Here is a 72,089-nt window from a genome sequence, read left to right as displayed (position 1 = left end):
CGGCGGCCATTTTTATTGGGGTATGTTTTCAATTGTGGTTGAAAGGGACCTTGACCTACTGCCAGAATGTCTTTGCCTTTTCACAACCTTTGACTGGATCACGATCTTCTGAAACTTCATCTTGTGGCACTGTTTCCACAGTAGTATCGGCATTTGAATTCTTATATTTTGAGACTTCATCTTTTGACACTGTTTTCACACTAGCACTCGAATTCGTATCTCCTGAAACGCAAGAAGTAAATTGTTTAGTCACAATTTCATTATCTCCGCTGGCACTGTCAATATTGCTAAGTTTCGGCTTCTTACTAAAATATTCCAACAAAGTTTTCTATTTTTTTTTTTTTTTGAGCACTGCATATTAGTCACAACAACTTCCTGTGAAACTTGAGAAATGTTCAAGTACCACAGATAAAATATAAAAAAATGAAACCACTATACACCGATACACGTGAAGGCTATATATACAGAAAAAACTTCAAACGAACTGCTCACTGCCAGGGGCACCGATTTTTCTAACTTTTTGGGGGGAGGGCAATCAGATGTGGGTTTGTATATTCATTAAAAATACATATAACAATACAAAATACATATTCAGAAAAATACATGAGTGTCCATATGAACTTTGGGGGGCCCGGCCCGCTCGGCCCCCCAGGATTGGCGTCCTTGCTCACTGCAAACAAAAACTTCAGAATAAATCAAGTGTATTATTTTTGGTTTGGGTGCCAAGGTGGCTATTAGTAAAAATAATTTGTTTTAACCTTACAATTCTCCCTTTCCACTTTACAATACCAGATGTTGCTATTTTTGTGACTTACAGGGAAAGCAATAAAATAACTTTTGTATTTAGGACCACAAGATTTCCGACAAAGAGCCGAGTTCTGTATGTCTCTGCTTATCCTTTTCTCCAGCACGCTCAAAGTTCACTGGCCTTTATTAAGATTGATGTAGCAAAACATTTATTGCAAGACATTACCAGATATGATTAAAATCAGAGTTCCATTCCCGTTGTTATTCTAGAACTGTCTACACTTAAAGACAGTTTACATTTGAACATTTTATAATAATATTATCATAAATAAGACAAAATTTTAAATAACTGTCCATTGCCTAAGAAACAGCCAGAATCAGTAAGGGAGAAGGTATATGAACATCTCTGGACAAGAGCATTTTTTTTTTTTTTAGATATAGTTCAATCACAATTTTACACTGGCTCTGTGATTCCCCCCCCCCCCCCAAAAAAAAAACATGCTCAGAATAAATCCTATCCAAATTACAAGCATTTCTAATGTAACAGAAAAATAAAGAAATCCTGAATTTGGCAATACAGTTTATAAATTATTATTACCGTCGTAAAGGAACATGTAATGTCTAAAAACGTAAAAAGCAATAAAGTGAGGTGTGAACCAATTCAGATCACATGCATCGAAAGTGAGTGACAATTACCCAGCTAGTAGTAGAGAGGCAGTGTTAGGGCTTAAAGTGAGCCGGAACGCACCGGCACTCCGTTCCGGCAAATCAGCCTGCTATCAGAATTTAGTTCGTGTGCAACACTTGTCACTTCACAAGCATTGTGCATTAATTTTTAATTAAAATTTTGGTTCCTTCTATGAAAAGACTATTAATATGATTTATCAAACCAGATCAGGAACATGGATCAGGGATTATTTGCTTCCATTGTTGACTGTGTTCTCGCAAATCACTTTGGATAAGCGCTGGGCAAATAATCCCTGGGCAGTATGCATGCCTAACGAGCAGCATTTCAAAGGTGGAGCATGGCCACGAACTCTGTTCCGACTGGCTATCCTGACTGAGTGACTGAGGTTTTACCTGGTATCTTTTGTCAGGCCAGAGTCGCTGTCTTTTCAATCCCTTGCTCCTCCTTTCTCTTGACCTCGTTAGTCGCCTTAAGACCTTAATGCTGTGGAACAAAAACATAAAATTAAGCAAAATGATCTTGTATACGCTTCAGCTCAGTTCATAGATAACACTGGATGACTATCCAAATAAACCTCAGAATTGTGGGGGAAGCCAGTTGCTCCCCTGGCCCCCTAAGTTACGTCTATGCATGGATGCTCACTTGAATTAGTTTCAAGGCTGTTTGTAAGTAAATACTTTCTTCAAAATAATATTAAAAATTATAAAAAAATTTCGAGACATTCGAGTCGAGTCGAGACTTTTACGAGCAGTCTCGACTCGACTCGTGTCTCGACTCGAGAAATACGTTTGTCTCGACTCGTCTCGAATTTTACAAAGTGTGTCTCGACTCGTGCGCATCCCTACTAGCCAGAACCTTGTCGGACAAAATCTCGCCTGATCAGTACCTCGTGAGACGAATTCTTGCCTCGCACGAAACAATGCCGTCCAAAGTCTCGCGGGATGAAATTTCGCTGCAGCGATGTTGAGAATGCTGAGAATATCGCTATACAGTATGTATTACATTTAAAATAGCTTATATAGTTAAAACCTCCATTAACGGACACCTCCATAATATGAATAGATTTCCCCATAATAATCTATAATTTAATATGAGGCAGATTCTTGATCAAGTTTAATATTCTAGCTTGTGGGTTTATTTGCTTCGACTGTTCCCAGATTAAGGTATAAGTAAAAGGCTTTAAGAACAAATAATAAAGAGACTAAGCAATAACATTAAGAAATGATGTAAAATGCAATGATCTGATCAGTACGGTACTGTATACCTACTTTTGGTCCACCCTGTATTTCGCAGACCCTCTCATGTGGACATAGACAGTTTGTTTCACTTCCACCTGCAACATGCTATTTTATCTCTTCATAACGGATAGTCTTCTTCACTTCCCCTGTAACATGCTATTTTAATCCTTCACAATAGACAAGAACTATTCTCAATTCAAACGTATTTGGCACAGAAAACTTCGCTTCTCTGTAATTTAAAATAAATCTGACAAGGGAAGCTATCCAACTCCTCGACGAGTATTGCATTGAAAGGTGGGCAAGTGGAAGAACATGTTGAAAGATGGAAACATGCTTACTACGACGATTCGTAATGTCGTGGAACAGGAAGTATAATGATTTTTCCTCATAACTCCTGAAAGTTATGTACTCTGTTCATACGTGCCTTGGATGGGATATGAATCTGATACATTGGAACTTGTTTCCTCACGAAGACAAATATTGCAAACTCAAGATGATAACAGTCGGTGGTGATTGTGGTCTCTGGTACGTCATTGATGCAAATTTTTTTGAAGGAAGCAATTCACCGCTTTATGCAGAGTCGTTTTGACGTATGATTAGCGTCATACTAAAGGCCTGACTATTGCAGGAAACATAAGTTAGTCAAACACTTTAGTATGGCGCTAATCACGCGTCAGAACGACTCTGCATAAGGGCATTAATAACTTGTATCATATTTGCATGGCTGGAAGCTATCAGTTGCACACGAAGAATTTGTTTCTGAAAAGTTTAATGCACTATCGGGAATATCTCAAAGCTCATATCAAGTTTTCTCTTGTTTCTTCTTATGTTCAATGATATTCCAGTTTTCATTAAAAATTCTCAACTTACTCCATTTGCTGATGATTAAGTAATATTCTTAAATCAGCTCTACTGATGATTGTGTTAAACTTCAACAGGCTTTACAGAGAGTTCAAATCTGGTGTGATGAAAATTAATTAGTCCTAAATATGTCATGTTATTCTTCATGAGGAAATCTGTCCCCTTCATGAAGAAAGAAAATCCTGTTAACTTCATCTACAAAGGAAACCCTTCTTCTAAGCCTTTTTCCCTAATTGTCTGGGGTCGACTTTTCGGATTGTTGTCTTCCACTTATTTCTATCTTCTGCCATAATCACTGTGATAATACATTGCACCATATCGTTTTCACACGATCTTCCCAATTCTTCTTTGGCCGGCCGGCCTCTATAGCATTAACCCGGTGAGCTACAAATTCCAGTGATCATCTTACATGCCCAAACCACCTCAGTGTATTTTCTTGCCGTTTTCCCCTTTACTGTTCCCGGATCATTTCATTCTTAATTTTGTCCTTGCGCGTCACGCCGAATCCACTGCAGTACCTTCATCTCAGCAACATGACACTTCTGTTCCTCTCTCCTTCGTCGCCCAACATTCCGCTTCGTATAATGTGGTAGGCCTCAGTTCTGTTTAGCAAACTTTAAGGCGTATTGGTATCCTACTGTTACACATTACTCCTGCAGCTTCTATTATTTTAGCCAATCAGTAGTAGAAAAACCAGAGTTCTGCGCCACTGACCCTCTACCCACATTCTCAGTCCCGCCTGAAACAGACAACGAATTTCCCAGTGCCGCCTGACACACTATGCCGGGGGACATATGGGGGATACGAGAAATCGAGCATCGTGAACCGTCAACCCACGGTCTTTTACGACCTCCATTTTAGGGGTGAATTTGTTCCCTTTTATGAGCACTTTTTAGGGGGTGTATTCATTCCCTTTTATGAGCACATTTTAAGGGTGAACTCGTTCCCTTTTATGAGCATTTTTCCAACCCTTATTTTAACATAGCAGATAACACATAAGATTACGAACACATAGCAAAGCAGATAACACACAAGACTACGTAACACACAGCATTTTAAGGGTGTACTCGTTCTCTTTTATGAGCATATTTTTCAACCCCTATTTTAACATAGGAGATAACACATAAGATTACGAACACATAGAAGAGCAGATAACACATAAGAGTACCTAACATAAAAAGGGTGTATTCATTCCCTTTTATGAGCATATTTTTCAACCCTTATTTTAACATAGCAGAAATGACATAAGACTACGAACACATAGAAGAGCTAATACAAGAGTATGGCTTATTTTCCAACCCCTATTTTAACATAGCAGAAATTACACTGAGACTATGAATACATAGCAGAGCATAAGACTACGTAACACACAACAACCTCCAATTTAGGGGTGGACTCGTTCTCTTTTATGATCATATTTTCCAACCCTTATTTTAACATAGCATAAGACTACGAACACATAGCAGAGGTGTATTCGTTTTCAACCCCTTAGCATAAGACTATGTAACATAGCAATTACGAACACATAGCAGAGCAGATAATAAACACAACAACCTCCATTTTAGGGGTGTACTCATTCCCTTTTATGAGCATATTTTCCAACCCCCTATTATAACAAAGCACAGATTACATAGCAGATCTAATACGGCTTATTTTCCAACCCTTATTTTACCATAACAGAGACTACGAAACATTGCGGACATAGCACAGGGGGTGTATTCATTTTCTAATTGAATATAGCAGAAATTACACTGAGACTACGAACACACAGCAGACCAGAGAATACATAAGATTCATTCCCTTTTATGAGTACATTTTAAGGGGTGTACTCGTTCTCTTTTATGATTACTTTTTTAACCCCTATTTTACCATAGCAGAAATTACATAAGATTTTTTTCAACCCCTATTTTAAGACAATGAATACCTATGTAACATAGCGATTCGATACGCTCTTTGAACCGATTTGGATGAAACTCAGCATATGGGGGTTTTCGACCATGCTGAGTACGAATATCATACTTATTTTTACCTGGGTCCTATAGTTTATGTGGCATACGCCCTTTGTATGACACTTAAAACCTAATCACTCGTAAACGAAGCAACATATTGAGCTGGTGTTTCCACATTTAGCAATAGGTCATCACGTACTACATGTCCCAAAATTAGTGGTCATCGAGGCCAAAGGTCAAAATACTTATAACCCAATAACTCGAAAACGAAGCAACGTATTGAGGTGCTGTTTCCAAATCTAGTAATAGGTCATCAACTACTACAAGTTTCAAAATAATGACCATCGAGGTCAAAGGTCAAAACAATTAAAACCTAATAACACGAAAACTGAGCCACATATTGAGGTGCTGTTTCTCACATTTAGTAATCGGCCACCAACTACTACAAGTTCCAAAATACTGATCATCGAGGTCAAAGGTCAACAAACTTAAAACCTAATAACTCGAAAACGGAGCCACATATTGAGATGACATTTCCTCATTTAGTAATTGGTCATCAACCACTGCAAGTTCCAAAATAATGACCATCGAGGTCAAAGGTCAAAATACTTAAAAAATAATAACTCGTAAACGAAGCCACATATTGAGATGACGTTTCCTCATTTAGTAATTGGTCATCAACCACTGCAAGTTCCAAAATAATGACCATCGAGGTCAAAGGTCAAAATACTTAAAACCTAATAACTCGTAAACGGAGCCACATATTCAGGTGTTGTTGCCACATTTAGTAATTGGTCATCAGGTACTACAAGTTTCAAAATAATGACAATCGAGTTCAAAGGTCAAAATTTAAAACCTAATAAGTCGAAAATGGATCCACATATTGAGGTGCTGTTGCCACATTTAGTAATTGCTCATCAACCACTGCAAGTTCCAAAAATAATGACCATCGAGGTCAAAAATTTAAAAACGCGAATAACTCTTAAACAGAGCAACGTATTGAGGTGCTGTTTCCAAATCTAGTAATACGTCATCAACTATTACATGTTCCAAAAGTACTGACTATCGAGGTCAATGGTCAAATATTTAAGCCTTAATAACCTTAAACAAAACCTGTGTGACCTATTCAATATTGTATCAAGCAGAGAAAAGTGAAGAATAAATAAATATGACTGGCTTACTTCGAGAAAGAAAGCAAAGATATTTCATTTTAACTAGCTGAGAATTTTAAATCTTGTATTATTTAAACAAACGAAAGGATAAATTTTATACCAATGAGAAATGCCATTTTATACCATTTTGTATTACTCCAATAAACGAAGGAATACCCGAAAAAAATAAGTGAAGAATGAATAAAATTTAGGTGGATTATTTTCTTTTGTACCAACTGAAAAAGAGAAGAGTTACTTTAACTAGCTCATTATGTACTGTTTAAACAAACGAAAATTGACCATTATGTAACTTTTGAACTACTGAAATGTTCTATTTTTGTATCAATCAGAAAAACCCAAAGAAGGATAATTTTAACAAGTTCATAATTTCGATGTTCTACTTTTATACCAACGAGAAAAAAAATGAACTAGCTGAATATACGAAATAATAAATTTAAGTGACCTATTCAATTTTGTACCAATGAGAAATGGCATTTTAACTGGCTCAGAATTTTACTACTCAAATAAACAATGAAGTATTTACTTTTGTACCACCGAGAAAAAAAGAAATTGCACCATTTTGGAGTATTCAAATAAACAAAGGAATTATAACTTGTGTCAACTCTAAAATCAATTAAACGAAGTAATGCATTTGAGTGAGCTATTTAATTTGAAAAACAAAAGTTGAGTATTTTATACCATTTTGTATTATTTCAACAAACAAAGGAATAAACAAAAAAGGATCATTTTATATCATTTTAAACTAGTCTAATAAACGAAGGCATAAATATGAGTGTGCTATTTAATTTTGTAGCAACCAAAGGATCATTTTAACTAGCTGAGTATTTTCATGAAAGAACAAAATTGTACTAATCAGAAAAAGCGAAGAAGACCCATTTTAACTAACTGAGAATTTCCATACCTTTTTGTACTATTTAAACAAGCGATGAGATAAATTTGAGTGGCCTGTTTTTTGTACTAACCAGAAAAATCGAAGAAGGTCCAATTTAGCTAACTCAGAATTTATGTACCTTTGTACTAGCCCAATGAACGAAAGAGCAAATTTGAGTGTTCTACTTTTTATACCAAACAAAGAAGAACCATTTTGCACTACTCAAATAAACGAAAGAAAAAACGAAAAAAGACCAATTTAACTAGCTCAGAATTTATATACGTTTTGTTTAGGTGTCCTACTTTTTGTACCAGCGTGAAATGCCATTTTAACCAGCTCAGTAGTATTCAAATAAACAAAAAACCGAAGAAGGATCATTTTAACTAGCTCAGAATTTCTGTACTTTTGTACCATTCAAACAAATAAAAAAACTAAATTTGGATGGAGTATTATTTTTGTGCCAAGCAGAAAAAGGAAAGAATTTGTACTGACCAGAAAAGGCGAAGAAGGATCATTTTATACCTTTATGTGCTATTTAAATAAACGAAGGAATAAATGAGTGATCTATTCAATTTTATACCAATCAGAAGAAAAGCAAAGAAGGGCCATTTTAACTAGCTGAGTATTTTTGTGCTACACAAATCAACAAATGAATAAATTTGAGTGACCTATTCAATTTGGTATCAACAAGAAATACCATTTTAAATAACTCAGCATCTTATACCTTTTTGTGCTACTCAAACAAACGACGGAATAAGCTCAGAATTTCTATACCTTTTTGTGTTATTCAAATAAACGAAAGAATAAATTTGTGTGACCTATTCACTTTTATAGCAAGCTCCTTTTAGTTTTATACCAACCATGAAGGTCCATTATAACAAGCTCAGTATTTTTATACCATTTTGTATTACTCTATTTCATTTTTGTAACAATCAGAAGAAAACAGCTCAGAATTTTATAACTTTGTGGTGTTACATTTTGTATATTTTTGTGTCATCCAGAGAACAATTTAAATTGACTCTCCCTGACAATTCAGTTGCCAGAGTCCAATGTTAGTAATATTACAATACTACAAATTGATCCAGTTAACAGTTCAAGTTCTTCTATTCTTACACAATCAAATGCATATGCTACAGTGGGCTCAGTGTTCATTTACAGAATTAAATAATTTTTTATCTTTCTCTAAAAACAATTCTACTATTTTTGTTGATATAATAATCACACTCTGTAATGTATTCATATACCAGATTAATTTTTTTCTCCAAAGTATAAGTGTTCTTAATATTACAACCTTTAAAATGCTTCTTTATATAAAGTTTCACTAGTACACTCGCACTCATTAGCTTCCAGTTCAAAACAGGTAATATTTGAAACACTGTCATCATCACTTTCCGGGAGTATTTCATCATTATATCTATTATAGCGTCTAAAATAATACACATCTTCTATTTCATGTGTTGGATATATGATTCTCACTTTATCACGTAATTCATCTGGCAAATCGGGGTCAAACGGGTGAATTAACAGTATAGATTTTTCGTTTTCACGCTGAATTTCTTTTTCTCTAGGTGAAACATAAACAATTTCTATGCTAGTCATTTTTCTGCTCTTCAGCAAAAACCAATCAAATAAATAATTTTATATATCTACAATAAAAATATTCTATGCATTCTCCGTGTTTAATAATATGTTTTCAAAATAGACGATGAAGGAAAGTCTAAAAAAATAATTGAATCGTTGAGCAATAGGCAGTACCGTAGGACCCACACCATACTAGCAATACAACTGTTAGGTAACGCATTCGTAACGTTGTTTAAATATCTGCAGCACTCTTTTTAGATGGTATGGAACATGGAACTTTGAAAACTTTTTTTCCTTGATGAGCTGATTCATACTTTGACATGATTTCTTCTGCTGTGATTCAAAATGGACAAGTATGCTGTTATGATTTGTCGTCATTCATCAGTTTTCTTTAGAACGCAAATTGCTATGTAGTCTGTTCTACAGAATTAAGTTAAAATTCAATGTATAACGCAACTCTGGTTGGTTAAATCTTACGTTCAAATATGTAGTTAATGACCGGAAAAATTGAGACTTCAATGAAACACCACAAAGGTATAAAATTCTGAGCTGTTTTCTTCTGATTGTTACAAAAACTGAAATAGAGTAATACAAAATGGTATAAAAATACTGAGCTTGTTACAATGGACCTTCATGGTTGGTACAAAACTAAAAGAGGCTTGCTATAAAAGTGAATAGGTCACACAAATTTATTCTTTCGTTTATTTGAATAACACAAAAAAGTATAGAAATTCTGAGCTTATTCCGTCGTTTGTTTGAGTAGCAGAATATGGTATTTCTTTGTTTTTCTCTGGTTGGTACAGAAAGTAGAATTTGAGTAGTACAAAATGTACATAAAATAGACCTTCTCCGTTTTTTTAAAATTGCAAACAAATTTTTTTCTACTTGGTATAAAATTGAATAGGTCACTCAGTTTTAATAGCACAAAAGGTACAAATTGACCTTCTTTGCTTAAGCCACTCAAAATTTATTCTCTCGTTTCTTTGAGTTAGTTAATATGGTACAGAAATATTGAGCTAGTTAAAATGGAACTTCTTCGCTTTTTTTTCGTGGTTGGTACAAAACTAAATAGGCCATCTAAATTTATTCCTTGGTTTATTTGATTAGTACAAAATGTTAATTCTTTTCTTTTCCTGCTTGTTTTCAAAACTGAATAGGTCACAAAAATTTATTCCTTCGTTTATTTGATTAGTACAAAATGGTATAAAATTCTGAGTTAGATAAATTGGACCTCCTTCGCTTTCTTCGTTTATTTGAATAGCACAAAAAGGTATAAGATGCTGAGTTATTTAAAATGGTATTTCTTGTTGATACCAAATTGAATAGGTCACTCAAATTTATTCATTTGTTGATTTGTGTAGCACAAAAATACTCAGCTAGTTAAAATGGCCCTTCTTTGCTTTTCTTCTGATTTGTATAAAATTGAATAGATCACTCATTTATTCCTTCGTTTATTTAAATAGCACATAAAGGTATAAAATGATCCTTCTTCGCCTTTTCTGGTCAGTACAAATTCTTTCCTTTTTCTGCTTGGCACAAAAATAATACTCCATCCAAATTTAGTTTTTTTATTTGTTTGAATGGTACAAAAGTACAGAAATTCTGAGCTAGTTAAAATGATCCTTCTTCGGTTTTTTGTTTATTTGAATACTACTGAGCTGGTTAAAATGGCATTTCACGCTGGTACAAAAAGTAGGACACCTAAACAAAACGTATATAAATTCTGAGCTAGTTAAATTGGTCTTTTTTCGTTTTTTCTTTCGTTTATTTGAGTAGTGCAAAATGGTTCTTCTTTGTTTGGTATAAAAAGTAGAACACTCAAATTTGCTCTTTCGTTCATTGGGCTAGTACAAAGGTACATAAATTCTGAGTTAGCTAAATTGGACCTTCTTCGATTTTTCTGGTTAGTACAAAAAACAGGCCACTCAAATTTATCTCATCGCTTGTTTAAATAGTACAAAAAGGTATGGAAATTCTCAGTTAGTTAAAATGGGTCTTCTTCGCTTTTTCTGATTAGTACAATTTTGTTCTTTCATGAAAATACTCAGCTAGTTAAAATGATCCTTTGGTTGCTACAAAATTAAATAGCACACTCATATTTATGCCTTCGTTTATTAGACTAGTTTAAAATGATATAAAATGATCCTTTTTTGTTTATTCCTTTGTTTGTTGAAATAATACAAAATGGTATAAAATACTCAACTTTTGTTTTTCAAATTAAATAGCTCACTCAAATGCATTACTTCGTTTAATTGATTTTAGAGTTGACACAAGTTATAATTCCTTTGTTTATTTGAATACTCCAAAATGGTGCAATTTCTTTTTTTCTCGGTGGTACAAAAGTAAATACTTCATTGTTTATTTGAGTAGTAAAATTCTGAGCCAGTTAAAATGCCATTTCTCATTGGTACAAAATTGAATAGGTCACTTAAATTTATTATTTCGTATATTCAGCTAGTTCATTTTTTTCTCGTTGGTATAAAAGTAGAACATCAAAATTATGAACTTGTTAAAATTTTCCTTCTTTGAGTTTTTCTGATTGATACAAAAATAGAACATTTCAGTAGTTCAAAAGTTACATAATGGTCAATTTTCGTTTGTTTAAACAGTACCTAATGAGCTAGTTAAAGTAGCTCTTCTTCTCTTTTTCAGTTGGTACAAAAGGAAATAATCCACCTAAATTTTATTCATTCTTCACTTATTTTTTTCGGGTATTCCTTCGTTTATTGGAGTAATACAAAGTGGTATAAAATGGCATTTCTCATTGGTATAAAATTTATCCTTTCGTTTGTTTAAATAATACAAGATGATTTAAAATTCTCAGCTAGTTAAAATGAAATATCTTTGCTTTCTTTCTCGAAGTAAGCCAGTCACATTTATTTATTCTTCACTTTTCTCTGCTTGATACAAAATTGAATAGGTCACACAAGTTTTGTTTAAAGTTATTAAGGCTTAAATATTTGACCATTGACCTCGATAGTCAGTACTTTTGGAACATGTAATAGTTGATGACGTATTACTAGATTTGAAAACAGCACCTCAATACGTTGCTCTGTTTAAGAGTTATTCGCGTTTTTAAATTTTTGACCTCGATGGTCATTATTTTTGGAACTTGCAGTGGTTGATGAGCAATTACTAAATGTGGCAACAGCACCTCAATATGTGGATCCATTTTCGACTTATTAGGTTTTAAATTTTGACCTTTGAACTCGATTGTCATTATTTTGAAACTTGTAGTACCTGATGACCAATTACTAAATGTGGCAACAACACCTGAATATGTGGCTCCGTTTACGAGTTATTAGGTTTTAAGTATTTTGACCTTTGACCTCGATGGTCATTATTTTGGAACTTGCAGTGGTTGATGACCAATTACTAAATGAGGAAACGTCATCTCAATATGTGGCTTCGTTTACGAGTTATTATTTTTTAAGTATTTTGACCTTTGACCTCGATGGTCATTATTTTGGAACTTGCAGTGGTTGATGACCAATTACTAAATGAGGAAACGTCATCTCAATATGTGGCTCCGTTTTCGAGTTATTAGGTTTTAAGTATGTTGACCTTTGGCCTCGATGACCACTAATTTTGGGACATGTAGTACTTGATGACCTATTGCTAAATGTGGAAACACCACCTCAATATGTTGCTTCGTTTAGGAATGATTAGGTTTTAAGTGTCATACAAAGGGCGTATGCCACATAAACTATAGGACCCAGGTAAAAATAAGTATGATATTCGTACTCAACATGGTCGAAAACCCTCATATGCCGAGTTTCATCCAAATCGGTTCAAAGAGCGTATCGGATCGCTATGTTACATAGGTATTCATTGTCTTAAAATAGGGGTTGAAAAGAATCTTATGTAATTTCTGCTATGGTAAAATAGGGCTTGAAAAAGTAATCATAAAAGAGAACGAGTACACCCCTTAAAATGTACTCATAAAAGGGAATGAATCTTATGTATTCTCTGGTCTGCTGTGTGTTCGTAGTCTCAGTGTAATTTCTGCTATGTTCAATTAGAAAATGAATACACCCCCTGTGCTATGTCCGCAATGTTTCGTAGTCTCTGTTATGGTAAAATAAGGGTTGGAAAATAAGCCGTATTAGATCTGCTATGTAATCTGTGCTTTGTTATAATAGGGGGTTGGAAAATATGCTCATAAAAGGGAATGAATACACCCCTAAAATGGAGGTTGTTGTGTTTATTATCTGCTCTGCTATGTGTTCGTAATTGCTATGTTACATAGTCTTATGCTAAGGGGTTGAAAACGAATACACCTCTGCTATGTGTTCGTAGTCTTATGCTATGTTAAAATAAGGGTTGGAAAATATGATCATAAAAGAGAACGAGTCCACCCCTAAATTGGAGGTTGTTGTGTGTTACGTAGTCTTATGCTCTGCTATGTATTCATAGTCTCAGTGTAATTTCTGCTATGTTAAAATAGGGGTTGGAAAATAAGCCATACTCTTGTATTAGCTCTTCTATGTGTTCGTAGTCTTATGTCATTTCTGCTATGTTAAAATAAGGGTTGAAAAATATGCTCATAAAAGGGAATGAATACACCCTTTTTATGTTAGGTACTCTTATGTGTTATCTGCTCTTCTATGTGTTCGTAATCTTATGTGTTATCTCCTATGTTAAAATAGGGGTTGAAAAATATGCTCATAAAAGAGAACGAGTACACCCTTAAAATGCTGTGTGTTACGTAGTCTTGTGTGTTATCTGCTTTGCTATGTGTTCGTAATCTTATGTGTTATCTGCTATGTTAAAATAAGGGTTGGAAAAATGCTCATAAAAGGGAACGAGTTCACTCTTAAAATGTGCTCATAAAAGGGAATGAATACACCCCCTAAAAAGTGCTCATAAAAGGGAACAAATTCACCCCTAAAATGGAGGTCGTAAAAGACCGTGGGTTGACGGTTCTCGATGCTCGATTTCTCGTATCCCCCATATGTCCCCCGGCATAGTGTGTCAGGCGGCACTGGGAAATTCGTTGTCTGCTTCAGGCGGGACTGAGAAAGTGGGTAGAGGGTTAGTGGCGCAGATCTCTGGTTTTTCTACTACTGCAATCGCTGCTAATTCTGGTGTTTATATCTTTTATTCCTGCATTTTCCTGTAGTATTGATAGCAAGTACTTGGATTTCCTCGTCATTACCACGTCTGTTTCGTTCGTTCGTATTCGTATATTGCCGCTTACATTTTTCCTGAAAGATCAATGTGAATATTCTTTCTTTGTTTTACTAATTCAAAGTCATTTTCTCTCCAATGCTTCTCTCCATTTATGTTTCTCTTGTTGTGCGGTCTTGATCTCACTGACCAGGACGATATCAACCGCAAATAGTAAAGGAAACTGCTTTGTCTAAACCAAATACTGTTAAATATCAGGCGTTAGTTTTAACAGTAGACTCACTATCACTCACCACAATGATCCAGTAACAAGTAGTGCATATAGAAACCTAGGCTTTATCTGCAGAATAGGTAAGGATTTCTTTTTTTAAAAAAATCATAAGGTTCTATTCGTCATATGTGAGATCAAAATTAGAATATTATTGTACTATTTTGACACTGCGAATCAATAAATATTCTGAAGCAATAGGAAACATTCAGTTTAAACTCCTAAAAATGCTTGTACAAAGAAAAAATGGTTTTTACACAAATTACATAGCTTGACTGACTTATAAAGACTTAGAAACCAATTTGAAATTTAGAGCTTGTCCGTACCTAAGCGATTAGCGTACGCGCCTGTAGCGTGGGAGGATTGGGTTCGATTCCCAGCGGGATCTCTTGTTGTTTGGATTCTATGTTAACCAGTAGGTCCCGTCTCATATAGCCTCGTTGCTGAAAGGGACGTTAAACTCAAAATCAACTCAACTCAAACAAGTCGACTTTTCAATCATTAAGAAACAAAAGTCAGGTATTTGATTTGACGTTCTTGCATAAGTTATAAAATAGTAAAATTAATTGTAAAAAATTAGTCTCAGAATTGTTTTTGCGTGTATCAACAGGTAGAACTGGAATAGTAAATATGGTAACATTCTACTGTGAAAAAGCAAGAACTACTCCTCCGTGGAGAATGTGTGCTTCATATAACGAAATAGTTCAATTTCATGTATTTGATTTAATCAATATGCCTGAAAATAAGTTCAAGACAAACATCAAACTCAACTTGACACTTTAATGAGAAGACATGTTTGATAGTTATGTACCCTCATGTCCAAAATGATTGTCGCATATCTATAACTTTGTTCTTGTAAGAATATAATTTGATAATGATTTTGCAGAGTACTTTTAATACTATCTGTATAATCGGGAAATGTATATTTGTAATAAATTTCATAGGAAAAGAATTATAAATACGAAAATTAGAATGAGTAAAACAAAATGTTGCTAAATCGACAAGAAAGTTTTATTTTCGTTTTATTATTCTTATCAGTCAGAAATGATTGATATTAGTGTCGAATTTATAGTTTTCGGAGACGCTGCGATGAGCAGTGACATTTCCGATACTGTTTAAATCCAAATTCATCCACGCAATTTGGAGGCAGGTAGATATATAAATATGATAAAAAAATAACCGATATTAGTGTTGAATCTATAGGTTTTGGGGTTGCTGAAGTGAATAGTAACACTTCCGATACCATTTAAATCGAAATTCATGCTTGTAACTTGGGGACGGGAGAGACAGGAAATATATATAAAAATGATCAAACATGACCGATATTAGTGTCGAATCCATGTTTTTTTTTGGGGGGGGGTCCTGAGATGAACAGTAATACTTTCGATACTGTTAAAATCCAAATTCAGCGCACAACTTGGGGGAGAGAAGGGGTGGATATATAAAAATGATTGAAAATGGCCGATATTACTTTCGAACCCATAGTTTTCGGGATAGCTTAGATGAACAGTGACACTTCCGATGCCGTTTAAATCCAAATTCATCCCCCATTAGTTACTCCTAAAGGGGAGAGTGACATGTAAAAGTGACTGATACTAGTGTCGAATTCATAGTTTTTAGGGTCTCTAAGTTCATTGGTGACAGTTTTGGTGCCCTTTATACCCAAAATGAAATGTATTCTCCCCCTGAGAAGAACGGGTATTCTGCTAGTCTTGAATAAAAACGAACGGAAATTTCACATGTTTAATTCTTTAATAGACTTGTTACTGCTCAAATTTACACACTTCTGCGGTATATGTGCGTATATGTAAATAATAAAGAGGATTTTTTTTTATCATCAGAAATCTGAAAACTAAAAAGTAAAATTAAAAGCTGTTGTTTTAAGTATTTTTCCTACTAGCGAAATACGTTGTATATATGCTGCAACAGCAAATAAGATTAGTATCAGGAGAAGAAATAGTTTTTAAATTATATTTTACGGCTTTGTCAATATTTTCGAACAAAAGATTTTTTCTAATGGGTTCAAAATTTCCGAAAATTTTATACAGCACAAGGAGAATACGTATCTCCATAAAATATATATATGATTTCAATATAGTGGTATTAACTAAAATGATTCTGGTCCTGTTATTTTAACACTTCCTTGCTATAAAACGGTAACTTTATAAGATTACTTAAGATAATTTAAATGCGTCTATATTAATTAAGCTAACTAGGATTATATTTTTGTATCTTTTGTAGCCATAACTCCATTCTGTCACGGTGCTAACTTTAAAGGAGCGGTGCAAATTTATTTGTTGCCACAAAATTTCCCTATTCTAATACAAGGAACATAACTACTCAATGATATTAACTATAAAGTAGTAAATATAAAATAGTTTTCATTTTAAGAGCATAATGTAATAAAATATTCGAAAATTTCAATTTTTCCCAATTTTTCAGTTTTTTCCAAGCTCGTGAAAAAACGGTAGAAAACTGTTTTTACTCAGAAAGAAGGAAAGACTGGGTAGGTTTGAAATGCGTTTCCTGCAAACAGATGAGAACCCCCGAGCGGTAAAATATTAGTTGTGTCAATTCCTCACGGTGACTACTGAAGACAGTCATGTTCTACTGAAGAAGCGCCATACCCAAAATTTCCGTTTTTTTTTCCAGGTCTTTACAACACTAGGTGTGCGACACACACTCTGAACACGTTCTGACTTTTCTACTTCTGGAAGTCAACTTACATGTCACAACTCATTCAAACTCTACATTAATTGTACCATAGACTTAAGCTACCGGGCTTACTAGTTGAAATGGATAGAACATCAAATGCTGGCATTGTACAACTACATTCACCGTACCGGTACTTTTAGATCACTCTTCGTATGCTCTATGGTACTTCGTGATCTTTTTGCTTTAAATAACATGCAGAGAGAAAGAACTGGCAGGTAACCTGACATTTCTAAAAGACAGTAACGACAAGTAAACAAAGAATATGGACAGTCTAGTCGATAGTTTTGGAGGCATAACGACACGTACACTGCAAACAGTTGCCTACTCAGTCCCCTATTTTTTGCTTTCCTCATTGTGTTTCTTTTTCGGTCCTCATCCTGTACACGGAGAAAAATGCATAATTCAGTCGGCATGTAAATGCTGTTTTTACCAGGTTACGCACGTCACCACATTAAGTAATGTTGTTTCATCAGTAGTAAGATCTACACCACCGTCCAGCGAAAATTTTGTATTGTGGGACCACCATTTTAAATCTAGAATTAACGCCATACCCATTCCGACGGTGGTAACTTAAGTATATAATGTTGTTACTACCTTCCTACGAGTGTCCCCTCTAGGTTCTTTCTAAATCTGTGACTCCCTACCTTACGAGAGTAATAGTTTTTAACACGAAATCAATCATGTGAATATAATTATCCAATCACAGCGAGTCTAGTTCGACGCCGAACTCCAGACTTGGCATGGTGTTCCCACCTGCTGTACTTTTATACATGAAATTACACTACTTAAGGAGCGCACCCGCGTAAATACGATGTATCTACACGAAAATCCTAGTCCTTTTTTTCTCAGTGTAAAAGCATGCTTTTATGTCACACTGAACCAAGTGAAAATAACCGCTATAGAGCATAATTGCACACAACTTTAAACTAAGGATTTCATCTTAACGCCCACGACGAGCAGCAAAATTCGAAACTAGGTTTCCAAAATTGATATATATATTACTAGGTTTTGGCGACGCTTGCAAAATGCATTAGATCTCCGTTACTAACTTTATTCAGTTGGCTTAACAATTTATTTTTATACTAAACCTTAAACTTTGTAAGCTATTTCTTCCTTTCAAAATTTACAAAGCTTGAACATGGTGCCTCTGCGTCTCGATTTCGAGACCAACACAAACTACAGCGTACGGACAATGAGGCACCAGGTCCTAGAAACTGATATTTTGCTCGGCTACATAAGACATAATGTAGCAGAACCAATTCGGGATTGTGACAAAGCTCCTTATGAAACTACAAAGAATATACGATCATGTTTTGTACCAATATCTTAGCAAGAAGGGAATATGGTGGTTCTGTCTAGATGTCGCTGCTGAATATCTTCATTTCTTGGTCAGTAATAGTCGGCGAAAGAAGGAAGAAAAACAAGCATGATAAAAGAGTGAAGAGAAAGAGGAAAAGGCCAGTATAATTCAATATTTTTCGGACAAATGCTATGGAGTCATCATAGATAGAAAGACTGAAAACATGAACCAAAAATGGAGGAGATTGTTTCGTATGAAATGCGAAGAAGCCTTCCTTTGAGGAAATGACCCTTCTTCAGCATCTCAGAAGACTTTGTGTCTTTTTTTATCATTCTTTGCTTTTTTCTTTCTTTCTTTTTTAAATAAAAGAGGGGGGTTAATGTTCGACCGGGGGGAAGGTCAAAGGAGGAAGATTTACAGTTTCAAATATAGACGGGCCAATGATTACTTTGTGCGGGAGAATTGAAGCTATATAGAACATAAGCAAGTCTTTCCCTTATAGTAGGCCAAACATATATACGATAGTGGGGCTATATACGCACACACACACACACACACGACACCGATCTTATAGGTAAGTAGTGCCCAGTAACTGAAATATACGACCGACATAAAAAGAAGACCAAAGGGGAGAAAGGGATCAGGAGAAGGCATCATGGGAACTTTTACAACACAAGGACTGAATAGAGGAAGAAAAGAGAGGACAATATACGTGCGAAAAGCTCATAGAAAAAAGTGGGGAAGAGGAAACATAAGACGGAAAATAATTTAATCATATACAGAATAATATCTTGCGGTAAGATTAATAGTTTTCTTGTAAGTTTTTATATTGAATTCTGTTTTAATTGAAATTTTGTATAATTAGAGAATTTAAACTCGAAGATAATGTTTTTAAAAAATTTACTCATTCATTGGTTTAAATAGCAAAGATTCATTGTTCCAGAAGCAATATGCTGGAATTGCTAAATGGGTTGTGACAATTAAGTTTAATCAGTATTATTGAAAGCATGGCGAAATTTCTATCGAGGAATTACCATATACAATATTTGATATATATATATATATATATATATATATATATATATATATATATATATATATATATATAACAACCCCGACTAAGTAAACAAAGCAAGTTGCTTACGGGCACAGAACTCAGGGAACAGACAAAATAAAGCAACACGTTCATTAATGGTGACCGTGGGTACTTTCTCTGGTATCACTTTGCATTGGGTTGCCGTAGTTTGGTGTGCAATTTTTGCTTTATTGTTGTCATGTCTTTCGGTGTACTCAAAAATGAAATCTTTCAGTTTAACGTCCGACAATTATTCCCTTTAGGCTAAGGGAAACGGATGATAAAGGCAAGTAAATGATGATGGAAGAATTGGTGGAATGATATATGGGAGGAAACAGAAGTATCCTGAGAAAACTCACGGAGACAATGTTGTCCACCACAAGCTTTCTTGATCACAGATTGAACCAGGGACCCGACGCACCAAAGGTAATTCTCTGTATTCAGTTGGTGCTTGATTCAGTTCTATTGTCTTATTTTTGTCTTAGTACCTTTTGGACATGTCCATTTTCGCAATGGGATCTTTTAGGATGTATTTCGTGTAGTATTGTGTTGGTATGACTTCGTCTTGGTTTGTTTCTGTATGGGCTTCTGTTTCTTGAACAGGCTTCTGTTGACTAACCATTTGTTTGTGGACTCCTTGTCTATCTTTAGATGCATTATTACTATTATTTTACTTTATGCTGATGAAATTAAGCTTTTAAAGTAATAAACAATATTGGGGATAGAATTAAGCTGTAAGAAGATTTAAGCAAAATCACTGTAAACTAAATGGTATGATTATCAATTATTTAGAAATTAAGTGATTGCCCTACAACAACAAATCCCAACACTAGGTCCGTCAATACGAAATACAAGATACTATAATCTAAAAGTTGAGACAGTAAGGAATTTATATGTAATATTTTATAAATCATTATGTTTAAATGATCACATACAGAATATATGTAATGAAGTAAGGAAAATAATTATGTACCAGTTCAATCGATAATCTGTTTTCGGTGATTCTAATAGTTACATACTTTTATATAAATTGCTCGTAACTAAACTAGAATATGCATAGGTAATTTAGGTGAGCCTAACAAAGACTCTCGTGAACAAAATGAAATGATTTAAATTTGTTATATTAGAATACTATGTTTTAAGTTAGGCTTCGATTATTGCTCTACCATGTCTGAATACTCGAAAACATATTTTAAATTGGAACAACTGACGGACAGGAGAAATTTGATTTACTCTCCACTTGTAAACAATATAATTCAAAATGGTAAAAGGGCCAGAATTATATTGCAACCATCTGTAATATGAAACATATTTTAATATCTAAGCTTCTCACAAACTATAATAATTCTATAACGTAGAATGGAACTTCATTTTAGGATGTACAATATACTCCTGACTTACTAATTATTATATTTTTATATTTATTTTTTTGAATTCTCAATGTTTTAGGAATTTATGTAGTTATATTGCCAGAGATTTAATCCATGTTAAAGCTAATTATTATTTATTTTTTTCCACATTATAGTGTTACAATAATACTGAAGTATATGGTTGTATCTTTTGCCTGTGTGACTGTATCTGTGTAAAGTAAGTGCTGTATCCTTGCTCTATTTGTTCTCCTACCTGTTCTCAGCAACAAAATAAAGCTTATATAATAATAATACTTATTATTATTATTATTATTATTATTATTATTATTATTATTATTTAGTACTAAAAACGACGTGACAAACATCTTGGCATTTGAAGGCGGTGCTCCAAGTTCCTTTTAAATGCTGCTAGCAAATGAGAGGCCAGCGGTATTGTCACGTTTATTTTGTACACATCCACGTCTATCCTCTGCCACCTGATCGCGCTGTAGTTCGTCTGTTTAGCCATAGCCACACCCCTTAGCACTCGGCAACATCGCGTCAGAGATTGCATTTTATTCGTTTAGCTGAAATGCCAAGATGTTTGTCACAGGCATTAGTAGTAGCTTTAGAAAGTTAATAGACTGAAACACTTTGATAAATATATTCCCAAAACATGGATGAACTTTGAAAAAAAAAAATCTGGACGAATGTTACATTATCACATTGATAAAAATTACTGCTCTAATCATACATGTGATTATTTCTGTATAAAGAACATAAACAATGAAATGAAATCTTTCAATTTTGCGTGTCACGATTATCTCCTGAAGATGGAGGATCAGGTCCGAACTAGGCGACTTGCCGCCCCTTGCATTTGCATAATTTGCTGTCCCTTTTTCTCAAGAAAGAACAAAATCTTAGAAACTACGATATTAAGTATCCTACCTGATCATGAACAACGAAGACGACGGAAAGAGTATTCGTACTCAGAAAGGCCAAAACACTATAAATACAATCTCGTTGTGTCTGTTTTTTCTTTAAATACTAATTTATTATGTTAGTGAAAGATAAAGCAAACACAGGTAAGAAAGATGGTAGTACTTTTTGTTTAAATAGAATTTAATATCAGCTTTAATCTCAATAAATCAGATTACAATACCAGTACAACTAGCTCCTTTATTTTTATTTCTTGACTTTTCCTTCTACACCTGTTAACAAATTAAAAAGAAACAACCTTGTTTTCATCTTCAATGATAAAGAACTTTATTGCGACAAAGACAAGACTAATTTTCATATCAAAATTGTGATAACTAACTAAATGGAACAGGTGCTCGCTATGGTTTGAGAAATGAGTTTTTGTATTTGAGAAGAATCAAGCAATTCATGCTGAAATTTGTATGATCATTTGCTTTAACACTGTCCATATGATCCTAAACTAATGCGGCCTAAACATGATTTATGAATAGTATTCAAACAGGTTAGCTTAGTAAATTTAACTACTACCATCATCATGAAGACCGTTTTCAACAAGTAATATTTATTTTAAATAATATAGTTATGACAGATTTTCCTACCCCCTCGAAACCAGCTGCCCCGTGTAAATGTTCGTGTTACACATATGGAAGAGCCGAGCCTGTAGAGAAGAAGAGTGATTAATGAAAGGAATTAATCGAATGACAATGTTGGAGGAAACTGGAGAGCAGAGAGAAAACTCACGGACAGAATGTTGTCCACCACAGTCTCACATGGCCTGGGGTTAAATCAGGGTCCCTTCGCACCACAGATGAGCGCTCTGCCACACAATAAAAATGAAATGAATATATTTCAGATCCTTTCAGGTTATTTCATTGAAAATGAAAATATGAGATTAAGAAATGACAGTTATTTTTCTGAAGAACTGTAATTGAAATGTTACTCACAAACTGTAAAAATAAGAAGTATGTTAGTTTTAGAGTAAATATTTTTTAAAGCAATCATGCAACTAGTATACTGTACATTCTGCATTGTCGTAATAACATGCTTCTGCATCAAAGAAATTAAATATTCCGCCTGGAAGAGGAAAGAACTTGTTCTTTCTAAGTGATTGACTGAATCAGCTCCCACTGCTATTAACTCTCTTGAATGATGAATGAATCGGAATAACTAGAATCAATAATGTAGATGGGAATTTGGAATCGAATCTGCTGGAATCGGAATCACATTTAAAACAAATTAACTATACTATGCATGGCAAAAAGACGTTAAAAGCGTGTAATAAATACTGATTGCCTTTTTTTGGCTTATCGGAAAGTAGAGAATGCAATGAGGCAAGGATAAACTGAAGAAAATGTGGAAATTTCAATCCAATGGAAGAGTGAGAGGGGGGTCTGTTATATAAGTTTCTATTAGAAACGAAATGAAAATTACTTCGCAAGATCTGCAAACTAAAGGGGTAGAAGGTTAAGGACTTATAATAATTTAATTTCTTCTCTTGCCGTGCAACAGCGAATTAAATATTTAATTTTCTTTCCATCTTGTACAGAAAGAAACGAGTTCCTTTTCATTCCATTGAATTCAAAGTTAGGGATATTCTCCAGTTCTGGTATAGGTAAGTGGTTCTAGACATACGCCAGGGGCGCACCCAAGATGTGGACTACTTCTGTAATTGGTGCGTTCATTGCACAAGGGAATCAAGTCTCTTTTTTTTTTTTTTTTTTTTTTGTCATTTTTGACAAATTTCATCCGAAGATCCATGTTCAGATACCGTACGGTAACTCTTAAAATTTAAGAAGCAGCTTGAAAGAAACAGCGTTATACTTAGATAATGTACTTAAGCGTACTGTACAAAATTTATAGTTCTTTTTCTAACAACTTGATTCCCTTGTGCTCTGAATGCGTCAACTGTTTTTCTTTTACATTCTCAACACTTTCTAAAATATTGTTATTGATCTAAATAATTAATTCTCTTAGAGTTGAAGAAGTAATTCTTATGTAAATGAGTATTTGCATTTAAATTTGATTGTTCAACATATTTTGTTTAGAGCTGTAAGCAATACCATTCTGTTACTCATTCTACCGGTAAAGTAAGTTTATGGTGGACAACATCGTGTCCGTGTGTTTTCTCGGGGTACTCTCGATTCCTCTCACTTTCGCATTCCACCAACTCATCCATCATCCTTCATTTTACCTTAATAATTATCCTCCTTAGCCTAAAAGGGATATTCGTGGCACGTTAAAATTAAAGGTTTTACTTCATGTTCAATAGAAGATTTTTCTGTTATGAACGCGATACTACTGATTTAGTTTATGAATTTATTGCATCAAATGAGGTATTTATATGCATAATAAAACATAGTCATTGACGGTAATGAGACCCAAATTAAAACTTACTTATTTTTTCATGTGATATTCATATAACGTTGTTATATTATGTTCAGTCTAATGTTACCGAATCAAAATATATATATTTTTCTTTTTTCGTCCTCTGCTAATTTTTCCTGGAAAATTAAAAAAAGAAAAGATATATAGACTGTACAAATTAAAACATCTTTACCATATCTGAAGGAAACTTGGCATGTTTGTAGACCTTAAACTACTGTACTAACCTGTGAAATATTTTAGTGTGCAGAATTTCGTTTCCCCAGTTATGGGCCACCAAAACTGTGGTTTTACATTTTTGGAAACGCCAACCGAAATCATCTGATCTGTATCAAACTTGTCATATTAATAGACCATCCTTAGCCACAAAAGCTTCTGAACTGTTATGCTGTGCAGGCTCTATTTTACCTAGGTATAGGCCACCGAATTTCATGTTCCACATTTTAAAAAAATCAACCTAGCTCATAAGGAACAATAACGAAAACGCCGGTCTTTCTCAGTATGTCCGTATCTGATTGACTTTCATTTTTGAAGTCCATAAAAGGATTATATAGCCAAAAAAGCGTCTGTATATTAGGGTGGGTCGAAAAAAAAATCATTTTTTTCAAGCCGTAATACCCGAAAAAGTTGCAAATTGGGAAGGCTAGAAAGAGGAAGAAGTGAAATCGGTTTACAGCTTCTGGTTGTGCATGTGTTCTAACGTTTGCCGAAATTTGAAAAAAAATTATATTTTTACGATTTTTTCTTTTACTCAGCTTGTCAATATTTAAATGTAATAGCTGTAGTCGAATCTTACTGAAGCTGATATTGACTTAAAAAAAAAAAAAGAATTGTTCACATTAGTCCAGGTATCCCGCTGGCGTAGCGCTTGTCAATCTTAAGAAATTAAGGCGCTCGTTGTAACTCAATAACCATGACGTTTCACTCATCCATAAATCTGAGTTTCAAGTACTTTCAGCTAAGAAGGAGTGACAACGAAGATGTCAAGTTGATGCTCAGAAGATGCTCAAATGTTCAATATGAGTATCTTGGAGTTACGCTCTTCACACAAAAACTAAGTTTTGTCAAAAAAAATGTTTATAAATATTACTAATGGTCTAAAATAATTTATTAAAAAAATTAAACTCGTATTCAATAAAAAAACACAACTTGTTAGTACTTTTTTTTTACCTTGAATTGTGATCTTTGTAAATTTTGTTTGAAAATTTCATTAAGTTTGAAGGCAATGCACGATCAGAGAGGTTGACGGATAATAATAATTAAACATTATTTTCTGTGGATCAAGTATATAAGAATTTGAGCTAATACATTCTGAAAAAAGTTAATTTAAAAATGTTAATGATTATCGTAAAAATTGATTTTTTTCCAAATTTCGGCAAATTTTAGAGCACACGTGAGACCAATTAACTTTTTTTTTTTTTTTTTAAAAAAAACTCCTTTTTAGTCTCTCCGATTCGCAACTTTTCCGCGGTATTACGACTTGAAAAAAAAATGATTTTTTTCGTCCCATTTTACTGGATATCTTTTATACATGACTTAAGAATTTTATTTATTAGTATATAGGAAGTCTAAGAATATACAAACAAAATTAATCGTTTCAAGGTCTTCCTTAGAAAGCTAAAGAGATATTTTAGTATTTACAAATGAAAACAAAACAATCCTCTTTACAGTAACTTGAAATACCAATTTATCCTGTGAAAACTGGGTAATTTTGGGGGTGGGAAGAAAGAGTGGTTTCTGACCCCAATAGCTCATTCTCTCCTGATAACAACCTTGCGACTTGTATTGCAAATTTTATTTAATGCAGAGACGTACAAAACGATTTCAAATCAATTTCTCAGTTCATGCAATTCTTTTCTGTTCGTATTCAGAAGGTCACAAAATATGATTACTTATGCTGTTTGTACAGGAGAATCAGCTTACAATTCTTGTATGTTTGTCTCATGTATTTCCCAAGCATGTAGGTAGCTGAGGAAAGTATTTACAATTCTTTTTCCTCCTGAGAGACCGTTCTCGTGCTTTGCTATGTATGACGTTTAACAATGCAGACAGGAAGAGAAATTATTTCACAAGTTGAATAATTTGTAACACATTTCAAATAAGGTTCTTTTCATACGAGTGTCTTTTTGTCATGTATATGTGTGTGACTCAAATTTGCTTATATTGAGAAATGGAAGAGGTAAATGAACAAACAGATACAGAAGATTAAGTTTCATTTAGTTTTTCTTCAAGACCTTGTCTCTCTTTTCCATTTAGGCATTTCCTCACTACCAATTTCTTTGATCTATGAATGATTGAAGACGAAAGAGGAGGAAAAGAAAGACAAAAGACATTTCTGTGTGACACATGTCACATATTAAATATGAAAAAAAAGAGATGAATACAGCTCTGATGAAATATTAATTGATATGGCCAATTGTAATTTCCTTAACCCATAAAGAAAAATCAAATCTTTTCATAGCTAAAAAGAATCCTGAATTGCAAGTAAATGCTCTTGTGTTTTTAATGTATAATTGAAGTACATAAATAGTCTTTTTGATTGGAAGAACCGTAAAGGAAAATCAAATTTTGCACTGTGATTTTACCATTCTCTCTCTAACTGACCGCCTTAAGAGCATTACTAATTCATATGCATTTCTAACTTTGCTCAGGGTATTGTCAACAATGAAATTCATGTAATTAGCTACTCTAAGTAATTACATGTTTGTTCATCGATGTAATTATCTCCTGCGCTACATTATCTAGGCCTATATTTATTTATCTTCTTATGAATTGTGGTTGTGTTTGTGAGTAATTATATATCAAGCTTACTGTGATTTTCATATAGCGGCTTTGTCTCTTTGGAAAATCATTGAATGAGCAGCAGTTTGAATAGCAAGAACTTTAGGCTTATCGAAACCCAAAATATTGTAATGTAACTTATTATCATTATTATTATCATCAAGTATTCTGCCTTTCGGCAGGTCCTGAGACTAATGAGGATTTTTTTTTAAAATTTTAGATTTGGGCCTGGAAAAGTTTCTTCCACTTTTGTCGATCTTTGGCTTCCTCGTTTAACTCCCAATATTTTCTCCTATCTTCCAAATCATCGATCAGCTGTGTTCTTCATCTTCCTACTCCTCGATTTTCTTCCATCTTTCCTTCTATGGCGGTGTAAAGAAGACAATTTCTTCGCAAGATGTGTACAACCCAATTGGCCTTTCTACGGAGGATGGTGGCTAGAAGTGTCCTCTTCTCTCCTATCCGTTTTAAAACATCATCGTCTGTTGCTCTCTGTCCATTTTATCTTCTCCATCTTCCTCCACCACACTTCGAAGCTCTAAATATTTCTTCTCTAACTTCCGTAATGTCCAAGTCTCTAAACCCTACAGTCCAATGCTCCATATATAGCAATTGACCAACTTCTTCTTAAGTCCAATATTGAGCCAGCTAGTTAAGAGTGATCGTTTCTTGTTGAATGCTTCTTTAGCAATGACAATTCTTGATCTGATCTCTTTGGTGCAGTAAGCGTCTCCCATCAAAATACTTCCCAGATACTTGAATTTATCGACCTCTTTAAGTTCTTTTTGTTCTACAATGTAACTTAGATGTATTAAATTGTTAGAGAAAATTAGGAATTAGTAGATTTCTAGAAATGAAAATAAACAGCCTTACTTCCTGAAAGTCAGAATTAACAAAATGAAATTGAAGGCATTCGAAAATAAGAAATTGGAAACAGGAAGAGAGACACAGGTGAAAATCACAAATTTCAAGTGTATAAACTGCCTAACTAATAAACAAAGAAGATAGTCAAAGATAGAAGTTTGTCGACGTAAGAAGCTAGAGACGTAAGACTGGTCAAGACGTCGTCAATATGATATTGACACTTCAAGGTTCTTCAATCCTTACCCTGTAAGTCATTCCATTTCTTTGTTGTGTAAGGTATTAAGATATGAAGTTCATAACAATGCGAAAGTCTTCCTTGACATAGGCTAGTAATTAATTTTATTCTTACATATTTCATACTGTTGTTTATAATCATCATGCTTTGTTTATATGGTTACAAAATTCAATTCTTATACTAGCTACAAGCTGAAATCTTCCCTCCTTACACGGAAGGGTCCCACAAGTTATCGCTAAAATCTGTCGCATAGCACATCTGATAGAGCATCATGAGAAATGAACATTAGCAAAATTTAAGGTGCTATGGACCAGAAGGATAGGAGTTAGGGGGATTCAAAATTTGAATATCCAAAAAATTATATCATGGAATTATGTATGTTTAATGTTAATCTTGAAAACCGTTAAAGCAACCAAAACAAAAGTTGCATAATATAATGAAAACAAAATGCCCTATCGAAAACCACAAACAGTGTTGCCAGAGGTGAAGCAGTGTTGCCAACATATTTTGTTTGAAATAGTACCATATACAAGTCTGTACAGATTTAAAATGCACTATTATCACTAAACATAACAGTGAAGTGTAGTGGTACAGTGTTGCACACAATTGGAGCTACATGTGCTGAAAATGTACAAAAGAGAAGTCGTATGTGGCAACAAAGGGTAATAAAGTAATGCACTAGAAACAAGTGTGGATTTTGCATTATACTTCTGTAGCCCCGATGAATAAGCAGACAACTCCCGAAAACAAAATGATACACGCGAGGAAAGAAACACGTGTTTTCTAATTCTGTAAATTGACTGTCGGTTATCTTATCAACATTGGGAAGAGTGCTTTATTGTTTCTGTTTTTCGTGTTTAAAAAATGAAATAAAATCTTTGAGTTTTACGTCCCACGATTATGCCGGTTAGGCTAAAGGAGGCGGTGATTATGAGAAATGAGTGAAATGGTGAAATGAAGAAAGTGGGAGAAACGGGAGAACCCCGAGGAAACCCACGCACACGGTGTTTGTCCACTACAAAGTTCACTTGGCGAGGGCTGGGATCGAACCCGGGACCCCAAGCATCAGAGGTGAACGCTCTACCACTGAGCCACGGCGGCCCCTCTTTCGTGTTAAGTGACATATGTTTTTTACTTCTTCTACATACCATATGATTATGTTTGTACACTATAATATTACCATATTTACATTGGAAATATAATTATTTTAATGCTACCTCATTTCGTTTTTAGTCGGCCAGGATAGCCGTGTGGTCTAGAAGGCTAGACAACCGACATATTGGGCATCGTGTTTTCCAATCCTGCCTCGGACATGTTTTTGTTGTACTTATCATAAACCCCGCCATGGGCGGTCCCAAGCCCGTGCTGAGAAAGGGGGAGGGACCCCCGTGTTTATCCGCTCTCGCATCAGGTTCCGGGAGCGGTTGCATCACGGGGGAAATAGGGTGGCCCTGTGAGCCAGGCTCGCTGTCGGTACTTTAACTGCCATATGGCAGCGTGTGCGTTACAGGGTCAACAACCTACCGGCGGAGGTGATCCCTAGGGTATCCTCCGAAACGGGCGACTAGCTCGTGCGATTGGATCTGGGAGAGTACGTGTGACCCCATCACGTCCTCAGTGGGGTAGGTAGCCTCGGCTGCTGTACCTACCGGCGGGGGTGAGCCTTTGGGTATCCCCCGAAATGGGCAACTAGGCCGTGTCCTTGGGTCCGGGAGATAAGGCTGCGTGGTACCCCAACACGCTAAAAAGAGTGGGTAGCTGGTGTCCAAGAGTGTGGGCGGATCCAGCGCCCTACGGAGAGGATGATGTAGGTACTGCCCTCAAAGAGAGTGTAATGCGTTCTCTTGGGTCCGGGATGGAATACTTAGTACCCTAACGCATACTCGTACCTCAGGAGCGTTGTGGAAGTGGGTCACTTCTTCGTCCCAGTAGTGTGACCTGGGTGCAGGAGCCACCACCCTACCAGGGGAGTCGCCGCTTCCAAATGGCCATTGTCTTTAAAGGTATACAGTCTACATCAGCCATTGGGTCTGGTAATGTACGGTTGACCTCTCACGTAAGAAGAGGTAGTTCCGTATTGTTTGAACGGCCCTACCGAAGGAAGGGTGTGGTTGTCGCTTCTAATGGTGGCTTATATGTACCATTGGGATTAAAACAAGTAGCTTAGCTACAACGTGTAAGTGGTACCTAAACACGTTAAAGATAGGTAGCCCCGTATTGTTTGGGCGGGCCTACCAGGGAAGACACGGCTCCCAAATAACAATGTCTGCCTTTGAGCAAACGGTCTACATCAGTCATTGGCTCTGGTAATGTACGGTGTACCTCCACCGTAATTAGAGGAAGTCCCATATTGCTTGGACGACCCTACCGGAGGAAGGAGTGTCGGATTCCTGCCTGCGGGGGACCAAACGGAGTGGAGGAGGGGCCAATCTCAGGAATCTGGGTAACGGTTCTGATCCCGCTAAAGGGAGGAAACTCTGGAGGGTATGAGCCGCCACCAAACTCAAATGGTGACTTAACACGTACCATTGGGTCCGGGATGAGATACGGAAGTATCTCGACGTGTGCGTGGTATCTCTACACGACAAGGCGGTTGCCAGTTGAACGATAGAGGTAGGCAGGGCCGGGATTGAACAAGGCCCCTTGGGCATTGCCTGGGGCCCCGGAATTTGGTTGGACTTTGGCGGGGTTGTGGTCATACCGTGGGATTCGGTAGCTTGTGGGAACCAATCCCAGAAATTTGGGTAACGGTAAACACGGGCGGGAAGTGAGCTTGCCTTATAACGCTCGGGCGCCATGCTTGCAGAGCATGGTAGGACTGACTCGCTAGCAATATGCCTCAACCAGTAGGTCAACTGGTAGGCACTCAGGACTTCGTTCTGGCCGCGCAGTGGGCGTATCCCACTCCCTCAGAGAATGGGGGTTACATCGCTTAGGCGAGTCAGAATTAGGGGACAAATTCTGACGGTGCACCATGTGCACGAGCATTCAATAGCGTATAGAAGAACTATGGGCGGGGTGCGTTACATTCTCGCGGAACCTGCCCATCTAATAGACCGAACGGTCGCGGGCATGCTTCCCATGCATGTAACTAGCGTGGACCAGTAGACCACTAGCATTAAAGTGTATTTATCACCTTACATTTCATTGTAATCTTTCTCTTTCATAGTGATCCGGATCCCACCTTACACTCCCATATAGATTCGGAGCTGACACAGGACGTAGAAATGGCATCACTCAATTTCGTTTTTCAAATGCATCAATATTTTGTGACACTGCTGACATTTTGCTATGTTATTCTATCTGTGTTATGCATTTGAACTAAATTCATAGTATGAGACCCATATTCCTTTATTATCATCTGTTGCCACATAATTTATCATTAACACATATCACGGTTAATGAGAAATACTAAAATGATTAGTAACTCCTAACTCTTAATTAGGTTTAATTAAAACATTGCGTAGTAGTTGAACCTATAGTTATTTGTCTTTTCCTAATGGTTATATCTATTCTTATTCGTCTCTTTCTAATGGTTGTACCTATTGTTATTCCTCTTTTTCTAATGGTTGTACCTGTTGTTATTTGCTTTTTCGTAATGGTTGTGCCTGTTGTTATTTATCTTTTTCTAATGGTTACACATATTGTTCTTTGTCTTTTACTAATGGTTGACCCATTTTTATTTGTCATTTCCTAATAGTTATACCTATTATTTATCTTTTAATAAAGGTTGCACCTATTATTTGACTTTTCCTAATGGTTGTACCTATTATCATTTGCCTTTTCCTAATGGTTGTACCTATTATCATTTGCCTTTTCCTAATGGTTGTACCTATTATCATTTGCCTTTTCCTAATGGTTATACCTATTATCACTTGCCTTTTCCTAATGGTTGTACCTATTGTTGTCTTTTCCTAATGATTGGCCCATTTTTATTTGTCATTTCCTAATAGTTACACCTATTGTCTTTTCCTAATGGTTATATCTATTATTATTCATCTCTTTCTAATGGTTGTACCTATTGTTATTCCTCTTTTTCTAATGGTTGTACCTGTTGTTATTTGCTTTTGCGTAATGGTTGTGCCTATTGTTATTTATCTTTTTCTAATGGTTACACATATTGTTCTTTGTCTTTTACTAATGGTTGACCCATTTTTATTTGTCATTTCCTAATAGTTACACCTATTATTTGTCTTTTACTAATGGTTGTGCCTATTATTATTTGTCTTTTCCTAATGGTTATATCTATTGTTATTTTTTCCTTATCGTATTTCACATGCTTTTAACACCCATAATGAAACATAATACTGTATATCAAGTGTCTATTTGGCCAACAGAATATCTTTTTCTTTTAGCAAAAAATAACTTCGAGTAACGGCAATTTAAAGAATGAACATTTCTAGAACACAACAGTTTTCCTTCTTGTTTGAAATGGTTCCACCTGTAACATAGACAAAATACATGAACAACGCTTGCTTGATTAGCATTGTACCAACTTGTTCAAATAAAAATGTTGGCCACCCACCTTAGTTTAAAAAACTATTCCTCAATGACTGAGTTATTTTCGGAACGTATTTTAACGTAGAGATATAATATTTTCAAAAATGAATTTCTATTTGCTTGAACCTTGATCTTGAATGAAAACTATCTTCCCTGGAATCACAATTAGCTGTCCATTTGTCTAACCATTAGTTTGAAACTATTTCTTCGTGGATTTCCACGATCATACGTCAACTTCATAATCGATCTCCGAACGATTGTTTCGTCCATTTCTTTGATCACTACAGAGACTTCCGTTGATTCTTTATCGAATTCTTTGTAAATCTTCTCGACTATTGACAGTTTCGATCCTCTGTTCACCTCATTTTCGATCCTCTGTTCACCTCTTGTTGATCTCCTTGATCATCATCGACTCCTAAGCCAGCTGCACTTGTACTTTGTTTCTTCTTAGTATTCTTCTTGGCCTTTACACTGACCACTCTGTCTGTTCAAAATAAAATGAAATCTTTCAGTTTAACATCCCACGATTATGTCCGTAGGCTAATCGAGACGGATCGTTAAAGCAAGAGATTGGTGATGGAAGAATTGGTGGAATGTTATGTAGGAGAAAATGAGAATAACGCAAGAAAATCCAGGGACACGATGTTTTCCACCACAAACTTACTTGGTCGGGATCGAACCAGGGACCCCATGCACCAGAGGAAGCGCTCTGCTACTGAGCCACTCTGCCCTCTACATTCTGTGTCTTGTAGGACCTCCTTCAGCTCAGACTTTATTGTCCATCTTCGTGTCTCCTAGGAGCTCGACGACATCTGACCCTTTTTCAGTCCTAATCTACTACGATAATATTAAGCAAAAGAAAGAAGAAAGGAAAAAGAAAAAAATATAGAAAATATGTAAACAAATACAACAAGCTATTGCATTATTTTTTCCCCTAAGGTCTCCACATAAGCTACTTCCTTATATAACATTTGAAAACAAATATTTTTTTGTAAAATGTTAAGATGCTGTACCACGTAAATCATTCAAACCTTATTACGAGAATAAACTTCATTTTTAGTAGAAACACAAAAGAAGATAGCGTAAAGGATGTTATTTGTGACAATAACAATTTTCGCCTAAATTATAACATGGTTATTTCCACGATTTAACTCTACTTCCAGTACCCATAAGATGAGATGACATGAACACTTTCCTTCATTGGACAGTTTTCCATGTCAGAAACAATCAATAGAATTCCCGATTTTGCTTCTATTGTAGATATTTGAGGAGAATCTATTACATCATCTTTTTTCCCATACACATAAGGGAAATGAGATCGGATACCTTGCACAAAGGAAGAAAATATTCGGAGCGACCAAAGTAACGACTACTGATATAAATTCTCCCAGTAGTCATAAGAATATTTTTCATAGAAGAGGATAAAGAAATGAAATGTCATCCGAAGTAAGAACTATAAGACGAAGGGAGGATGGTAAAAAGGAGGATTGTAGGAGCTCACACCTCTCTGAACGTCGAGATCTGAAGGAAACTTGTGGTGTAAAAGAAAGGGAATAAAAATGAGACATTTGGGTTTTAAGCTTTCCTTTTCGAGAAGAGAAATGAGGAGAAAAGATATTCTCATACACTTTTTTCCTTCTAAAGAAGGAGAATAATTATTTCCATCGCGTAGGGATATGGTGGGATGTCCTGTCGGTAAGAAGAAAATGTGGCACAACGAGAAGACGGAAATGAGCCCCATAGAACTTAGCCCTGATGACATTCTCCTGAGGGGAGAAGCGGTGGGTGTGACTGATGTTCGTAAGCCATCAACCTTCCTTTCGCTCTTAAAAGCGAGGTGGCCGGATATTGCACCAACGGCCAAAACATACCCCACCTTCCCCTACATAATCAGAGCACTAGATAGCTGGCAGCAAGCAGGCAAAGAGAGTACTCAACAAGGATAGGTTAGTAGGGATGGGTTTCTTGGCATTTTGGATTGATGGCAGAGAAGATGTGTTAGCAATTATTCATCGCGGTCTTGAGCCGAAAGCAGAAGGTACACAGGAAAATACAAGAAAGAAAGCAAGAGAAGAGCATTGTTACTGTTATACCATTCCTTAGTACAAATATATAGGTCGTAAGAACCTTTCTCATAGGAAACTTCAAAGAGTTATTACGGGGTAAATTGGACTGGTGTTTCATCACCCACTTACAACTAAGGACATAAAAAATCATATGGAGGTGGAAACAGATAGGGTATTGCTAATTTATTACAGGCTATAGTCGTAGGAAATATATCACAAGAAGTCCATATTTTACTTTGTTCATTAGTAGAATTTTATACCTCTAAATCTATGTAGATACTTCTACTTTTATGGGTGATTTATTTTTCGTTCTTCTGTAATACAGAGGTTATGAAAGAAAACATTTGCATGGATTTTTTATTCTAGATGATGTAATACTAATAAGAGTTTGAACCTTCGATTCCTCCTACCAAAGCAATCGCTCTCCGGCCAGGAGATTACATGGAATTATTCTTTTAAGATATACAGGTACTGGAGATTAAAACTTAAACACCTGTACAAATAACATAGAATGTTTGCAAGGCTCATCAGTGTTATCTGGTAGTTTATGACGTACTTTGGGGCAATGAGCCACATGTGTAGATCCTTTGTAGTCACTCCAGTTGAGGTTCGTAAAATCGTGTGTGTAGAGTGGTATAATGGGATATATATATCCGACTTAGGGGAGATCGTAGGAGGAAGTCTATCAGGCGCATTTGTGTCCAAAACTGTAACATTTTGTGAAGTGTCATAAGATGTAGTATCCAGGCTGATGTGTGCATATGAATAGGAAGGACAAACACATACAGGATAAGTAACTCTAGGAGAAAACGGAAATTGTCTGAAAGGGACGTCAGGACATTGACTAGGATTGTTGCACGAAAACGGAAAACCACTGCATCGACAATTACTGCAGAAGTAAGTCGATACCTGTATAATGTCCATTCATGACAGGATTGCTATACTAAAGCCTTTCATCTGTAACAAAAATGCCACACTCGGCTGAGTCCAGCTCTACTGTTTTTCAAACAACAGTTAGTGTTCGTCTGGAGAAGCCCCTCTGAGGCATACAATTTAGGCTGCTTGATACCCACAGTTAAACATGGAGGAGAATCCGTGATAGTTTGAGGTGCAATATTGTGAGAGACTTTGGGCTCACACTGTTTTAGAGGGTCGTGCCTACAACGACTCACCAAAGGTAGTCGTCAACCTGGTTCGGCTAATAATAATATAAGTAAATCTTGAGTGGTAGTAATTGTTTACACATTAAAATATCTTCAATAATTATATACACTAGTATTCTCACCTTTTCTATCGAAATTACAAGTCGATGATGAGTATAAAATAATTTATTCGTTGATTATCTTTTAACGTATATTCACACACACTGTCTTGCAAGCATACATGTTGATTAGGTATCCATAAACAACTACATAGCAACCAATTATTCAATAATGTATCTTTCTTACATATATTAAAAACATTCTTCTTTTGTTATTTTTAAATTAACATTATATCTGGTATAGTGCTTGTGTATGAGCACTTTCTGCCCAAAAATACAAGTAATTAGCAACTTATACAAAGTATCTCGTTGTATAAAATGTCGCCCGACGACGGGACTGAATATAAAAGTTACAAGCGAGCTTGGCTTTTATATTTAAGAACCACTGGTCCGTTTACAATAATGATATTACATTACTTATGTCCTTTACATTTTGATCGCCCCTCGTATGTTTATCTTCATTAAGCTTCATATATATATAAATACATTTATAATAAATCTTTTATTCCATTATCATTTATCCTTTATTACAAAAACGTCGTCGCTTAATAATATAATTAATGAAGGGTGCGAAGTCAAAATCGTAAGAGGCACATTACTTTTTAAAACATAAACCACAATGATTAGCAGATTCAATCATTATTAAAACGGTGATGTTAAGAAAATAATATTTGATCTTTCCAGGGCGCATTATATAATAACTACATTAGATGATATTTTAAAATATACATTGTATCACTAAGGCATCAGAATATAGAAGAATCTTATTCGAGTAATATGTAAGGTAGTGCATAAAGACAGTCGTCGAATAATTAGCTTAATAAAATGAACCTTATACTTAACATAATCTTTGACAACAAATTTCCAACACAAATCCATATAATATAAATAACCTTTGCTTTTAATCAATTATGAATCGAATTATAATTCTTCACATTAACAAGAGAGAATTAAAAATCATTTGAAAATTATCATTGGTTAATGAGAATTAAAGAAAATTAAATTGAATAAAAATAAGATAAATATTCATGAGAATCTATAGCTGATATGGGTTTAACCCTTACTTCATCAACTGTAGTCAGCTTAAATTCGTACTTGCATATGATTCTAATAAAGTACATTGTACTGCACAATCGTTATTATGTCCCACACTATTTTGTACATGAATTGCGTCATGACTTTGATTTTGATATGAAGTGCCATCTCTTGCACTACGGTTATGTCTATCCATAGAATTTATAGCATTCCTTGAATTTCGCCATGTATTTTGACTGTTTTTGAGTCTACTTCGATTAAGTGATCTGACATAATTATTGTCACGATTGATTAGGTTAGGTGGATTCCCAACATATCTTTGCCTATTTTGCTCGTTCTGATTGCTTAAATTCACTCGATTTAGGTTGTGTTCCGTATCGTTCGCATTACGGATATTTAGATTACGAACAGGTACAAGGTGATCTGAATTATTTTTAATTTTACCTAATCCTGCTTGATGATTCTGAGCGTGGTATTGAGTTTCATAGCATTGGACAAGCATTAAGAGGTGATTAAAACTCATACACTGGGTAGAAAACAAGATCTGTTGTAGTTTAAACGGTAGTAAATTTCGAATTGATGCAATTACTCTAGATTCCGATTGCAACGGATTTACGACTTTTAATTCGTTATATGTATTTACAACAAAATCAACAACAGATTTGTGCAAACGAGGATTAAAAGGTTGATTTCTAATCGTGGCATCTCTGTTTGCAAGCAAAAAGTCATTTTCGTAATTTGCAATCAGCGCTGCTTTGAATTCCTCATACGTATTGACGTGATCTCGTACTGCTTTAAACCATAAAGAACATGGTGGGAGTAATAAATGAGGGATTAGTTTCATATATTGCGATTTATCTATACACATTATATTGCACTCATCCTGAAATTTTTCTAGGAAAGAGGTAGCATTTTCGTTACATTTACCACTGAACTTACTCATAGCACGTATTTCACTCATCTTTACACTTAACTTTACCTTTCTTTCACCTTTCCGTGTTCGTGTTGAGTGACAATTCCTACCTACTGCGTTATGTGTAGTTCCACCGTCTCTTTTCCGCCCATCTGTATTCCTTGGATGAATTCCTTCCAAAATAATGTCCTCATCAGATGGATCACTTAAAGATGAGATAATGTGAGGTCCACGTTGATCTGCTACGGGTGAATGCGAGGTCATCTCCTGTGAACAAGGGAACTCCAAATGATCATTAACCATGTTGTTGTGGTATGCGTTGTCCTTAATCTGTAGCGTCCTGATTTCCTCTTGTAATGTAGATATTAACTGAGCATTCGCACGTATCTGGTTAGTATTATCCGTGACCTGAATCTTTTGTTGCCGTACAGAAGATTCTATTACTTCCAAATCCTTTTTTACACAGTTGACTTCTTGAATAACGTGGTTGTAATTATCCTGGCAATCTTCAGATACTCTTCTTAGCTTTTCATCGAACTGTGATGTAATGTCACTCACCGCCTGGATGATAGATTGTTTCGTCTCTTCGGATGTCTGCTCCAATCGTCTACTTAATTCCTCATACTGTTTGCTGGATTCTTCGGATTTCCGCTCCACCGTCTGTTTTAATTCCTCATACTGTTTGCTGGAAGTCTGCTTTAATTCATTGGACATCTGAGCCAAATTTTGTTCTAATCGTTGTTCTTGTCGCTGTAGAGCCATTAAGATTTTGTCTTCTAACGTCAACATTTCGGGTACAACAGGAGCTGTATTTTGTTCTTCGTTACCACTGTCACCAGTTTCTTTCTCCATTGCCTCACCGATCATCATTTTTCTTGTGATTATTCTACCACTTCTAAGTATAGTAAAGTTCGTAGTCATGAACCTTATTACTGAAGTAAATTCCCCCTTACTTTGTACTTCAGGATATGAATTTACAAAGTTCCCGGGTGAGGTAAACCAAAAATTTTACAACGACTCACCAAAGGTAGTCGTCAACCTGGTTCGGCTAATAATAATATAAGTAAATCTTGAGTGGTAGTAATTGTTTACACATTAAAATATCTTCAATAATTATATACACTAGTATTCTCACCTTTTCTATCGAAATTACAAGTCGATGATGAGTATAAAATAATTTATTCGTTGATTATCTTTTAACGTATATTCACACACACTGTCTTGCAAGCATACATGTTGATTAGGTATCCATAAACAACTACATAGCAACCAATTATTCAATAATGTATCTTTCTTACATATATTAAAAACATTCTTCTTTTGTTATTTTTAAATTAACATTATATCTGGTATAGTGCTTGTGTATGAGCACTTTCTGCCCAAAAATACAAGTAATTAGCAACTTATACAAAGTATCTCGTTGTATGCCACTGGCAAGGACATAGAACCATTCTGGAAGGACAATTTACACCCTATGTTTCGAACACTTCTCCCGGGCAGTGTTGTAGTGTTCTAGGTTGATAACTGCGCCATTCGTACTGTTAAACTTGTCACAGAGTGCTTCGATGAGTATGACAGAAAGGTTGAACATCTGCCATGGCCCGCTCAATCAGCAGATCTCAACATCATTGAGTTCGTATGGGGTTTGTTAAAAGATCGAGTGAGGAAACGTTTCCTTCCAGCACGTGCACGTGCTGAATTTGTCACTGAACTTCAAGAGGAATGGCAGAAAACCCTTCTGCAGACGATTCAGGACCTCTATCGATTTTTTGCAATTCGTATTGCTGCTGTTCTGACCGCCAAAGGCGCCCCAACACCTTATTAAATAGAAATTATGGCTTTCTACAAGATGTTTCAATATCCACTAACCGCATATACAGGGTGCCCGTCAAGTCAGTTGCCACCCAGTGTATCTGCGAAACGACTGCAAATATGAGAAAACGCGAAAACACGTCTATCACTATTATAAGGGGTTGCAATTGTGTGCTATGGAAGTTCCACACCAGACCCTCCAAATAGGGACAGGGTGTAAACTTCTGTACACTGCGGTAGTACTAATCCTTTTTTCTGATGTTTATATTTTCACAACTTATTATTCCCACTTTTGAGATAACTATTCCGTAAAACCTTACTCTCACGGCAATACAGTGTAACAGCAAAATGGACCTTCTTTTCCAAAGCTAGGGGCAACATACACAAAAACAAAATCTCCCCGCAATAACTCATCATTTTCTCGTTTTAGAAACGTATTTAAGATACTTACAATCTACCTACAAATCACAAAAACGTAGAAAGACCATGCTCACAAGCCATTTATATCTAAAAGTCATCAAAGGCCTTCACTCCGAACTTTGATTTCACCGCCAATTTAGATGTTGGCAACCTAGCAAATTTATAACTTACAGCAAAAGGTCTTTTGTCGAGCCTTTTCAAATTACTCACCCTCTTTGCCATTTGAAATGTTCAAGTTTGGGGAGGGGTCTGGGGTAGAACTTTTACAACACATAATTGCAACCCCTTAAAATAATGACAGACGTGATTATGCGTTTTCTCATATTCGTAGTCATTTCGCAGATACGCAGAGTGACTAAGGGCTTTATGGACACAAAATGTGAACCCCCGTCATTTTGGATGGGGTAACCCACAGCAACTTGAAACTTTAGGTTTTAGCTCTTATGGACTACTTGAGGAAGACTTGACTGTCGTCTTAATCATAAGACAACTATTCGATTTCTGATAGGAGGGCTTTAGTTGAGTTGAGTTTGAGTTTAACGTCCTGTTCAGCAGCGATGCTACATGAGACATGGATCTACTGATTAATGTGGAATCCGAACCACAGCTCCCGCCGGGAATCGAACCTGGCTCTCCCACGACAAATGCGCGTACGCTAATCACTTAGCTACGAAGAAGCTCTAGGTAGGAGGGATTGCCACTACAAATTGTTAGTTCGCAACTTAATGATATGGGTTGTGCAACATTGACAAATTCCAAACAGCTAGATTAAATGTGATTAAGAAACCACGTCACATCATGAATATTCGAGTTGCAGTAATGGGAATCATTAACCCACTAAATCATTATGCAATAATGATGTAAAGGTGATACTAGTATGTGTGGGTCAGCGGGACTGTTCGGGTCACCAGGCCAGACCGGGATCTGGGAAGTGAGACCCATACCTGAGTGACCTGATACAAAACGTGACCAACTCATCCAAGTGAGCCGTCGCCAATACCGTATGTGCTGGTAACTGCATTTTCTCAGTTGTGTAACACTAACATAACTAGCATAACAGAAATAAACGAATGCTACATTTTTTTTACTTTATCCTTTAGCGTGGTTCAAACTGATGTTAACGATTACCACTACTTATAACTCTTTTATCAATCATCCAAATAGCTTCAAATCTTACAGTTAAATGCTAAAACTCTCCTAGTTTTTGTGATAAAAAAAAACGAAAATAGTACATCACAAATGTTCTATATGGGCCCCCTTTGTTACCCTGCATACATCTACTCGGTGAGGTGATTTTGAGTTTAACGTCCCGTTCAGCAGCGAGGCTAATATGAGACGAGGATCTACTGATTAACGTGGAATCCGAACCACATGAGCTCCCACCGGGAATCGAACCCGGGTCTCCCACGCCACAGGCGCGTACGCTAACCGCTTAGCCACGGAGGAGCTCAACATCTATTCGATATTCCAATTCCGCCCAGACCCATTTCGACATATTTGCATCAAAGTTTGCACTGCAGCAGTGATGCGCGCTTTCAGTTCATTCACATCTTGGGGTGGAGGGGGTTTGTAGACAATGTCTTTTAGATGTCCCCACAGAAAAAAATTGCAGGGGGTTAAGTCCGGTGATCTTGGTGGCCAACGTAGAAGCTGATGATCATTTTTACCTGACCGCCCAATCAAGCGATGTGGCAGTCTGTTGCTGAGGAAATTTTTGACATTGTGACGAAAGTGATATGGAGCTCCATCCAATTGATAGATGAAGTTTGCACTGTCATGTTCGAGCTGTGGCATAAGCCACGTAGTAAGCATTTGTAGAAATAATTGTCCAGTCACAGTTCCTTCGTCAAAGAAGTACGGACCATAAACTTTTGAAGATGAAATTGCACAAGACACATTCGTCTTCGGTGAATCACGCACAATTTCACAGATTTGATGAGGCTTCTCAGTTCCCCAAATGCAACATTTTGTTTGTTCACTCTTCCTGTCACATGGAACGTAGCCTCATCACTGAAACAAAGTTTGCCCAAAATATCATCAACACAGCACCATTCTTGAAATGACTCACAAAAAGTCTTGCGACACGTGTGATCATTAGGTGTTAAGTGTTGTAACAACTATACTCGGTACGGATACATCTTTAAAAGTTTACGCACTACACGCCAAACAGCTGTTTGAGGTATTTGAAGCTCTTTGCTTAACCCTTAAGTACTATGGACGAAATTAATCACATAACTACTATGGAGCGGTCTGTCAGACCGCATTGTTGTTTCAGATTTTCTGAAAAGTAGTTTTATTATATAGTTTTAAAAATGCTATCGTACATACTTTAGTTGTTAATAGAAAAATAAAGCATAGTAATTTCACTATGTAGAAAACGTTTTATATTTTTAAAACAATGAAAAAGAAAACATAGTCAAAAATTGCAACAATGCTTTCACTGTTGTTTTAAAATTTTAATTGTTGAAATATTCAATTTATTTATCTGTTTGTATATAATCAAAATATCACTAATCCAAAATATATTGTTCTTATAGATGCACTGAGAATAAAAAATACAGTAAAAACGGAGAAAAGAATATGGAATTGCAGCTTTTTCAAACCTACAAGAAAGTATTGTTATATTTTTGTTTAGTGAAAAGGTAATGAATAAAACTAATTTTTCGTTCTAATATGATGGCGAAAGTGAAGAAAATGCATTTCACCGGTAAAGAAAGAACTGTACTAAATTTTCTGACTTCATGCACTTTCTTCGGGTAGGCACATGGAACTTTTTTTTTTTTTTTTTTTTTTTTTTTTTTTGCACTGAAACCACATCTGCATCCTACACCGCTGACATGAATATCTTGCTTTCCGCTTAGGACGCAGTGAACAGAAGGCCACGATTTCTTCTTATCGAACTCCTTACTCGTCCGGGATGGTGGAAAGCTCACTTTCAATCTGCAGTATGCTCTTGATTGAAAAACTCAGCCTTTGTGGCAGATGTCTGATGAATAAAACTACGTTCCATGTGATGTCTAACAAGTCCTTTTGCCAACATTTTCATGAAATCAAGTCTTGTCATTACTGCGGACTTAGCGTTGGCCTGATGCAAAACATACGCATTGACACCATACGCAACATGCAGCATACACAGCATAAAGATAATTGTGAATTTCCATCGTCCTTTTCGATGACGACGTGTACATTTTTAGTTTAGAGTATCCACTTCGCCTTTAGTCACGTTATAAGATATTATTATTTCAGGTTTTCCTGTCTCTGGCTCATTATTTGACATGTGGTGTCAGACAAGCCACACGGTAAGACACAATCTGCTAATAATTGGCAGATAACGAAGGACTGCTAAATCGTAAAATACTCACGTAACTACTATAGTACGTCTGTGAGACCGCGCGACCCCTCCAGCGCCGTGCACAGGTGATCTGTTATAACACGAACTTCAGAATATGTAACTATTTGCTAGAAAAGAAGGTAGACGAGAAGATCCACTTGTAGTGGTAGGGATGTAGAAAATATAATCACATAAAAAGTCGCAGCGGTCTGAGAGACGATCCATAGTACTTACGGGTTAACTCTCCTTGTTGACTTTTGTGGGCTGCGTTCAAAACTGGTTCAAACCCTTTCGACATCTGCCTCAGAAGTGGACGGCGTACCGGGCGATTTTTCTTTACAAATGCATGCCGTTCTGTTGAATTTGTCATTCCACTTACGTATGGAGTTCTTTGATCGTGGATCTTTATGAAATTTTGTGCGGAACTTGCGTTGAACACTAACAACACACGGACAAACGTGAAACTGTAAAACGCAAAATGCTCTCTCCACCACAGGCAGCCATCTTGGAACTAATCACTCTGCCACCTAGCGGATAAATTTTAAACTACTACGCTCGTTCCAAACAAAACTAGAGGATAATATTGAAAGTATTTCCAGAGAGATTTCATTGTTGATAGAATATTATCACTTAGCACGTTTCCTTATCGTTCACATTATTTTGAATGACGCTGTATTTCATATTCCTTATATAATTTAACATTTTCCACAACAATTCCAGAACTGACCTTTTATGACTGTAGGTCGAACATAGCTTTAAGGCCACGGGATCTCCGGCCCTGTCCTAACCGATTTCAAAATGACCGAAAGGAACGGAAGAGGGGAAACTCAGCGATATGAGAGAGAAAAATTTAGTAAAACTGTGTTGCAATTTACAACATAAAAAATTAGCATATTGTACGTACAGTCAGTGATAAAATACCTTTCCGTTAGGAAAAAATTACTTTGGGAATGACGATAATATGGCAGGAACGTACAACGATTGTATGGCTGAAACGTCCAGAAAAGTACATTCTTTTTGATTTACTGAAAACTGTACTCAAATTGTCCTTAAATTCGGAAGTTATTTACGAAACTTGAGGATGGTATCGAAACGAGAAGAGACGATAGGCCTACATTGTACAGCCTCGGTCTCGTCTCGGTTGATAAATAGCAGTCTCGATCTCGTCTTGGTCAAAAGATGCTTGTCTCAATCTCGGTCTCGTCCAGAAAGTCTCGAAATAAATAGTGTGAAATCATTATTATTATTATCGTACAGTGTATCGTTTCCGCTTCTTATTTTTTTGCCTTCGTTCTTGACTTAGAATTATGGTATAGTGTACCTCTTCATAGCTAATTTGCTAGCGCTAATGCTTTCCATGCGTGTTTTCCGGGTTCAGTCATCAGTGGGTATATCATACCTGGGATATTTCACTTTCAGTAATAGACTATGTCTCACATAGCCTCAGTACTGCCTACACAATTAAACTCTATTAAATTAACTCCAGTACTATACAGTAGTTTATTTCCTTCCTTTGAATCAGAATTTTTCGATACCTCCTAACGGATAACGCAATGCATAGTAACACGAATGTATTTAATCGAAATTTTACAATTTCTCATTTATTCTGCTTTGACCGTCATTTTAAAAATAGAATATAACGTTCAATATCTTAATAAATAGGGTAAATTATTACTACAATATACTTTGTTTCAAATTGATCATATGTTTAATTACCGTTCCACATCTCCGCGTTTAATTGACAGTTCATGACACGAACTTCCTGAACCTTATGGTTGGAGCTATGGTACTCATCTTTGTTATGTGAGGTCTCGTGTTGGATCACCAAACAAGTTAGATTCAAAGTCCGATGTTTCGCATAGTTCACGTCACACTTTAAGTGCATTCTGTTTTTTATACAAGTTCATAAGGTCGTAATGAATTACATAAGCATATTTCCAGTGCCGTAATTAGGCAAGAGCAACTGCGGCACTGCGCCGGGGCAGGCCCGTAGCCAGCCTAAAAATGTAGGGGGGCGGTAGAAGTTAGGGGGGCCCGATACAACCATATCATAGTTCATCCCCATATTAAATATAGTTCATTTGCAGGTCTACCGTGAAAATTTTAGGAGGGTCAGCAAAAATTTAGAGAGGGCCCGCCCCCTAGCACCCCATGGACCTGCCCCGGGGTCCTCACCCATAAGGGCTTTGAAAAAGAAAACAGGCTTACAAAATTTCTACTTTGAAAATTGAATAAAGGATAATACCTAAGAAATTGAAGAATTTAGTGCTATAATTTGAATAAATTGTCGTGGATACTGCAGGCATATTTGTACTCCAGGAAACATTTTCCCCTGGGTGGCGACAAAATGAGTATTGGAGGCCCACAGAGTTATTGTTACTCAACTAGGTAGGACAAAACACTAACTTTTTTCCTTCCGGAAATATCTTGTTTTACTCTTCATACTACTCTTCGCAGAAGTTTACTCGTATGTAAAGTACAAAAAAAGTTTTAAAAATTATATATATACAGGATGTTTCAAAACAATACCGACAACGTTTGAAAGTGATCCCTGACATAAGATAAGACGAAAAGTATAGACTAAACTGGGTGCACAGAAGCTTCCTTTCGGAGTTATGGACTGCCGAAAATACGAAAAAATGAACTTTAGGGGTCCATAGCTCGAAAACCATAAGATCTGTAGTCGGTCAAGAATTCACTTTGGAACTATACGTCCGCTATCTAAAAATACATGTTTTAGAATCCGAAGGCAATCACGCAACAATTTTTATAGAGGCAGTTTGGCTACAGGCATATAATTTGAAGAGGATACGGACAAAATCTCGTGGCCGTGGAATATATATCCCCCTCCCTTTTGTTGTGCCGACAAAGTGAAATTATAAAAGACATCCTAGCCTCGAACCTCATCTATGTTGAAAATTTGATTGAGATCGGTGGGATGGCTCAAGAGGTATAACGTAACAAACATAGTCATTTAATTTTTATATATATATAGATTTCCAAAGCATGCATTAGAATTTTTCTTGTCATTATTTTAATGTAATTATGTTTTATTACTAAATATATACATATAGTAATATATAGAACATTCTACATTGAAGAAATCGTCGTGAAGAGGTTTTATCCTGACGACATTTCCACCCAGGCGACACTACGTCTTGCTTAATTTAGACCAGGCGAGATTTTGTGTCGCGAGATCATTACAACGAGGTTTTGGTCAGGCGAGATTTTGGGTATGGCGATATTTTGGGGCGCGAAGTTTTGGAAGACGAGGTTTTGCCAAGGCGAGGTTTTGGCAAGGCGAGGTTTTGGCCAGGCGAGGTTTTCGCCCCGCGAGATTTTGGCCCGCGACGTTTTGGGCGGCGAAGTTTTGGCCAGGCGAGGTCTCGGCCCGGCGAGATTTTGGGCCGCGAGGTTTCGGGAGGCGAGGTTTTGGTCCACGAGGTTGTGGCCGCGAGGTTGTGGCCGCGAGGTTTTGTACCCAAACCAATTTGAAGTACTCACCAACTACCTCTATAAAAATTGTTGTGGAAGTAGCGCAGGATTCTGAAGCATGGATATTTAGATAGAGCATATACTAGTTCCTAACTGAAGTCTTGTCCCGACTACGGTAGGTGCCATAGTTTTGAAGCTATAGATCTTTAAAGCTCACTCTTTTGTGTTTCCGCAACCTATAACTTCGAAAGGAAGCATTTTGTGCACCCAGGTTAGTCTATACTTTTCATCTTACCTTTGTGTCAGAAATCATCTCCCAAACGTTGTCGGTGTTGTTTTGAAACATCCTGTACAAATATATATTTGCTCTGATTAACCATAGAATTTCAATAGTATCATGTAGAGACGAAAGCAGAAATTTATTTCGGGGTAGGAGGTCCAAAGCTTTTCGGGTTAGTGCAAATTCAATATGAGGACAAACTGTATTAAAATTTGTAACATGGCCCCAAAAATTAGGTAAAATTTACAGGAAAGTCGGAATTTCAAATGAGAGGGAGTTTGGGCCCCCCATGAACCACCTTCTGCGCACTCCTCATATCACGTATCTTTTTATTTTTATATATAGGGCTACAAATAGTTCAAATCCGCTACTTTTCGAGTACAGACATGAAACTTTTTGATCTTCGATCTGGCAACACTGACTTAATGATTTGGTCTAGCGGCTAGCACGCTTGATTTCGGTTCACATGGTTCAGAGTTCGATTCCCGGTAGGGGTACAGTTGAACGATCTAAGTGGTTCGGGATCCAGTATAATCAGTATCTTCTTCACACCTTCTTCTTTACATCTTCTTTAGCCGCCCTAGCATAAACATGTGACGTTAAACTAAACCAAACCAAACCAAAACCAACACAATGTGTATTACTAACTGTAAGACCTTGAATAATTGCATATAGCCAGTAGCATATTTAAGGGAACTTCCGGGCTTAAGCCCCCGAAATTTTTTTTACTATATTAAAGTAAATGAATATCTTGCAGAATTTTCACATTTCCAGAAATAAAGTAAGCAAAGACACCCCGAAACAAAATCGTAAATACGCCACTGCATATAGCTATATGGTATGGATCGAGTTTGAGGTGGTCGATGGTCAAACTAAAACTAAGAGTGTAATTAGGACTTTTAATTAAGCACGGTTTTAATCTAAAGTGCACACCAGGCCTAAGGCTTAGGAGGAACAATTGATGTTACTGAAAAGTTATCAGTTACATTTAATTTCAGTTACAATTTGCATTTATACTTATTACTGGAACAAAAACTTTAACATTAACATTAAAAGTAGCCCAAAGACTATGAGAAACGTCGTTTTTGGAAAACATTCTTGCACCATAAAACAAATTACGAGTAATTTAAAAATATTTTGCAGTTTAGTTACGTTACTTGCACTATATTTAGAATAATATTTAGCAATTTATTTAAGTGGGCAAAACTACTTAAAATAATGTAACTGCGACTTGTTGCAGTGTTGCCACAGTCCTAGCCCTGGAGTGGGCTGAAAATAGTACCAAACTGAAACAAAAAGGGCTGAATTCATTTCTTTATACCAATTGTAATACATGGTTCTAAAAGAGTAAAGTTCTAGAACATTCTTCCCCTCTTCCATGAGTCTAAATAAAGAAAGTGCTCTTTTTAAAAATTACTTTAATAAAAACATCCAAATAGGAGGATCCCGAACAACCATGGAAGTATATGAAGCTTTTTCTCATAGGTAGGAAATATAACAGAAGCCGCAAATTAAAAGGGAAAACAGTTATTTTCAGTATGCATTGTAAGGAAATCAAATGCGCCTCTATTTCAAAGTTACCAATAAACCTAAAGGGTATTATGACTATATATAAAAAAATACATAAAACGAGGAATAAATCAATCATCTCCGATTCGCGTGGAAACTGTACGTTATAATAAAATATTAAAATATAAATTATCAGGATGCGCCCATCTAGCATCACTTGTTTCCCGGTATAGTTCGAATTACGAATTTCGCACTTAAAGTTCATAGCGTTATGCGATGCAACGTCACAGAATAAATGCTGAGCATAATTTTTTTAAAGAGTCCAACACACAGTATGAGAACGTGAGATGTAGGAAAAGTCTTACTGACACTTTTGAAAATGTGAATTTATATTTGTTAAATAGTGCTGAATTGGGCAGAATTGTACCAACTTTTTCACAAAATGGGCTGAAAATGCCAGCGTGGTACCAACGGGCCGATGAACGACAAAAAGGGCTGAATTTGGTACAATTGTACCAAGTGTGGCAACAGTGACTTGTAATTAAAACTATCAGAAACAATTGTTGTAATGTTATAGAAGGAAAGGAAAGCAACAATTATTTTTAAAATTTGACACAAATTCATCATTTTAAGCAGTATAATAATCACTACCCGTGTGGCTGGTGTTTCTGAAACGGTTTGAAATAGCAATTGTTGTAAATGGCATTACGATCATTAAAGTCTTTCGGAAGCATCTACATGATGAGACGTAATATATCAGCATGTTTTCGAAGCAAAGTCTTTAGTAAAAGTTAAAGTTTCCATTTCTTGTAACTTTGTTCCTTCATTCATTCGAAATAAGCTACATTATACCATGATCATGGAATTTGACGCTAAGATACAATTGATGCGCATTGCACCGTCCATGCCATTTGAGTTATTAAAGATCTACAAAATGTTGATGTTACTGATATTTCATTGTCCATTGTTACACTGAATAATGTGTGTGGTATTGTGGTTTTATTTAATATCTAAATTAGAAATATGTAATACCTTACGTAAAGCAATTTGAGAAAATACAATTTTATGTTGTGTTGGCAACATTGCTAGCTTATCTAATGTTGCCGAGTATCTACAAAAATTTCCCCTTCAATATTTCACACAATATGGCACAAAATTTAAAAATTTTTAATATTATACAGACGCAGTTCCAAGAGGAGGGCTAAGGGCTATCTATGCCCCCCCTCCTTGACGCAAGGCCGGCACTATACACTGGATAAAATAGGCTCCAACCCTACTTTGTTTACACTGGATAAAGCGGCAAACTGTGGCTTACCCTCTTCCTTGATCATATCCGGATATGTATATAGAAAGAAAGAGAGAGGAGACACAGAGAGAGAGAGAGAGAGAAAGAAAGAAAGAAAGAAAAAAAAGAGAGAAGGCTATATACATCAGCAGTGGATTTTGTTTCGGGAGAGGCTTGAAGAACAGGTAAGAAACATTTGTGTTGTACGTGCAATGCGAAAAAATGACCACAAATTTATTTCAGGAGGAGCTTGAGACCGATAGCCAACCCCTAGATACGCCACTATACATAAGTCAACCGTTCCCGTATTATTTAACACTGCAGCAAAACAAATTTTGAGTAAAGGCAATTTTAATAGCTATCAATATTCGAAACGAGACCGAGACTGGTCTGAGTCTCGTCTCGGTTTCGTCTCGATTTATAGAGCTCTGTCTTGGTCTCGTCTTAGTATATAAAAGTCCGTATCAGTCTCAGTACCATTCCTCCCCCCCCCCCTAATTTGATCAAAGGTAAAGAAATTTCACCGCCGACTGTAAACTATATTTTCTTTTGCCTATAATTGTACATTCTTTGGACTCTGATATCATCTGTCGAATTTTTTATATCATTACATACTTGTTCCACAATGTCTCTTCATGAAAACATAGAAGGTGGTTCAAAAGTAGGTATACAGTCCCGTACTGATCAGTTCACTGCATTTTATATAATTTCTTATTGTTATGCATAGTTCTTTTTATTATTTGTTCTTAATGTCTTTTTACTTATATCTTAAGCTCAGAACAGCCGAAGAAAACAAACCTATAAGCTAGAATATTATACTTAATCAATACAGTCGAGTATACCTACTTTAGGGCCACCCTGTACATTCTGTGCGCATAGTCTTGGATTCGATTCCCGGTCGAGTTGTTTAGCTCTTGTATTGGTTTGTTTATTGAAGATTAGCGCTCCTTTTCATCAATGAGGCTGTATGAGACACATACCTTCTGTTTAAGATAGAATCCGAACGACCTTAGTGTGCTTAAATTTTAATTCTCTCCCATCAGGAATCGAATCCGGAACCATATTTATGAAAATATGGTTCTAGCCACTACACCAAAGAAGATTATATATTGCCTCTGGTATAAAGGTAACTAATGATTGATTCTGCTCTTTCCTTAAACAACAGGGACCGTCTCGTGTAATGTCAACGCTCTGAAGAGACATTAAATCCCAATTAATTAAAGAAGTATATTGGCTCAATATAAAACGCTTACCTCTGGGTTGAAAGGTCCTTAGTTTCATCCTTTGTAATGAACAACATTGTGGTCGGCCTGCACGTCTCCCGTTTCTTCTGACATTCTCATTCTTTAAGGATAATAATTCATTTTCACTTATCAGCAATCTCCATTAGCCTAAATAATATAATAATAGACTATTTAAGATTTCAATATACGATAGATGGCAAACAAATATAGGGGAAACAAAATGTGAAAGACCTGGGTGTAATACATGATAAACTATCGTTTGAGCATCATATAAATGAAATTGTAAATGACGCAAACAGAAATCTTGGATTTAATTTGAGAATGGGAAGAGAATTTAATAAGCCGTGTGCTTTACTAAAATTACAATTTTTATTTGCTAAATCAAAATAAGAATACGCATCTATTATATGGAACTCCCACATGAAAAAAGAAAATGGAATGAAATCTTTAAGTTTTACGTCCTACGATTATGCCGGTTAGGCTAAAGGAGACGGTAATGATGAGAGATGAGTGAAATGATAGAATGAAGAAAGTAGGAGGAAACAGGAGAACCCTGAGAAAACACACGAGCACGCACAAAGTCCACACGGCGTGAGCTGGGATAGAACCAGGAACCCCAAGCACTGGAGGTGAATGCTCTACCACTGAGCCACCGCGCCCCCTGACACATGAAGAAAGATTCTATTACAATAGAAAGAGTTCAAAATAAATTTCTACGATTTCTGGTACACAAGAGAATAGACATCTTTCCTAGGTATGATACTTGTAATAGTACTTCGCTTAATGAAAATTTTTACACAATGTCTCTCAATCACAGAAGAGTGTTAACTGACATGATTTTTTGTACAAAATATTAAATAAATTAAATACTAAGGATTTGAATCTTTCTTTCATCTCAGGGTACCCAATGGAAACATACCTGTGGGCAATAGAAATTTCTTTCATTGTAAGAAATCTCAAACAAATGCAACAGGACAGTCACCAACGTCGAGGATAGGTACAGAGTGTACAAAAAAATGAGTAAATGTAAAAACGTTCTGAAGTCAGGATAGATTTCGCAAATGTATTACAGCTATTCTTATGTAACTCTGATATGAACACTGTAATTACGTAGAATTAGCTGTTGTGTTCTTCTTAAACAAAATAAAATTTAAAAAAATAAATTTCGTTTGATTTCGTCAATCAATAATTTTTCCACAATGTTACTTTCATAGATATTAATTTGTATTAATATTGAGGTAGAACTTAGTGTCTGAGTTACTTTTGTATGCAATAACTTCTAAGGAATGTTCATACACCAATTCGGTTATTTGCATTCGTTTTGCCATTTTTTAAATAATATAATGTTTTATCCACAATATAATTAATAATATATAAAAAGCGTTCCCCTTCCGTAAACACCCGAAATGGTTCACGCAGTGTAAATGCCAACTACAAATGATAAGTTTTAGTTTAAAAACAATTTTCCGAACTTTTTCTAATACTATTTTTCATTATCCTATAATCTTAGAGTAATATTTCTTTGACTTTCTCTGCTTTTGGCGGTGTTCTCTTTCTCTTCTTTTGCTATCCTTTCCAATCTGTTCTTTTAGTAAGCTTTCCGAAGATGAAGTTTTTGGAAAACTTGGCTCTCGCTTTTAACAGCCCAGGGACGAAAATCTGAGAAATCATTTGTTTCTGCAAGACGGAACGGTACAAAACCACTCATACAGCTGGATGCGTCAACTTCTGCTTCAACTTTTTGGCACCAGAAGGCGTTGAGGCCAGGCAGAATCATTTGTCATGTGACGACAGTCGGAGAGATACATCTTCTCAACCATAGATCCTTTTTAAGAAAAAATAACCCCTTCCACATTTCCAAACCAAATACCACACCCCCTTTTGGCGTTGTCCTCAGCCCTCAAGTTGATAGTTCTTGATTGTGGTACCATTTCATGAAAAGAAAACTTTCTTCTGTTTTTTTTCCTAGTAGTTGACAAACTGACCAACTTTGGACACAAAGAAAGTTTTAGCTCTGGTTATGTTGAACTGAATTCACTTTCATTTTCAATTAAATGGCTATATTTGTAATTGTTAGTTCATTTTTAATTCAATTTATATTTACTATTACAATTCTCCTGTTTTCGTCCAACCTTTATTATCCTATTATCCAGTGGCGGCGATTGGACGTTAAAAGTGGGGGGGGGGGGCAAGGCATGATCTGAATATTTGTATATCAATCTGAGTTTATCTGGTTGTTTCTAACACTTTGTTTGACGAAAGGTTGTGTAACTAATAGGATACTATCTTCTTCGGTTAAAATACCATATATCGTATTTCATATTTTATTAAATAAATTGACAAGAGCAACGGAAGTAGATACTAGCCCTTTGCACTCTTAAACAACGAAGGTGTAAGAAGAGATTTGATTCCTTGTTCATGAACATCTTAAAATTCTGTCTGGAAAATTGTGTGATCAGATTATTTAATAAAAAAAAATTACAAAACAAGTAAATAGAAAGGATAATTTTAATTATAGTAATGAATAATGAGGCTTGTTTTGCAAAAGTTACGTTCAAATGGAGATTAATGAACAACTTAATTTATAATTCCACACGTGACATTACATAGCCCTATATGTTATTATTTTTACAAGGTACATTCGCGAAGTGTCCCCTCAAGATTCGTGTAAAATTGATTCAAATACAAAGTTATCCTCGCCACAATGTGTATTGTACTAATTCTAGCGGCCCATACTGGTAATTTGCGTATTTATGAGCCTTCATATATCCGGAATTCAATCATACACTAGTATAACGCTCGAATACAAAATTGCTTTTAGTTTCTTAGATGTAACTGAACATGAACGTGGGCATGTGCAAAACAAATTTGATCAAGTACTGCTTCTCTGACACATGTTACCAACCCGAGCTGCCATCTTGGATTCAATTTTCGGTTTTTCAAAAGGGAATAGGTGCAAGTGATACATCAAATTCATGTAGGCTACAATTTCTCGGAAATTCACTAATCTAGTGAGTTTCATCGTAGCTATTGCATGTTAAATGTCAGGCACTTCATGAATATTAAATCAAATAGAAAGTTGTGCAGAGCCCGCTGTGTATATGTAATGTTTTACGTGATTTATCGTTGACGAAATATTCTCTGAACGGACATAATACAGAAACACATACGTCAATACGGAAATGGTCTTCACCTAAATATGGTCGTATCTGAATTTACATTAATCATTTTGACCGTTATACAATACTTCTTTGTTGTAGTACATCATGGAACTAATACAATCACTCGCAGAAATGTAATAAGATTATGACACCAATGTTGTAAGGAGTTTGTTAATACCTACAATATTTTTTCCAGTTAGAAATTGTTTTGATTTCTCAACATCAAAAATATATGTGTAACTGATATTACTCTGCAATTTCTATTCGCGAAATGCCTGGAAAGATTTAACATGCAATACCTTGCAAACGGTACAAGCTACAGTAAAATCCTCTATATCAGTGAGTTTCCGAGAAAATTGTACATGAATTTGATGTCTCACTTGTACCTATTCCCTTTTGAAAAACTGAAAGTTGAATCCAAGATGGCAGCTCGGGTTGGTAGCATGTGTCAGAGAAACAGTACTTGATCAAATTTGTTTTGCACATGCCCACATTCATATCCAGTTACATCTAAAGAAACTAAACGCAATCTCATGTCTGAGCGTTATACTAGTATATGATTGAATTCTAGATATATAAAGGTAAATAAATACCAGTATGGGCCGCAAAAATTTGTACAATATACCAGTACATTGTGACGAGGAGAACTTTGTATTTGAATCAATTTTACACGAATCCGGAGAGTACACTTCGCGAATGTACCTTGTTAGAAAATAAAAGACAGTAAATACTACAAGCATATGCTACGAAATTTAAAGAAATACGCAACTGCAATATTAATTGCTTTGAATTGCAATTAAAACGCAATTCCTGTAGCTTGCTTAACTCCACGAGATGACAACCAATATGTACTCACGCAACGGGAAATATTGTATGGCACCATTTTTTATACCAGTAATATATACAAAACTTAACATTCTCAAATGAAGCTATATACATTAATGAGTTACTTCAAAAAAAAGTGGGGGGCAACTGCCCCCCTTTGCCCCCCCTAATCGCCGCCCATGCTATTATCCTTCCATTTCTGGTAAGCCAAATTTTGCCAAGTGAGATGTTTTCGCACATTATGCTCTCTAGAGGTTTGTGACTACTTTATTACATTACTAGCGTTAATTACTCACTTCGCTGTGTTAAAATAAGAAAAAAATGATAATATGTTCCGTTAGTCAGTTACTTTTTACTATTAGTGTAGCACACTCTGATATCGGTCATTTTCTATCATTTTTATATATCTCCTCCCTCCGTAAGTTGCACCATCAAAGTGAAATCATAAAAAAAATTCCAGGTCCGGAATTCGCCTTGTTGAAACTTTGATCAAGATCGGTCGCGTGGTTCAAGATTTATGAAGTCATAAACATAGGCACTTTTATCTATCTATCTATCTATCTATCTATCTACCTACCTATATATATATATATATATATATATATATATATATATATATATATATATATATATATATATATATATATATATATATATATATATATATATATATATATACAAGGTGTCCCAGGAGGAAGGGGCAATACTAGGAAGGGAAGTTATTGACGGATATTTGGGGATCAGCGTTGCCATCCAATTTCTTTAAATATCCTTAACTTTCCCAAATTCTCCTCAATATATCTTCCCTTACAACTGCCACATGTTGTATGCCATCCGGAAAGCCGTTCCATCAAATCCACCATGTCTTACCTCTGTAGAGTAAATACAGGGTGAGTAATACGCGTACTTGGTCGTATGTAAAAAACAAAACTAGAAAATCAGATCATAATACTCTTCGATTTGAAAACAATATTTTAAAAGATAACTTAGAAATTACAAATGCTTTTAAACAGCACTTTCAAAAAATCGTCAGCAACTCATCACCTACTTACGACATACAAAACACTTCAAATCGTGAAACTTCTGAAATAATTGACAACCTAAATTTTCACCCCCATACATCTGACCGAAGTAGAAAATGCAATTAAAAATCTCAAGCCTAGAAGCTCCCCTGGCCCGGACGATGTACCTCCATATGTAACAAAGGATGCGCTGAAATTCTTAAATATCCACTGCTAACCATATTTAATAAATCGCTATCGTCATCCCTGTTCCCATCTAAGTGGAAAATTTCGAATATTTTACCAATACCAAAAAGCAACTGCGATAACCATGACGTTCAAAATTATCGGCCCATTGCCTTAATATCTGCCCCAGCTAAGATATTTGAATCTATCATTTATCAAAGAATTTTTAATCATATTCGACCATTAATATCCTCATATCAGCATGGTTTTCTGCCGAAGAGAGCTACAACAACTAATCTCGCTGAATTCATACACTTCATTGCGGAGCAAATTGACAATAGAAATCAAGTTGATGCAATATATACGGATTTCAGTAAAGCTTTTGATACACTGGATCATGATATATTATTGAACAAGCTTATTTCATTCAATTTCACTCTTGAAGCGAGACAATTCCTAATGTCATACCTCTTTCATCGCAGACAACATATAATTTATAAAAATGTAACAACTTCAAGTTTCATTGTAACGTCAGGGGTCCCTCAGGGCTCAAACCTTGGTCCATTATTATTCTTAATCTTTATAAATGATCTCCCAAATGTGCTACCAAATTGTACTAAATTATTATTTGCTGATGATGTAAAACTCTATCGAAGAATTTCCCAGCCCTCCGATGCTCTCGCACTACAAGAAGATCTAAGCGCACTACACACTTGGTGTATATCGAACAAACTTAATCTTAACATTAAAAAATGTAACGTTATTACATTCACTAAGAAAACTAATAATCTCAAATTTAATTACAGTATAAACAATACTCCTGTACAAAGAGTGGACACTGTAACTGATTTAGGGGTCACTATTAGCTCCAACTTTTCCTTCAACAAGCATATCAATCGCATTGTTAGTGAAGCCTACAGAAACCTCGGCTTCGTAATCAGACTTGGCTTTGACTTTTCAAATACTAATGTTCTTAAAACCCTGTTCAATAGTTACGTTAGATCCAAACTTGAGTACTCTTCAATCATATGGCATCCCAACAGTCAGAAAAACAAAACACGTCTTGAAGCGATTCAATCTCGTTTTGTGAGGTACTTAACTTATAAAGAAACCGGATTATATCCTAAATTCGAAAAATATACCGATCTCCTTCGTAAGCACAATATCTCATCTCTCGAAGACAGACGTACCGCCCAACTTTTGATTTTCTTAATGAAATTATTGCAAAATAATATAGACTCTGAGTATTTACTATCCCAGTTAGAATTACATGTTCCATGTAAACGCACGCGTCCTAGAAATATTACTTTTCATTTACCTACTGCTAGAACAAATACGCTATACATGTCACCTATTAGGAGAATGTGTTATATTTTTAATTCCTATGCTGAAAGTAACCCTGAACTTGATATATTTACCATAAATGACCGTTCTCTAAGAACTATTGTGCAATCCTATTGAAGATTCATTAATTAAAATGGCCATATCTATAAATATGTATTTGTAATTATGTATGTGAATTCATGCATGCTGTAACTATATACAAACTGACTAGGTCACTATCATTAGGTAATATACCTGTTGTGATCTATATGTAACCATAAATAAATAAAATAAAATGAAGTTAAAATAAAGTCAAAAATGGTTCACAACCTGTAGCTTTCAAACTGTTGAGATTAGGACCTATGTTCATATGAACTTTTTTGCTTACAATCACCCATACTACTATTTAGAAAAAAAATATTGCCCCTTCTGGGACACTATAGTAATGATTGCAAGTTTCCCAGACTATATTTTACGATCTAAACTCGCCATCAAAACTTCGTGGTTAGATTTTCTACTGAGGAACGTCAAGCGTTTCTTTACCAACGTTCAAATACAATAAAAAAAACAAAATGTATACAAGAAATATTGAGGCGTGCTTCTCCCTTGAGGATAAAAGTAGAACTAGCTCAAAAGTGTAAGTTTACCCTTTACATACTAGCCATAGTAAATCACTGATGGATAGCTTTGTCCAACATATCAGCAAGAGTCACTTAATATTGTTATAATCTTACCACAAAGGGCGTTGAATAAGTTTTGCACGGATGATTACAATATTTTTATTAGTTGCAATATGATGGTGAAATATTTTTATTAGTTGCAATATGATGGTGAAATATTTTTATTAGTTGCAATATGATGGTGAAATATTTTTATTAGTTGCAATATGATGGTGAAATATTTTTATTAGTTGCAATATGATGGTGAAATATTTTTATTAGTTGCAATATGATGGTGAAATATTTTTATCAGTTGCAATATGATGGTGAAATATTTTTATTAGTTGCAATATGATGGTGAAATATTTTTATTAGTTGCAATATGATGGTGAAATATTTTTATTAGTTGCAATATGATGGTGAAATATTTTTATTAGTTGCAATATGATGGTGAAATATTTTTATTAGTTGCAATATGATGGTGAAATATTTTTATTAGTTGCAATATGATGGTGAAATTTCAGATGAACACACTTTGATTCTTTTGCTACAAGACCACGTTTCTGAATAGCCTTCACCTGCTGGGACGTTCTCCAACGTTCTCTTCCAACATTCTTTCCATTCCTTGAATGCATTTTGGTAAATTTTTACATCATTGTTTCACACAAGAAATTTGGACCTTTTCACTGTCGAATGTTTTTTTCCCTTGCCGATGGGCCTCAGACGGCTAAACATGAAGAAATCCGGAGGAGCCAAGTACGGACTACAGAGAAACTGAGGAATGAAATGACTTACATTCGATTTTCATGATTTTCTGTTGTGTCATCATGGATATATGAAGCTAGGCATTGTCATGGTGGAATTTGATTATCTTACCTTGCATCTCCTGTCTCCTGGTCTGGAGAGTATGTCGTGCCTTACCAGTGACAAACCATAATGCTCCTTGTTAATTGTGGAGCTGTGTTCCAGTAAATTTATGAAAATGACATCAAACTGATCCCAGAAAAAGGAGGTCATAATTTTGTGGCCTGATCTAGGAAGTCTAGGTTTTTTAAACAGCTGCAACCAACATTGGGCACTGGCGTAGTCGATTGTGTGATCACGATAAACTAGAAGAAACTTCCTATGAATTGATGTGACTATTTCATCACCGGTTTTGAACAGGAATTCCATTACTGACCGTTGTCGTTTCCAGATCTCTACTTCATTGTTTATTGTGGTTTAACTGTGAACAATAGGAATCAACTAAAGCCAAAGGACCAAAGTATGTTCATCTAAAATTTCATCATCATATGACAATTAATGGCAATATTATACCCATCTGTGGAAAATTTATTGAACATCCTTTGTACACGACTCGGATTCCTTTTGTATGGCGTTGACCGCAAAATACATATCTTTCTTATCATAATATCATAATTACGTATCATTGTCGTCTTGTTTTATAAACCAAAGTTCAAAATAAAGGTAATCATTAACTTTGATCCTCTTCTCAGTGTCTACAAATTAGTACAAAGTAGTAACTATCTGTCAATCTCATTTAACAAGTAAATAACCCCTACATTGTCCTCAACAAACCACTTTGTCTTTACTTAGGAATTATCCATTTTAATGTCTTCATTGTACAATTTTAATCGTACCATTTTTGACCCTTCCTCTTCTTACTTTCTTTATACTTTCTATCATGTTCTTAATAAGACAATTCTCCTCAAACAATAAAGTTGTTTTAAGCTTTCACGACGAGAATCCACATGGTTTAGACGCAATGCGTCGTATATTTTTATTTCTAAACCGGTGATCGTTCTGATGATCTTATTGCCAGCTTTCCCAGAGTCAGTATGAGGTTAGAAAACTGGATACTGATATTTATATATTATCACCACTGTTTGCTGCACTCTGATTGGCTAGCCATATCGGCAATCACAGGCTAATATTTGCTGTGTCACCTGATTAGCTATCGGTATTCTGGCCTTCAGAAGAATATTCCAGACAGACCTTAATTTATATCACATTTCTCTGTTGTTGTTGGGATGCTTTCTAATTTCAATAGCTTCTTTAATTCTTTTCATGACATTTGCTTCAATTACGGAGTACCTTCGTATTGTCGAAGTGCATTTGGTATCCCTGTTGGATGGAATGTTCAGCCACAATGGATCTTTGAATTTCACGTTTCTTTAAGTAAGAAACGTGTTAATTCTGGTTTCTATGGTTTTTCCTGTTTCCCCAATTGTCGCATTCACAATTGAGTTTGTACACTCAAGGCAATCTATAAAGGTAACCAAGAAAATTCTATCGCTTTTTTACCCATTACTTTCGAACATCGATACATTACGTAAGACATACCTGGAAGATCAAAAATTGTCCACACCAGCACCGACGACCTTCTATCAACGTTCTGGTAGGCCATCGAATCCATCGCGGTAGAACTTGGTGGGCCATGAAGCGAGGAAGGTATCAAGTGCATTTTGCACCTCTACTAGGGATCTGAACTGTCGTCTTCTATGGTGATTGTCCAAGGAATGGAACAGGTGATAATCGGACGGTGCAATGTCCTGTGAGTATTGCGGATACAATAGTGTTTTTCTCATCCAAGGCATAGAATGGTGTCCCAAGTCATCCCGTGAACTCGTATAGCATTCAAAACCTTATGACGCTATATGGAGGTCACATATTCATTCTGTCGTTCTGCAAGTTCACGATGTAACTGAACTGCCACAAGCAGGTAGTGTGTTGGATATTCTCACACCAACTGACCTTCGCCTCATCTCCATTCGCATTCAACTCACAGTGTGAGGACCAATTGAGCAAAGACCTCCACAAAAAGCGTCAGAACTTTCTTGGTTACCCCCCAAGTATATTCTGTATTCTGCTGATAGGCTTGTACACTGGTTTAATGTTGTATTTCTTCAGTATTTTTTATAATTCTTTTGCTTATCTTTCGATTATATGCTAAGGCTTTTGTTTTGGTTTTATTTATTTTCCCAGTTCCATGCAATTACTCTTCTTGACATCCTGCACTGATTTTCGAGTATGTTTGTTAAAAGTTGTATTGATGTCTTGCACTGTAAACGTTGTTCTGGTCCAGAGTTTGTTTGGAGCGTTTGTTTGACAATGCAAATTTCCGTATTGACGTACTTTATGAGAGATCCTAAGAGCCTTATGGATAAGTGTCAATACAACTGCTTGTTTCTGAGCTGCATGATGGTGTGAACTGACATTGTGTGTGTGTTTATTTTTTGTATACTGAATGTCCTAATTTGCCATCTTCCAACTTGTATATTAAAGCATCCAGGATGTCATCAACGTAACGAACTAATAGTGCGGTTTGTTTTAGGGTTTTTCGTGTTTCTTCGTTCATTTGTACCACCTCGTTAACAAGATATTTAAAGTTTCAAACTTCGGGAATTCAATATTTATTATCACTTCCAATTTCAATAGATAGGTAAGGTCGGGTCTGCTTTCATGGGAGACGGGGTTCAGGATGTATATCGATTCAAGCAAATGTAACGGTGGTGTTGATCAGTACTCTAGTGGACGAATATTCCAGAGCGTTCCAGTGCCTCTACAACCGGTCTTCAAAGTGTGTGACGAAGGTAGGGATGTACACTCATGTCCAAAATTATTGACGTATATCTATAACTGTCGTCTTGTAAGAATATAAGTTGATAATGATTTTGCAGGTACTTTTAATGTTGATAGTATGTGTAGAATCGGGGAGTGTATATTTGTGGTAAATTTCATAGGAAAAGAATTATAAATACTAAAATTAGAATGAGTAAAACAAAATGTTGCTAAATGGACAAGAAAGTTTTATTTTCGTTTTATTGTTCTTATTTACTGCTCTTTAGACATGAAATTTGCCACATGCATGTCTTTACAGATTTTACACATACTAACATCATAAGAAATACCGGGCGAATTCGTTATCAAATTATATTCCTACAACATATTGATAGACATGCGACAATAATTTTGGACATGATTGTACGTGGAAAAGTGAGATGGTAATAAATGAAAATGAAATTAAATCTTTCAGTTTTACGTCCCACGGTTATGCCGGTTAGGCTAAAGGAGACGATGATTATGAGAAATGAATGAATGAAGAAAGTGGAAGGAAACGGGAGAATCCCGAGAAAACCCACGAGCATGGTGTTTTTCCACCACGAAGTCCACACGGTGCGAGCTGGGATCGAACCAGGGACCCCAAGCACCGGAGGTGAACGCTCTACCACTGAGCCACCGCGTCCCCATGGTAATAAATGTTTCTGGCATAGTTACGTATATTATTTCAAAGTAGTCCCGGAACTTAGTGATCGAATGATGTAGTTTACAAATCAAACAGAGAAAAGAAGGAAATAAAAATAATACAGATGTTGATGGTATTTCCTACATGAAAAGGAATTCTAGGGAAATGCTGGTATTACTTTTAACTGCTTTTGTTTACTGTTTACTTTCATGTAATTCATATATACATGTAATGTCATATACGAGGGTGATTTGGAAAGTAATACCTCGAAGCCCACTACTTAGCTAATATTACTACAAACACTGTGAACTGTTTACTATTACTGCACTGGTATTTCAACTATAGAATGCCACTTGTTTCGTCTTCCTATCTCTTCTCGTTTCAAAATAATGGAGCAATCCATGGCATCTATGCTGATGTCCTGTTGAAACAGGGCTGTCATTAAATTTCTGACTGCGGAAGGTCATGTGCCCAGGAACTTTCTTACGACTTTTGGCTCTTTCTCAAACTTAAGAATCGCCTTAAGAGCCAACGCTACTCTTGTGACGAGGAGATGGAAGCAGTAATTTGGCAATGGTTTCCCCGGCAGCCACCACAATTCTTCACCGACGGCATGAGAAATCTTGTTCCGCGTTGGCGCAAGTGTGTTGCCCGTAATGGAGACTATGTTGGAAAATGATGCCACCATTTGTAGCTGGCATTGCAAGCTTTCTACTGATACCTGTATCAGTGCTATCTACCAAACACAAAAAATGATATCACCTTGGAGGCATTACTTTCTGAATCATCCTCCTCGTATACAGGGTGTTTCAAAACAACATCGAGAACGTTTGAGAGGTGATTCCTGACACAAAGATAAGACAAAAAGTATAGACCTACCTGGGTGCACAAATGCTTCGTTTCGGAGTTATAGGCTGCCGAAAGCATGAAAAAATGAACTTTAAAGGTCCATAGTTACGAAACTATGGGGCCTACCATAGTCGGGTCAAGACTTCACTTAGAAACTAATATATGCGATATCCAAAAATGCATGTTTCAGAATCCTAGGGTACTCACGAGCAAGTTTTATAAAAAGAGTTTGGCTACTGGTATATAATTTATCTATAAAAATTGTTGTGGAAGTATCGCAGAATTCTGAAACATGGATATTTAGATTGGGCACATACTTGTTCCTAAGTGAATTCTTGACCCTACAACGGTAGGTCCCATAGGTTTGGAGGTATGGACCTTTAAAGTTAATTTTTCATGTTTTCGACGGCCTGTAACTCCGAAACGAAGCATTTGTGCACTTAGGTTGGTCTATACTTTTTGTCTTATCTTGGTGTCAGGAATCACCTCCCAAACGTTGTCGGTGTTGTTTTGAAACACCCTATATATATATATATATATATATATATATATATATATATATATATATATATATATATATATATATATATATATATATATGTATAAATTTGATGACAATTAGAAGACAAACTATTTTAAACATATTTCTCCTTATACAGAGTCGATTTGACGTATGAGTAGTCATACTAAAGACCTGACTACTGGAGGAAACATGTTAGTCGAACTCTTTAGCATGGCACTAATCATACGTCAGAATGGCTCTGCATAAGGCTCATTATATTGACGTGGAGTAATGTTTAATGTGAAACGTTAACATTTCTGCTTTACCCTCAACCGAAATGTAATAATGATAGAACTCAGTGAACCATCACATTGATACTTATTTTTTAAAAAAAAATTAGAAGTACGACCAAAATAAATCTAATAACGAAACTCACATATGTGCCGAAATAGATACCAAAACGTAATGTACCATGAACCAAAATGTTCAGCGGTAGAAGAATTGGTACGTAAAAATACATGAAAAATCACTAATATGGAAAAACGGTTAACAATTTCAAATACGTACTCTTTTTTTTTTTTTTTATTAATACGTGTCCCTACTGTTTGCTTTTCTAGTAATTAAAGAATGAAGTGCGTGTAATAAAACACATGTGGGAAGAGATACATATAATTTCTTTTCCTGTGCTGCAGGGAACACATGCCCTGGTAACGGAGAGGAGAGTGGGGAGCGAATTAATAAATGGGAATAACCAACGACAAGCGGAAGCAATCAAACTCTGAACTAAAAACGGAGAGCCATCAGCGGAATGTTTCCGACCAATTGTCACAATGGGTTGAGGAGGAGGTTACAACACAGAAACCATTTAGTTGGCATTAACTAATAACATTCATTTGCTATTCAAACGACAGTAGAGCGTTCCTCACATGTGAACAATATGCAGAAATCAAAATTGACAGATTGCTACCAATAGTTTTAAAATTACCTACATTTCCCCTTTCATTCTCCACGGAATCTTGTTTATCTCGGAGAGCAAAATCTACTATTGTATCAAGAGAACAAAATTAATGGTTATGTAAAGTAAATTTCATGTATTTTGGTAACGAAGAAAAAAAAAGAATAATTTTCAACTTCATATAATCACATAATCCTACAATTAGCCATTTCCTTCCAATAATTCGAAAATATTAGGTTTTCCAATTATGCAGGGCAAATTAAATACTGTAATATGTTATGTATATACATTCTCGCCCACTCTCAGTGGCTCTCACAGTATTTCATCAAGAGGGGTTAAAGCAATCGAGTATATATTGCTTCAGGTCACGCAAATCTTTGTAATTATATTATAATATCCTGAACTTTATTTTTCCATGGTGGTAAGGAGCACGGTGGCTCAGTGCTAGGGACTTTAGTACGTGCTGTCCCTGGTTCGATCCGCGGACAAGTTAGTTTGTGGTGGACAATATCGTGTCCGTGGGTTTTCTCGGGGCACTCCTCTTTCCTCCCACCAATTCTTCCATCATCATGCACTTGCCTTAATCATTGTCTTCTTTAGCCAAAAGGGCATGTGCGTGGGACGCTAAACTGAAATATTTCATTTCATTTTTCCACAATTTTTGTAGAGATGAGGTCAAAACCCTTTTAGATACGCCACTGCCCAGTCTTAAGGCATATTCAAACATACAAGATTGCATCTTAGTGATTATAATTTTCTTGTGTTTTGGCGTTGGCCACGAAACAAGGAATTTCTCGTGTCGGCTCGGTTCTCGTCTTGGGAAAAATGACATGAAATTTTTAAGTTTTGCGTCCCACGCATATTCCGGTTAGGCTAAAGGAGACGGTGAAGATAATGGTGGAATGAAGAAAGTAGGAGGAAACGGTGGAACCCCCATGAAAACCCACGAGTACGGTGTTTGTCCACCACAAAGTCTACACGGCGCGAGCTGGGATCGAACCAGGGACCCCAAGCACCGAAGGTGAACGCTCTACCACTGAGCCACAGCGCCCCTTTTCATATCTGAAACGAGACGACAGATACATTTTCAAGTTTGGGACAAGACGAAAAGTCCGTGAAGTCTTCTGACCAACACTAATCACCAACTCTTTCATTTTAAACACTATTTTTGTGGGTACATATTTCATAGCATGAAAGCTGAAATGAAATCTTTGAGTTTTACGTCCCACGTTTGTGCCGGTTAGGCTAAAAGAGACGGTGATGATGAGTGATGAATGAAATGGTGGAATGAAGAAAGTGGGAGGAAACGGGAGAACCCCGAGAAAACCCACGCACACGGTGTTTGTCCACCACAAAGTTCACTTGGCGGGAGCAAGGTTTGAACTAGCATGAAACCTATTAATTGACAGAGTAAATGTGCGAGTACAATCAAAAGCATTCAACAATGTGCAAAAATAACAAGTCATAATACAATCAACTTCAATAATAAATATTGGATTTGAATATTGTTATATTTCCTTTCATGAACCTCTCGTGACGCTCAAGGATTGTAAATGAAAACTAAATTACAGCATAAATTTTGTACAGAAATTTACCAAATGAAGCGAGAAAAAAGCTCAAGAAGAGAGCAGAGAAGTTTGTCTGGAATCCAAACTAGACGAGAAAGAAATCTTCAAAAATTAAGATTAGACTTTATTTCTCGTCTAGTCTCGTCTCGATTGCAATAATACTTCTATTACATTGAAATAAAAGAAACTAAAGGAAACGTTTTCGAAAGATCACAATGCTGACAAAGCAGAAAATGCTATATGATATAAAAAAAAAAAAAAAATCTGAAAATTTATCATTGTAGAAACATGACTGACTGGTTGATTTGACAGCATCGAGACTTTTTTTTATTACTTTCTGTATTTTGTTTCGCGTGTGTTGTAATGTTATGTTGGAAAATGTGAATATTAACGATGCAACTTAAACCTATGTGATAGAGTAAATTAGAGTACCTAAAGAATATCAAATGTACTGCTATCATAATATGCCGACTTTCATTTGACCTAATTTGATTTTTAGTTATGCGTCCCCTTCAGCAGCGAGGCTATATGAGACGTGGACCTACAGCTTAACGTGGAATCCGAACCACATTGGGCTCCCATCGAGAATTCAATCCGTACACCACAGGCGCCTACGCTAGGGCTGTTCCGATAATCGAATAATCGATAACAATTCGATAAAATTTCAAAACCGTTTCATCGATAAAGAATTTTAATTTTATCGAATTATCGAACTTTCGAGACTCCCGAAATGATTGAGACTCTCGAAATGTTCGAGACTCTTGAAATGTTCGAGATTCTCGAAATGATCGAGACTCCCGAAATGTTCGAGACTCTCGAAGTGTTTGAGGCACTCGAAATGTAAGAAACATTAGACAACTTCGAGACACTCGAACTGTTCGAGAGTCTCAAATTGTTTGAAAGCATCAATATATCAATATGATCGCATTTGTCGAGTCGCTTGAATATTTTGAAAAGTTCGGGGTTATCGGAGTGTTCGGAAGAAACAATGCATTCGAGGTTATCATAGCTGTATATAATATGTATTACATATATGCAGGGTGTTCATATTAAAACCTCTCCTTAGCAATGAAGTGAAGAAAAAGTTTTTTCCCCCCACAGATCTGTACAAGGTTTAAGCAGTCTGTCAGAAGAAAGAAAGAGGAAGAGAAAACATGCAACACCCGAATGGAATGGAACCCAAGTCACCATTAGTTTACTAATAGTAACTTTGCCGATTGCGCCAATAACGGGTCAGGCAGAAAAATAATTTTACATATGATTTCGACAAATACAACTTTGCAATAACTTATCAGATGAAAAATGTTGTTTGATTAGTTTGACTGCAAGAAGAAATCATTGGAGAGGTGAAGGAACCGAAGTGTCCATCACTACTTTCGATAATACTCGAAATGTCGATAATACCCAAAACTTTGATAATACTCGAACTTTCGATAATACCCGAAACTTCGATAATACTCGAAATTTCGATAATGCCCGAAACTTCGATAATACTCGAAGCTTCGATAATACTCGAAATTTCGATAATACCCGAAACTTCGATAATACTCGAAATTTCGATAATACCCGAAACTTCGATAATACCCGAAACTTCGATAATACTCGAAATTTCGATAATACCCGAAACTTCGATAACACTCGAAATTTCGATAATACCCGAAACTTCGATAATACTCGAAATTTCGATAATATCAAATACTCGAACGGTTTCGAGTAACCGATGACAACTCGAAAATTTTCACTCCCGAAGTTCGATAGGTCCTCAGCCTTATCGAACACCCCTAGCCTACGCTAGCCAGAAAGAAAACGTATGCCGACTTTCAGTCTAGGTGTACTACAGAGAACAACACAAGCGACAATGCGATCTAAACAAAATTAATTCGAAGCTGAAAAAAGATCCCACTAACAAGCACATAACCCTAAGTATATTTTATACTTATAATTACAGAGTAAATTCTTCAACATGTCAGTAATCATGATAGATAATGGTTTCGTTTTCTAGATTCTAGGTCTTTTTTTTAAATCTATTCATACAAGTAAATTTTCCCACGCTTTCCTATCATCTATTTTACCCTAAGAAGAGCAAATGGTTGGGACATTGACTATGAAGGAACTATATCATGAGGGATTAGAAGGTATGGTAGCAGGATAGAGAGGAAGGGGATGAAGGAGACTACAATTGATGGATATAAAAAGATAAAAAAAACGTACGCGAAGACGAAGAGGTTATCGGAAGACCGTGGAACATGAAAGCTTGTCAGTTGTGGCAAGCGACTTGCCAATAATGGCAAAATACCCAGGATCAGTGGCGTATTTAGGGGGGTGGCTTCCGGGCTTAAGCCCCCCCCGAAATCTTACTTAGTATAGTAAAGTAAATGAAATATCTTGCAGAATTTTCACATTTCCAGGCAAAGCCCTCCCCCGAAAGTTAGCAAAGCCCCTTCCGAAACAAAATCGTAAATACGCCACTGCCTAGGATTATGATACTTCTGTCTGTATAGACTGACCAGGATCGTCATTTGGGAAGGGGAGGGGAGCAATTGTTTCCCCTTTGAGTTTGGGAAATAAATACTTTTTAAAGTATTAATACTAATGTACTAATAACTATCGTGAAACTCATGTCGATGGTAATCTTGCCCTTCCCAATCAAAATCTGTAACAACGCTGCTGAAATTGAATCACGGCAAATATCCCCGAAAGAAAGAAACCGAGAAATTGACCCAATGGTTGTAAGGTACCAGCAGGCCTATAAGAGTCATGTATCATATAGCTACTGTAGTTAATCTCTAAATCCCACACGGCAGTGTCGGTGGAAACTTATGTTGTGGATCTCACGTAAAATCAGTGTTCAACGGGACACTAAGATTGAAATCAACCAATCAATCCTCAAAACCAGGTTCTCGTGGTAGAGCCTGTTTTCTGGGAAGGTTCTAGAACACATGTCCCCCACATAGAATAGTACGTACCTAGGTTGTTTCTTTTCTGTATAAAGTTTACTACTACCAAGCGAGCGTCAGTGAGTGAAGGCGGGTTAGAGCCCCGCAGGGCACATTGTTTTCTGTCTTTATTACAGCTAAATAGAAAGGGGGACCTGTGTTCTAGAACCTGCCCTGTTTTCTCATAAGATTTCTGTTTCTTGGGTAAATGAACTGTGAGATGGCATTTAGTATCTTTCCCTAATCTGTCGCAGACTACGGAGTCGGTGAATCGTTGTGAACTATTAGGCCTACTGGGAATCAAAGTTAACAGTTGCGACAATACTGAGTAAAAATCCCAGAACATCAATTGAAATAATGAATTCAATGTTCCGCAATTCATCATTCAGTGTACTCGGAACTATGAAATCTTTGAGTTTTACGTCTCACGGTTATGCCGGTTAGGCTAAAGGAGACGGTGATGATGAGAGACGAGTGAAATGAAGAAAGTACGGGAGGAAACGGGAGAACCCCGAGAAAACCCACGAGCACGGTGTTTGTCCACCACAAAGTTCACTTGCCGGGGGCTCGGATCGAACGCGGGACCCCAAGCACCAGAGGTGAACGCTTTACCACTGAACCACCGCGCCCCCTACTTGGAACTATGAACGTTGGCTATCAGTAGGTCTAATTGTTTACAAGGTTCACTATAAGTTATATATATTTACAAAAAAAGTACGATAAATATAATTACTCACCTGCAACTGTTATATGGAAGACAGCTTTCGTATGTTCTTTTTTTGGGCGATCCTTTAATCACAGAATTAATGAATGTGACAAAAATAAATAAATAATCTGAAATGTCCAAAACATCTGATATTCCATTTACAGAGTTTTTCCTCCCACTCCCTTCATATCTTGCGAACCGCTTCTGCCCTTACAAATATCGTACCTAGGTATTATTGCCCAAACATCTGGCATACAACGTATACCGTAGCGGACAAAAATTCAGAATCATTAAACAGTAGTACTACTTTTACAACGAAAGGTGTTCATAAAACTGATAACTTTGACACGATATGTTATTAAAAGTGCAGTTGAAGTCACAAACGACGATGATAATTAATTACCTTTGCTATGCTGCTCCTGCAGAAGCAAATTACTGTGATTTTTGACGTCTTCTTACGTATTGGTTCTTGACGTATCGTTTTAACAACAAAACGCCCTCTATGCAACTTATTGAACCTACAGTACTTGAGTGTGTAGTGACCTTGACAATGGAAAGTAAAGCAACAGCCAATATAGCCTACTGACATAACACGGGAAGTGTGTCCACGAAAGGAACTGGTGGTACGTGTGTTTCTTTGTCTCAGCCAGTGAATGTAATAACAACACACACAAAAAGCAGTAGACGTTGCTTCTGTCACTGAATATTTCAGCCAAGACGATACCACATCACGTGGAGTCATTGATCTTCCAAATTTGCAAAGATTTATCGTTTTTATAGAGTGAATGCGTTGAATTTCTTGTCTTCTGTTCTCAGTAATACTTCTTTATGTCAAAATATTACACTGTTAGCTTTTCGGTTTTCCTCTTTGTAATACAATACATTACATGAGTTGTGTCTTTCAATGTGGACAGTATGCCAAATAGTGTTAAAAAGAACTTGGTTTATTTTGTCTTTTTTTTTTTTTTAAAAAAAACGCAACTAGTAACTATCAATTTGTTTATGGTTATAATACTCATGTTAATCTCGGTGAAAATAATTTTTGATAGCTTTATTGGTGAAAGAAAGGGCAGAAATCTCGAAAACAAGTCGGGGGCACGGTGGTTCAGTGGAAGAGCGCTTACCTCTGATGTCCGGGGATTCCGTGGTTCCTTCTCCGGCCAAGTAAGTTTGTGATGAATAACGTCATGTCAATAGATTTTCTCAGAATGCTCTAGTTTTCTTCCACATTACCATTTCACCAATTATTCCATTATCGTTCATTTACCTAAATGGTTAGCATACGCGTCTTTTGCGTGGGAAACCCGGGTTCGATTCCCGGCGGGATCTCATGTGGTTCGGATTCCACATTAATCAGTAGGTCCACGTCTCATATAGCCTCGCTGCTGAAAGGGACATTAAACTCAAAATTAAGTCAAGCCAAGTCATTCATTTACCTTAATCTTCGTATCCCTTAGCCTAACGGGCATAATCGTGGAACGTTAAACTGAAAATTTCGTATTTTCGAAAACAAGTCGAGAATTGTCATGCTTCTCGTGTTGCCTCGAATTGTAAATATATTTCTTATCTCGATTTTCGTCCCATTTTCGAGCTCCTTCATGGCTGAGCAGTTAGCGTATGCTGAAGGGTTAAGTGGTAGCGCAGCTATGGCTGAACCTCGCCCGCTTCAATAAAGACATTTTCATTTTATTTGGTTTGGGAGAGTCCGGTTCGATTCCCGGCGGGAGCTCATGCGGTTCGGATTCCACATTAAGCTGCAGGTTTGCGTCTCATATAGCCTCACTGCTAAAAGGGTCGCTAAACTTAAATCAAATATTTAAAGAAATCGTCTCGTTTTCTACGTTCTGGAGACGAGAAAATAAATTTGTCGTCTAGCGGGTAACGTTACAGTACATGA

The 72,089-nt window shown here is 36.1% G+C and overlaps 1 long non-coding RNA gene across 1 annotated transcript; it reads right to left on the bottom strand.

The window, feature by feature from the left end:
- Nucleotides 1-31,200: 31,200 nt before the first annotated feature.
- On the bottom strand, nucleotides 31,201-71,124 carry LOC145660701 (uncharacterized). The gene is made up of 3 exons (XR_014126862.1): nucleotides 70,224-71,124; nucleotides 51,285-51,422; nucleotides 31,201-33,521 (listed from the first exon to the last, which is right to left on the bottom strand). It is a non-coding gene; the product is annotated as an uncharacterized LOC145660701 (long non-coding RNA).
- Between the last annotated feature and the right edge of the window lie 965 nt (nucleotides 71,125-72,089).

Source organism: Thermobia domestica, chromosome 9, assembly GCF_964235325.1.
Source record: "Thermobia domestica chromosome 9, izTheDome1.hap1.1, whole genome shotgun sequence".
Lineage (NCBI taxonomy): Eukaryota > Metazoa > Arthropoda > Insecta > Zygentoma > Lepismatidae > Thermobia > Thermobia domestica.
The sequence above is the reverse complement of the archived record's forward strand: the minus strand, read 5'-3'. Positions and strand labels throughout refer to the sequence as shown.